Genomic DNA, 71337 nt, shown 5'->3' with positions numbered 1-71337 from the left:
GCAGGCGCCACATCGGGAACTGGCGCTCAGAGGAGTCACAGAATATCCTGCATTTTCCAGGTTCATTTGGAAAACCTCTGCCACTTCTCCTTTCCCCCTCTCTTCTGCCACTAGTTTGAGAGAAGGTTTCACAGTCCAGGTTGTCACGGATGAAGGGCTGGTTTTTATATGCCAACTTTCCCTACCATTTAAGGAAGAATCAAACCGGCTTACAATCACCTTCCCTTACTCTTCCCGCAGCAGACACCCTGTGAAGTAGGTGGGGCTGAGAGAGTGTGACTAGCCCAAGGTCACCCAGTTGTAGGGTTGCCAGGTCCCTCTTTGCCACCGGTGGGAGGTTTTTGGGGCGGAGCCTGAGGAGGGCAGGGTTTGGGGGGGAGGGACTTCAATGCCATAGAGTCCACTTGCCAGAGCGGCCATTTTCTCCAGGTAACCTGATCTCTATCAGCTGGAGATCAGTTGTAATAGCAGGAGATCTCCAGCTAGTACCTGGAAGTTGGCAACCCTACCCAGTTGGCTTCATGTGTAGGAGTGGGGAAACCAACCCGGTTCACCAGATTAGCCTCCGCCGCTCATGTGGAGGAGTGGGGAATCAAACCCGGTTCTCCAGATCAGAGTCCGCCGCTCCAAACCACCACTCTTCACCACTACACTACGCTATCTCCGCACTCTGGACAGAGCCAGACCCGATCCTGCTCTCAAGAGGATGAAAGAGAGTGCTTTTAACGTTTACCTCTTCATAATGTGCAGAACGATTTGGCTCCCGCTGAAGACCTTCCCGTTCTCCCCTTTTATGAATTATGCATTACAAAATGTATACGTCGGTTGGGAAACAGTGCGACGTGAAAGCCGCGCTCCAACAATGGGTGCAGTTCTCTAGTGTGATTCTTCCCCCACCTCCCACCCCAATCTGATGGCTTTGTTTTCTTAGGTCAACGCTTGACAAAGACTGCAGCAGCTGAATCATTATAGTGGCGAATCTGCAATATCAGCAACAAGGCAAGGCCAATAATAACTGCTATTTTAACACTCTGGGCTGCTTTTATACAGAGGCAATTCTCCATGTAGCTCTCGTTGCCACTAAGAGTGCAGAGGCATTCAGAGTGGCAGCGGAGCATTCACATGGACATTATCCCTGCACTTCCTTTGTTTCAGCCCTGCGTTTCCCCCACTGCCACTAAAAGAGCCTTTTAAAAAACTGGTAATGCCTTGATTGCTTATAGCATTTTAGCAGTCTATTGCAATGATGTAATAGTCCCCAGCTTTCTTTCTTTCTTTTTTAAAAGCAAGTCATAGAATCATAGAGTTGGAAGGGACCACCAAGGTCATCTAGTCCAACCCCCTGCACAATGCAGGACATTCACAACTACCTCCCTCCCTCACCTCCAGCGACCCCTACTCCATTCCCAGAAGATGCCCAGAAGTCTCTACCACTTTTCTTGGTGGAGCTGTAAGAAAAAAAAATATGCAGCCAATACTTTCCCCCTTATCAGATTCAGATTCATTTATTAATATGGCAAATGCCATTAAAAACATTCATATCGGTTACAGAATTAAAACTGGAGAATTACAGTAACTCAAACTATAGGACATATGATTCATAGACAGTTTATATAATGTAAACAGACCTCGAATTAGTAAAACATTCTCCATTTTAAGTTAAATTACCAAGCCCCAGCTTTGTCTGACGGATCATATATATTGTGGCACAGAATTTAGCTACTTGCTTCACCCTCTGGTCTGATCCATCCCATAGGAGACTCCTCAGTCTCCCTTCCTCGGAGCTATCCTTTATTAGATCAAGGAGGGGAAATTAGCCTGCATCGGACTTCCTGGTAGAAAGAGCACCTGAAAAAGACATGCGTAGTAGATTCAGCTTCACCTGACTTACTTTCCCCCTTATAATTCTGCAACAAAAGGGCTACAATTTAATTTTTAAAAAGTGAAAGCTGGGGACTAGTACATTGTTGCGATACATTGTGGACCATAAGTTAAATATGAGCAGCCAGTGTGATGCAGCGACAAAAAAGGCTAATGCGATCTTGGGGTGTATCAGCAGAGGCATCAACAGAGAACAGTTCCCCTGGAGAAAATGGCTGCTTTGGAAAGTGGACTTTATAGCACTATACCCTGCTGGGATCCCTCCCCAAACCCTGCCCTCCCCATGGTCCACCCCCCAAAATCTCCAGTAATTTCCAAACCAGGAGTTGGCAACTTTATGGCAAAGTTGTTTCCAGGCACTGGTTTTAGGGGATGTAGTATGTGTGGAACACAGACATTAATTTGACCATTCTGAAATGCGCCACGTCATTGGAATTTTGTATGAAGGGTCCGGCCCGAGACCACATGGAGTTCAGAGAACTGTGACTAGCCCAAGGTCACCCAGCTGGCTTCATGTGGAGGAGTGCGGAAACCAACCCGGTTCACCAGGTTAGCGTCCGCTGCTCACGTGGAGGAGTGGGGAATCAAACCCGGCTCTCCAGATTAGAGTCCACCACGCTTAACCAATACACCGTGCTGCCTCTGCACAATATTAAATGAAGTAAATAAATACAGTGCCCCATGCAAATCCTCCATCCCTCCTTCTTCTTCTCTGCCTGCCTTTTGCACAAATCACTGACACATTCAGCCAATCTGGAGGCACCTTAAAGACTATTAGGAGTAAGGCTGTGCACATTTACACAGGAGTAAATTCAATTAGACAAGAGGGGCTTATTTCGTGCCTAAACTACGGAAGCAACTTGTGCACTCTTCCTTGTAGGGTTGCCACTTGCCAGGTCCCTCTTCGCCACCTGCAGGAGATTTTTGGGATGGAGCCTGAGGAGGGCAGGGTTTGGGGAGGAGAGGGACTGCAATGCCATAGAATCCAATTGCCAAAGTGGCCATTTTCTCCAGGTAGGGTTGCCAGCTGCAGGTTGGGAAATACCTGGAGATTTTCAAAGCAGAGCGTGAGGAGGGCGGAGTTTGGGGAGGGGAGGGACTTCAATGCCATAGAGTCCAATTGCCAAAGTGGCCATTTTCTCCAGGTGAACGGATCTCTATCAGCTGGAGATCAGTTGTAACAACAGGCGAACTCCAGCTAGTACCTGGAGGTTACAACAAGTGAAAACACCTGTGCCAGTATTAACAAAGTTGAAGAAAATGACGGCACGAGGACTCAAAAATACAATACCACACTGGAAAATCACAAAATAAATGTATAATGAATATTAGGCATTAATTCATGCCATACCATACAAATCAAACAGCTTGCAACAATAATAATCTTCAAACACCTGAACAAAGAAATCCTAAATGGGGCGGGATCCTCCCGTCCCAAAGTATGATATAGAAAGTCCCGAAATAATACGTAATAAATGAGGTCCAAAGTACAAACAAGGAGGACGTGTGGCTAGTCGTTGGTGCACGTTTCAAAGGCTTTCTTCAGCTCCAACAAAATTCAAGACAACTGAACTTTATAATCCATTTAGGAAATGAACGCGTTGTCCGTGGACCGTCAGCTGTGACCTGGAGGTTGGCAACCCTACTTCCTTGGGATTAATTTTGCAAAACAACCAGAAATGGATTTGATATGGCAAATATCTGGGGTTTTCTCTCATTTCCCCCCCCTTCTCCTCCCTTTCGCCCAATTCCATTAGCACTGCTAGGACCTGTCTGGCCTCTGGGCATCAGGCACCCAGCTGGTCGGAGAGGAGGAGGCACCCGGTGTACATTGCTCGAGGCAACAAAATGCCTCGAACTCTGCGAGGCAAAGTAACCGGGCCTGTAATGTGGAATGCAGCTGAGAAGATAACAAATCTTTCCCCCACTAAAACCTTTTCCCCACTAGAAGCAGAAACACAAATTGTGTCCCTGAGTTCAGGCAATTGGGGATGAGACGGTTGGGTGGACAAAGCTTGCCTAGTAAGGCTTCCGGGGCTTGAGGGGGAAAGCCTTCCCCAGCTTTTCAGGTCCTGGAGGTCAGGGAGACGAGTAGGGTTGCCAGATCCCTCTTCGCCACCGGCGGGAGATTTTTGGGGCAGGGGGGTTTGGGGAGGGGACTTCAATGCCATAGAGTCCAATTGCCAAAGCTGCCGTTTTTCTCCAGGTGATCCGATCTCTTATCAGCTGGAGATCAGTTGTATTAGCAGGAGATCTCCTGCTACTACCTGGCGGTTACAATACAAAATAGGCACCTCCGTGCCAATACCAATGGTTAGAAAATCTGCAACGGAGTCTCCAGTACAAAAGTAGCAAAAAATTCTTATTGGTGCTTACGCATGTAACATCAACAATACAAGAGTGAAAGATGCATATAAGAACAATCAACGTTATATACAGTATGTACAATCTAAGTAAGGTGCAGTCTCAATGCACCAATTGCCATGTTCTTTCAAGTAAATGTTGTATTTTCTTCAAAAAGTCCAATAGTAGGTACTATTCCAAAAGCACACTTTTTGGGGGGAAAGGGGGGGGGGAAAGCACACTTTTCCCAAAAAGTGTGCTTTTGGGATAGTACCTACTATTGGACTTTTTGAAGAAAATACAACATTTACTTGAAAGAACATGGCAATTGGTGCATTGAGACCGCACCTTACTTAGATTGTACATACTGTATATAACTTTGATTGTTCTTATATGTATCTTTCATTACCTGGCGGTTGGCAACCCTAGAGACGAGTCAGGTTTGAGCAAGGAGGCCTGGCTTCATCCTTTGCTCTGCCTGAGGTGGAGGTCTCATTGATGGATGTGGGAAGTCCTAAGGACTGGGCTGCTCTACCCTTCCTTCTTAGCGTTGCCAACTTCTAGGTACTAGCTGGAGATCTCCTGTTATTACAACTGATCTCCAGCCGATAGAGATCAGTTCACCTGGAGGAACTGGCTGCTCTGGCAATTGGACTCTATGGCATTGAAGTCCCTCCCCGAACCTCGCCCTCCTCAGGCTCTGCCCCAAAAACCTCCTGCCTGTCGCGAAGAGGGTCCTGGCAACCCTGTTCCTTCCGCTCCTCTCAAAACTGATGGGACTTCAGTTATTAGGGTTGCCAGATCCCTCTTCACCACCTGCAGGAGCCTTTGGAGGGTGGAGCCTGAGGAGGGCGGGGTTTGGGGAGGGACTTCAACACCATAGAGTCCAATTGCCAAAGCGGCCATTTTCTCCAGGGGAACTGATCTCTTATCAGCTGGAGATCAGTTGTAATAGCAGGAGATCTCCAGCTAGTACCTGGAGGTTGGCAACCCTATCACCTGAAGCAATATCATTCAAGGTATTTCCTGACCTTGGTCAGGAAAAGGCGGGCTATAAATCAAAACAATAAAATAAATAAGGTGATATAAATCTTTTCATGCCTCTGATTTGATCCTGGGTTTTTTTAACAGCCAGAGTCCTACTTATATTTGTCAGGCAAAACTTGTTTGGCTTCAATGCTGTACTTTTAAAAGTTCTCGTCTCAAGACCCGAGATTCCATCGCGGAGCCCAAAACTGCATCACCCCGATCAATTTCTACTCCCTCTTGCGCTCAAAGTGCATTTTACAAAGCATGATGCTGCACTTTACTGGCTATTGGGTTTGTATTTCCATATTTCATAATTCATTTCAATATTTTATTAAAAGCACTCCTGCCTAAGTGTTTTGACATGGCGCCAGATCCATCCTTGCTAGACCTTCAATAATATCACATCGGCTTTGGGAACAAACATCTTCAAGTTTCTGGATTGCCAAAGAGGATAATACTCCTGGAACTTATTGAACTGGTTTGGCAGAGGCCGGCAATGAACAGAGTGAAAGAGCTCAATTCGGGGCGGCTTGGTGAAATTGCTAGAACTGCCTGTGCATAGGGTCGCCAACCTCCAGATGGTAGCTGGAGATCTCCCGCTATTACAACTGATCTCCAGCCAATAGAGATCAGTTCCCCTGGAGAAAATGGCTGCTTTGGCCATTGGACTGTATGGCATTGAAGTCCCTCCCCTCCCCAAACCCTGCCCTCCTCAGGCACCACCCCAAAAACCTCCTGCGGGTGGCGAAGAGGGTCCTGGCAACCCTATCCAACAGAGAAAGTCAAGTGCAGGGGAGAAGAGGGGTAATTTTAAAAAATATACTGGAAAGAGGAGCGTGGGTCAGAGGAAGCAAGTTACGATGTTCTCACAGGGGAGTTGTAAGGCCAGGATGGAAGATGCAAAACCAGGGCGAGAGTTTGCTGACAAATTAGGCTTTGTTTCGTAACACAGCGTGCAAAATAGCCATGAAATCACAATGTGTTGCTAAAGAACACTGTCTATTTTTATAAAGACTGGAAAAGAAAATGCAAACTTGGTCAGGGTTAATTGCAGTGAGATTTTTGCGTTTTCTGTTAAGGAGAGGGAAAGTAACATGGAGTTACTTTGCAAACGGGCCCTGCAGAGAAGTGGGTCTCACTTCAAAAAGGTTTGAAAAGGTTGAGAATGTGGTACAAACACTTGGATTTAATGGGAATTTGCCTTGGATTTGTGTGGATTTGCCTTGGACCCCATTTCCGGGGCAGGCTCTGCGTGAAGCTCTGTAGAAGAATATGGCCCGAATCGGTAGGGTTGCCAGCTCTGGGTTGAGAAATACCTGGAGATTTTGGGGTGGAGCCTGAGGAGGGTGGGGTTTAGAGAGGGGAGGCACTTCAGTGCCATAGAGTCCAATTGCCAATGTGGCCATTTTCTCCAGGTGAACTGATCTGTATCGGCTGCAGATCAGTTGTAATAGTGGGAGATCTCCAGCCATCACCTGGAGGTTGGCAACCCTACGGCTCGGGGAGATCCTCATGACATAAACAAACAAATAGCAATTCTTCCATATTGCAGATCTGGGTAGGTTGAAATGGCAACACTATTCCTCTTTTGCCCGTTTCCCCCCTCTCTCTTTCTCTTCCATGTTTTTTTCTCTTTCCATCTCCTGGGTTTGGATCCAAAATTCCATTTTTCCTTAGTCACAGGATCTCCCTTGAACCCATGACTGAGTGATTACTCATAGCCCCGTAGCGGATCTCCTGATGATGACATGCTTTCATGGCAGCTCCCAGATGAACTGAAGAGAAGGGACCAAGAAACAATGGAGCTGTTGATGAACTCGCAAACAGCAGCATCCCCAGAACTTCATGCCAGCAGAATCTAGGCTAAGATATTCACGAGAACGTGCATTCACTGCTCTAGAACCAAAGGTCTCAGTAGATCACCTGTCTTCATTATGAGTATTAGAATCATAGAGTTGGAAGGGACCACCAGGGTCATCTAGTCCAACCCCCTGCACAATGCAGGAAATTCACAACTACCTCCCTCTCAGTGACCCCTACTCCATGCCCAGAAGATGGCCAAAAGAAGAAGAAAAACCCCTCCAGGATCCCTGGCCAATCTGGCCTGGAGGAAAATTGTTTCCTGACCCCAAAGTGATGATTGGCACTACCTGGGCATGCAAGAAAGGGCCACGAGAGCCAAACACTCATGAAAACCTTTCTTCCCTCCCTCTCATGATCTGCCTAAGTTCACAGAATCAGCATTGCTGACAGATGGCCATCTAGATGCTGCTTAAAAACCTCCAGGGAAGGAGAGCTTACCACCTCCCGAGGAAGCCTGTTCCACTGAGGAACCGCTCTAACTGCCAGGAAGTTCTTCCTAATGTTTAGCCGGAAACTCTTTTGATTTAATTTCAACACGTTGGTTCTGATCCGACCTTCTGGGACAGCAGAAAACAACTCGGCACCATTTTTGTAGAACCATTAAGGACCAAAGGGTTTTATGCATGGCACTCGCTTTGGTGGACGAGGGCCCACTTCGTAAGATAGGAAGTCGGTCTTTACTCTTCATCGAAGAGGATGGCCAGGCCACCCAGGGAGATCTTGAAGAGGTGGGGCGGGTGTGGATTTACCAACCCTTTCCAGGCTATCTGGTGATCTTTATGACAATGAGCAGCTGGAATATCAAAATCTCTCTCCCCTCCCATTTTTTTGTGCCCAAAGCCCTTTTCTTTCCTTGAGAAAGCTTGTCAAGAATCAAGTCCACAGCAGGCCCTAAACCTGGAACTTTAGCATTTTAATCCCCAAACGTGCCATGGAAGCTCAGTGGGTGACCTTGGGCCAGTCATAGGTCTTTTATCCATGGGAGTTTTACCTGGGGTTCGAGGCTCTCTGGACCCACACTTTTCTGTTCCGAATCGTAAAAATGCTATGCTTGTTGTCGTTTGCCCTGGAGAAAGTCCTAGGGTTTCCGGAGTACTGCAGAATCACCAGCAGAAATCTGGAAGCATCTGAGTCCCTGCCCCTTGAAAACGCTGCTTTGTAATTGGCTGTAGAGTTTACCGTGAGAGAAACGTCACCCCCCCCCCCAAGCTCCCCTCTCCCGCGCTTTGGCTTATGCTTGGAAATGGGGACGATTTGACCCGGGCTGATCTCAGGGGAGATCGAAGAATTGCGTTACAACAGGATCGGGAAGACCCGGCCATTATGCAGGTTGGGTGCGAGGTCACCTCTAAGGGATGGAAAACTCATGCTTAACCCCAACGAAAAACCGAGTCGAACTGTCGGAGAAAGTAATTCAAAGTGCCCATGCATACAAGTCCATTCTCTTTCAGCCTAACCTACCACACAGGGTTGTTGTGAGGATAAAACAGAGGCGAGGGGGTGGTGTAAGCGGCTTTGGGTCCCCCTCGGGGAGAAACACAGGGTACAAATGAAGTAAACAAATAAATAAGCAAATTGGAGGTCTGGCGCTCACAAAATCTTGGTACTGAACACCCAGTGCCTTGAGCTCTAGGGGACAGAAATGCAACCTAAACTAATGGTCACTACCCAGGAGTAAGCGCTGTTGAAATGAGTTGATTTACCTCTGAGTAATCTTCCTTCCTGTATGGATTCTCTGGTTAGACCAAAGTTATGTAGACTCTTTATGCATTCAAGATTTAATTGCCTTTTTTCAATGGTTTTGCTGGCCTAAAGATTCCTTTTTCAGACCGACTGTGTCCCTGCCCTCTTGTTAGTGTACTCCTGGGTACATATCCTTTTGCATTGTCCTTACGTATACCAACTTAGGCTAAAATTTATTCAGTTGCTCTATCTGTCAGCAATGCTGATTCTATGACCTCAAGCAGATGATAAGAGGGAGGGCATCTTGGCCATCTTCTGGGCATGGAGTCGGGGTCCCTGGGGGTGTTGGGGGGGGAGGTAGCTGTGAATTTCCTGCATTGTACAGGGGGTTGGACTAGATGACCCTGGTGGTCCCTTCCAACTCTATGATTCTATGACTGTGACCCTCAGTGTACGTATTTTGTCACTCATATTTTGGAGACTGCAGAGAAGAGACGGTGTTTTAAGAGATGGGTCTTATTTAGGTTTTATGGTTTTATTGTTCGAGACCTTGGTCTAAGAACAGGGGGAAAGGTTTACCTTTGAGTAAATAGGCATGGAATTGGGCTATGCAGTGATTCATCAAGGTTGCAGAGAGAGAGAGAGAGAGAGAGAGAGAGACTCTGGGAGGATCCCTTCCCAACTGTGAGAATCAAACTACAATCTCACCTGCTTCTCGCTCCAGGGCAGGATTTGGGCGCACTGTTCCCTAGCGATCCTTGTCAGTTGGCGTGGGACGGATCTCAGCTTGCCTGGCTCCCAGCTACATCACTGTTCTGATGCCCCCGGCTTGGGCAGCAAAGGCATTTCCCAACACCGCATGCCCACATGAAAACCATCGCCGATGCGTTTCCCTTGCTGTTTGCCAGCGGGCTTGGGAAAACGCATAGACCGACGCACACAAAATGGAATTACGGCAATAATTAAGAAAAAAACAATTAAGAAGATGAGCAAAGATCAGTGAGGATGGAGTGGGGAAACAGCAGTGAAGCTAAACTTTTCGTTTTGGTTACGGCAGTCAAAGGGCAGACAGAATCGGGGAGCAATTCTTAGCAGGTCTTTCTTGGAAGGAAGTCCCATGTTATTAATTGGCCTTACTCCTAGGACTTAGGCTGGTTCCACACAGATTGTATGTGGATTCCATTGCTGCAGTGATAAATGGTGGAACTCCCTGCTCCAGGATGTGGTAATGGCTGCCAGTTTGGAAGGCTTTAAGTGGGAGTGGACATATTTATGGAGGAGAGGGCCATCCATGGCTACTAGTCAAAATGGATACTAGTCATGATAAATACCTATTCTCTCCAGGATCAGAGGAGCATGCCTGTTATATTAGGTGCTTTTGAACACAGGCAGGATAATGCTGCTGCAGTTGTCTTTCTTGTGGGCTTCCTGGAGGCACCTGGTTGGCCTCTGTGTGAACAGACTGCTGGACTTGATGGGCCTTGGTCTGATCCAGCAGGGCTTTTCTTATGTTCTTAGTGCTGTCAGAGTAGAGGCACGTGCACTGGTGATGGAGCTTCCACACAGGACCTTTCGACACACCTGCCTTCATCTTTAAAAAAAAATTCCTTCTGTGCATGCTCCACGATGACTCTGAATTGGCTCCAGGGGTGTGATCATAATGGCTACTGTGGAGATATTCCACCCCATGCATGCACAACAGTGCAATATTGACATAAAATAGTATCCCCTTCAGCTGTCTTGCAGCTTCCTCTTTCCGTTCCTTTCCAGGCACTTGGGGGGGGGGAGTGCCTGCACCTTTCCTCTTATGTCTCTGCACCGAAAAGGCATATTAAAAAAAAAATGAAAACTTGGAATTCAGATTTCATCAGATCTCAGAAGCTAAGCGGGCTTGGCCCTGGCTAGTATTTGGATGGGAGACCACCAAGGCAGTCCAGTGGGTGCTAAACAGAGGCGGGCAATGGCAAACCACCTCTGAACATCTCTTGCCTTGAAAATCCTACAGGGTTGCCATAAGTCAGCTGAGACTTGAGGGCGCTTTCCCCCATCACCAGCTGGTGATGTGAAAGATCTCTGTCTGAGACCCCAGATAGCCGCTGCCAGTCAGAGTAGACAATACTGGCCTTGCTGGACAAGTGATCTGACTGAGCATAAGGCAGCTTCTTGTGTTCAACCGTTACGGTCCTTTAATGGCTGTGGACAGATCCTAAAATAAGCAGAAACATCTCTGTTCTGTTGCCTGTATATGAGAAACCAGACTTCAAGCACAGGGGGAGATAGGCTCAGAGGTTCTAGCGGGAGAACTACAGGCAAAGCCTTGTGGGATATGCCAGTTGTGACCTGGGGAAATGCTGCCTGCTGTAGGAGCCCCTACTTGCCTTCGTTTATTGCTTGTACATGTTGGAGTGAGGGCGACTCAGCATGCCTTGACATTGGCGGGGGCGGGGGTGCTAATTTATTCTAAGTTTGTAGTTATCTCTTGAATGGGATGTTCCTCTTTGTCTGAACCTGGGGGCTGCCCTTTAACCCCTCCGCCTTCTCTCTCAGTAGCCATTTGGCCAAAAACGTATGGTCCCTTAACCCACTTTATTCCCCGCTTCAGCCAGGATCAAATTGACCCGGGCTGGGGGGAAACTGTACGCATTACCTTGAAAAGCAAGGACGAAACTGTGTGCAAATCCATCCATGTAAACAGAAAGTGCGGGAGACGTGCACAGTTCCTGTTTAGCTTGCAACATTCCCGCCCCCGGTGATTGGTCGTTTCCCCGGGGCAGGGAAGGCCCTCGTTGGTCAATTTGAAATGACCAATCACCGGGGGCATGGGGTGTGTGCCAAACTAAACAGGAACTTCATGTCTCCCGCACTTTCTATTTACATGGATCGAATGGCACAGTTTCGTCCCTGCTTTTCAAGGTAATGCATACAGTCCCCCCCACCCCAGCCCGGGTAAATTTGGTCCTGGCTGAAACGGGGAATAAAGTGGGTTAAGAGACCATGCGTTTTTGGCCTTTCTCTTTTCCACATGGTCTGCATGGAGGCAGACGTTTCTACAGGTCTCTCCTGTAAACAAACAATGCAATCATACTTGCACTCACAGGACACAGGCTTAGCTAGCCACTTGTATAGGGAAATGTATTCTTTAGATGAGGCTTTCTATCTTTTCTCAACTGCAACAAGAACATTAACAGACTAAACTTTAATAAATGTAAGTTCTACTTTTTTTTGCAATTTACTTCTTGGGAAGATTGCTTTTATTGCATTCAATAGCACGCTTCCATGACTGGGCAAACTCTGCCATATTAACCATAAATAAAATCCAATAGTACATTTGCAAATAAAATATTTGCAAGGACACCATAAGCCTCCAGCGCGTTCTCATCCAAAGGAAACAACACTGGCTAGAAGTAACTGGGACGTCTCGCTGGTCAGGAAAGTGCATCACATGATAATTAACAACCCTCTGAACTATTACAAGCACGATTTGAATTATAAATGCCATAAGTACAGCAGTTGACTCAGCCCCATACCTGGTGTCCTACAGAGTAAATAAGAAACAAAAGACAGTTTTCCAGATAAACCAAAGGATATTTGAGTTATGTTTTTCCATATACTAACAGGTGCTAGAACAAATCTTGAAAGATATTGGAAAAGCAAGAAATTCCCAGATTTAAATAATTGGCTGGATGAGATTAAAGAAAACTATGCTTTAATTAAGTTGACATATCATAATAATGAGAAAAATACGAAAGAACTGGACGCTCGCTGGAATGTAACAATCTCAAGGATGGAAAAAATACCCCAATGTGTAAATCACAGAGAGGGAGTGATGTAATAATCATCGGATTTTAGATAAATAGATAGCGTATTGCTTAGTTCACTGGTATGGATATTTAGTTATGTTAGCAGCACGGTTTTAGTTGATTTTCAAGAATTAGTAGTATGTGTATTTTAGTAATGTTATATTTCCATTTCCTTTTATTGTTATATTCTCATTTTCTCTTAATAAATATTTTTTACCAACTTTGTATGGGGCTACATGTGATAACTGCTGCTAGAACGACCTTTGCCAGACATTGGAAACAAAAATCGATTCCAAAGATAGAGGAATGGCTGGATAAAGTTAAAGAAATATAAGTTTTAATTAAGCTAGCAACAGATCAGAAAAATAGAGATACAATAAGTTTAGATGAGTTATGGTCACAAACTATAAATAAAATAGAGCATTTTATAAATAAGGGCGAGAAAGGGGAATGCTTTGTGCTCAGTCAGAACAGTGAATATGAAGAAATAAGCTGTAACATAGGAATCCTGTTGTTATCTTATACTGTAGATAGATATATTGTATTTTAAATCATTTTTTGTTACTGTAAATGCCAATAAAGGTTCTGTTTTCCTGTTTTCCTTCCTGAAATCATTAAGATTGTCGTTTTTTTTCTGCTTCTTTCAGTTGCTGTTATCGTTTATGGTTATTCTCCAATAAAAAATTTTAAATTAAAAAAATATTTTTTTAAAAAGAAAGAAACGACAGGTCTCTGCCCTGAGGAGCTTACAGCCTTGATTTAAAAAAAAACTGTGGAGACAGCAGAGCAGGGACAGAGGAAAGAGCCATGAGTGAGCGTCACAAGGGAGTGGTGCGGATGAACGCACCCGGGCTTCGGCTTTGTTCAGCTGGACCTGGGCCCCGAAGGATTACGATGATAAACTTTGCTGCGGCAGACAGCGGCAGACAAACCGCTGTCCAGGCGCTTCCCAAAATCTCTTCCGCTCCTGCCTGCACCAAACAGGAATGCTTGCTGCACGGCTTTTCTTTTTCGACAGGCACCTCCCCGCCCTTCCACCTTTGTGTTTCGGAGAGGCATGAATAATAGATACAGGACTGTCTCCGATATCACTCGGCAGACTCCCAAAGCAGGGGGGAGGAAGAGGGGAAATCCTACTGGTGTGTTGGGAGCAAACTGTTGGCTCATTTGGGGGTAGGGGAAGGATAGAGAAATCCCCTACTGCTACAAAGATATCAGCTTATATTAGCACGTGGGCCTTTTATTGTCACAACTCTTTGACGCCTTGGCAAGCTTCAGTAACACCAATGATTATTTATGTTTACGGAGACAGCTGTTGCCAGCCCACCCTGCCAAATCCACCATCGTTCAGGAGGAGGAAGGAAGGAAGGAAGCGTGGGAGCCGCAGTCTTTTAAACCTAGCCGGGATTCAAGCGGGGAATGAGTCCTTGCAGCTTTTCGATGAAGGTCTTTTAAGCATGGCTGTTTCCCTCGCCGTCACCCCTCCGACAACTTCGGGTCTTTGTTTGGATTATGCGTGCCGTTTCCGACCATCAGAGGTCGCCTCGCCCTCCCGCTGCGTTTCCCCGCGTATTCAAATTCGAGATAAAACAGGTCCCTGAAATCGCGGGCAAAACGCGGGGAAATGCAGGGGGAGAGCGAGGCGACCTCTGATGGCCGGAAACGCCACGCATAATCCAAACAAAGACCCGAAGTTGTTGGAGGGGTGACCGCGAGGGAAATAATAATGCGTACACAAACACATGAAGCTGCCTTACACTGAATCAGACCCTTGGTCCATCCAAGTCAGTATTCTCTGCTCAGACCGGCAGCGGCTCTCCAGGGTCTCAGGCAGAGGTCTTTCCCATCACCTACTTGTCTAGTCCCTTTAACTGGAGATGCCGAGGATTGAACCTGGGACCTCCTGCATGCCAAGCAGATGCTCTACCGCTGAGCCACGGCCCCTCCCCAAAGGAGGAAGGCTGAAGTCTTTCTAGTCAGCTGTAGGCCAAAGAGGAGGTATATCTGTCCCCTTGGGTGAGGACCGCTTTTTGCCTTGGACCATCGAGGGACACCCTACCCACAAAAGCTTATGTCTCAATAAACCAGCCAGCCTTTAAGAGGCTGGGATTCTTTGCTGTCCTATTTATTTTATTTGCTTTATTTATAATCAGACTTTCTCGCTGAGACTCAAGGCAGATCACACAGTATAAATCAATGCAATCGATAGGATGAAACTTCTAATAAACCATGCAGTTGGATGAGGATTACAGACATTTGTAAATAAGTCCGTAACAATGATCAGGCCTCACCTTTCCCCCAGGCTGCCTGCCTACACATAGCTCCTGGATTAGGAATTTGCAGCTCATCAATTACTTCAGAGAAAAAGAAGAGTTGGTTTTTATATCCCACTTTTTCTGTACGATAGAAAGTCTCAAAGTGGCTCACAATCACTGTTCCTCCCCCCACCCCACACACACACACATGACAGGCACCTTGTGAGGTAGGTGGGGTTGAGAGAGGTGGGGCTGAGACAATTCTGAGAGAAGTGGGACTGGCCTCAGGTCACCCAGAAGGTTCATGTGGAGGCAGATTAGATCACCAGATTAGAGTCCACCGCTCTTAACCACTACACCACACTGGCTCTCAGCCCCCTTCTGATTCTTGAAGCCTGAAGAGGGATCAGACTAAGGAAACCTGGGTACCTGCCAGTCCTCCTGATCCTCCGCTGGTTGCCTTCAGCCACTACCCTTTCTTTTGAATGAGGGCAGCCAAAAACAAACTCTGCCTCCCAACGGCCCCATCAACTTTTTGAAAAGCGTGATGAAAATACTGGTGAGTGCTATGGTGCCTATGGCCACCACATTGGGGTGGTGGTGGTGGTGGTGGTGGTTCTTCTTCTTCTCCTCCTCCTCCTCCTTCTCCTCCCTCTTCTCCTGCTTCTCCTCCTCCTGCTCCTCCTCCTCCTCCTCCTCCCTTTCTCACTTGGGACCCAAGGCAGATTACAAGTATGAGAAAAACTTCTCAGTCAATCAGTAGGTGAATTACAAAATATGATAATATCAGGCAATCAGTAAGTGGATTCCAAGCTATAATAAAATTTGGATCGAACAGCAAATATTCCTGACATGAACCCTAATAAAAGTCATCTCCTGAGCTCAAGCATCACTCCACAGTTTTGCTCCTTCTACAAGAATGCCCTCCTGAACAACTCCATTTTGCACCTCCGAGTCAATGGTTTCCCTGCGCTGTTTACCATAATCTCAGAGCTCCTAACAGTATAAAGTCAGGTTTTGGTGTCTTACTTTACATTTAATTCATTGAACCTCACTCGCCCAGTTTGGAGAGTTCCTCTTGGAGCTCTTCACCGTTGGCTTTTTTTTATCACCGTTCTGAAAAATTCTGGTGTTACCCGCAAACGTGGCCACTTCACAGCCTACCCACCCCCCAACTCTGGATGATTTATGAACAAAATATATCTCCTAATATAGACCTCTGCTGGACTCTATTGATCATTTCCTTCCATTGTAAGAAATGTCCATTGACTTCTTCCCTCCACGTCCTGTTGTTCAACTGGTTGCTACTCTGTGAGAAGAAGAGTTGGTTGTTATATGCCGACTTTCTCTACCACTTAAGGAAGAATCAAACCAGTTTACAATCCCCTTCCCTTCCCCTCCCCACAACAGACACCCTGTGAGGCAGGTGGGGCTCAGAGAGAACTGTGACTAGCCCAAGGTCACCCAGCAGGCTTCGTGTGTCGGAGTGGGGGAACCAACCTGGTTCTCCAGATTAGAGTCAACCGCTCATGTAGAGGAGTGGGGGAATCAAACCCAGTTCTCCAGATTAGAGTCCACCGCTCTCAACCAATACACCACCCTGGCTGGTGGTTAAGACCCGGCGTACTAAGTATATTTATGACTTTGAGCCTTCAGGAAAGGACCTTGTTGGGAAGCCCAAGAATAATGTCTGTTGGGTCACTTTAATCCACCAGCTTATTAAAAGTCTTGAAGAATTCCAAAAGGTAGAACTTTGTTCTGCAGAAGCCATGCTAATTCTTTCTCGTTGTTCTTCTATATGCTTAACAACTCTTAACAACAGTTTCCACCAGTTTTCTTCAGACAGATGCCAGGCTAACTAGTTGGTAATTTCCTGAATCCTTTTTTGTAAAAATTGACATTTATGTTTGCTTTTTTCCAATCCTCTGGTAAGGAGGCTGACAAGCGGCATATTTTTGTGAGGAGCTCAACAATTTCACATTGGGGGTTGGGTGTATGCCATCCAGCCCTGGTAACTTCTTCATTTCTACTTTATCAGTTAGTCATTACTCTCTTTCCCCCTTTACTTGATTTAGCACTTCCAAATTCCCTAGAGCTTATCCAACATTTTTCACAGTGTAAATTAACCCATCAGTGTAAGATCAGTGTAAATTAATCCATCCCCTCTGCAGCCTCCCTATCCGCCTTTACCAATCCTTCCTCACCTTTGTAGTCTAATGATCCCGGTAGGTTTCCTACTTCTAATGCATTTAGATACATGTTCATTGTGTGTCTTCATGTTTTTAGTAATATGCTCCCTACATTCCTGGTTTCCTTGCCTTACTGTCACCTTGCATTTGTTTGCCAGAGCCGGTAATCCTTCCTGTGGTTCTCATTTGGGAAACGAAGTCTTCTTTCCTGGGTTTGCCTGTGTCATTTGACCCTGCTTCCTTGACGTTGTTAGCCTTGCTGGCATCCTCCTTGACCCAAATGACGCAGGCAGAGGTGGCCGAACCCTGGTGTGGTAGAAAGGAACTGTGCCAGACTACAATTTCTGCCCAATCAGGGCCGACAAGGTGGTGGTATTCAGGCCTGGCATTTCTGCCCAATGTTATGGCAATTTTCATTCCTCGCCAGTTTTCCATTTAATCGGACTCCCTGCCCTCTTTGACATATTGAGCAACTCCATCACCAGCGATACACCCTTCCTTTCCTTTGCTGTAGCCTTTGTACAACCATATCCCTCTGGTTTTCCCCATTCCATTGGGTTTCTGAAATACTCGTTGTATCTGCGTTCTTGTGTAGCACTAAGCATTCGAGTTCCTCTGTCCTGACTCACAGGCTTCTAGCATTTCTCCCCTCCCATCTTATTTCCTTCTCCAAAAGTCTTCGGCAGAGGCATTTCCCCCATGTTGTTTTTTGGTGTCCTTAAATGGCTGTCACTTCCTTCCACGCAACCTTTTTCAAGTTGTAACCTGCCCCCGTTTAGATCACCTGAAACAATCTCATCACAAAACCCTTTCAACCGTCCTGAACCAAGCGGTTCTCCAGCTTCTGTCAGCGTGGTGTAGTGGTTAAGAGCGGTGGACCAGTTCCAGTCTGGAACACCGGATCTGATTCCCCACCCCTCCACATGAAGCCAGCTGCGTGACCTTGGGCTAGTCACAGTTCCTTTAGAGCTCTCTCAGCCTTACCTATCTCACAAGGTGTTTGTTGTGGGGAGAGGGAAGGAGACTGTAAGCCGATTTGATTCTCCTTAAAAAGATAGAGAAAATCAGCATATAAAAACCAACTCTTCTTCTTTTCCTTAATGGTTTAAAATTTTCTTCTGCCATCTTTTTTGATACTCAGTTCCAGCAGTAGTTCCAATTAGGTTTCGAGAGGCCATCTCTTTGGGACCAGGTGGACTTGCCCCAAAGCATTCCCCAGGGGTGGGCCTAACAAATCTAAACCCTTCCTTACGCTGCTGCCATCTTAGACATTCACTGAGATAGTCGCCGTGCTATCCTAAACAGCACTACTCCATTCTAAGCCCACTGAAGTCAACGGGCTTAGAAGGGCTGACCTGTGCTTGTCTAACGGGCCCTGTGGATAGGCCCAGAACTAACATAGGAACATAAGAAAAGCCATGCTGGATAAGACCAAGGCCCATCAAGTCCAGCAGTCTGTTCACATGATGGCCAACCAGGTGCCTCTAGGAAGCCCACAAACAAGATATAAGAACATAAGAAAAGCCCTGCTGGATCAGACCCAGGCCCATCAAATCCAGCAGTCTGTTCACACGGTGGTCAACCAAGTGAATCTAGGAAGCCCACAAACAAGACGACTGCAGCAGCATCCTGCCTGTGCTCCACAGCACCTAATATAATGGGCATGCTCCTCTGATCCTGGAGAGAACAGGTATGCATCATGACTAGTATTCATTTTGACTAGTAGCCATGGATAGCCCTCTCCTCCATGAATGTGTCCACCCCCCTCTTCAAGCTTTCCAAGTTGGCAGCCATCACCACATCCTGGGGCAGGGAGTTTCACAATTTAACTATGTTTTGAATCTCTCACCCTCCATCTTCAGCAGATGACCCTACTACTTTGCCTTATGAAGATACCGGATGGAAATGTGTTTTCCTGTGGCTTAGAACAGAATGCACTCTTTTAGGAAGTGTGAGGGTAAGTGTCTAGTAAACTGGGATTATTGACCGCTTACACAGATGGCAAATGGACTCATAATGTCAGCCCTGCTCCATTCTTTTCTCTATTGCGATGACTCTGCCAAAAATAAGGAAAGGGTAGTAGGAGCTCTAACAACGTCACTAAACACAAAGGGAAATTTACTTGGAATGGGAGAACAGGATAATGCAAAGCACTCTGAAGGGAACAATGCAGTGACTCTTCAGTTGCTATGCATGGCCTGCAAGGGAGAAGCTGCGATCCTAAGCATAGGTACTTAGGAGTATCCCATCAAATCCAGTTTCCCATCTGTTCAAGTTACTATGCATAGGTGCACCACTGTAATCCTTGACATACTTGTGAGGGAGTAAGGCCCAGTGGAATCAGTGAAACTTGTGTGTGTGTGTGTGTGTGTTAAGTGCTGTCAAGTCGCCTCTGACTCATGGCGACCCTATGAATCAACGTCCTATCCTTAACAGCCTCGCTCAGGTCTTGCAAATTGAGGGCCGTGGCTTTCTTTTATTGAGTCAATCCATCTTTTGCTGGGTCTTCCTCTTTTCCTGCTGCCCTCAACTCTTGTGCCTTTAAAAGTGGCCAGGATGAGAGAATTTCAACAGGCTCCTCTTGGCAAGAAAAGAGAGAGAAGTGGAGCCTGCCAAAAGTCACTCTTCTCTGTGGTGACGATCTAGTAGTCCTGTATTTTTACTTTCACGCTCCTGTCCAATGGCTTAAAATAGACAGGTCTAGTTTAAACCTGCCTCCTAGTCAGCATAACCTGAACTGCAGTCAGTTCTCGAAGCAAATAAAAGAGATTGCCCATATAGAGGAGTGCATCTAAGCACTGATGCTATATATATAGTCAAGGCCCGCAGTTCCGAGAAAGGAGGCTTGGCTTAAATGGTATCTCCTTTTTCATCACGCCTAAATATGCTCCCTGAGCCACTCAAACGTTTTACGATTCAAGTGGCATTTTGCTTTACCCAAAGTAAGCCTGAACTCTCCCTAGAAGCCAAAATGACTAAACTGAGGCTGTCGTACTTTGGTCACATTATGAGAAGACAGGAGTCACTGGAAAAGACAACCATGCTAGGAAAAGGCAAAGGCAGCAGGAAAAGAGGAAGACCCAGCAAGAGATGGATCGACTCAATAAAGGAAGCCACAGCCCTCAGTTTGCAAGACCTGAGTGAGGCTGTTAAGGATAGGACGTTTTGGAGGACATTGATTCATAGGGTCACCAGTCATATTATTATACAGGAATAGTATATAATAGAATCTAGTGAATGTAAACAAGTCTATATAAGATTATATGGTACTCAGTTCGAATTAATAATGGCTAGTTTATAATGAAGCTATCGTACTTTGGTCACATTATGAGAAGACAAGAGTCACTGGAAAAGACAACCATGCTACGAAAAGTTGAAGGCAGCAGGAAAAGACGAAGACCCAAAATGAGATGGATTGACTCAATCAAGGAAGCCACAGGGCCTCAATTTGCAAGACCTGAGCAAGACCCATCCAAATACTTGCACAGGTTGAGGCTGAGAGTATGTGACTGGCCCAAGGTCACTCAGCAAGTTTTCATGGGGGAGAGGGGATTCGAACCTGGGTTCCCCAGATCCTAGGTCGACGCTTTAACCACTACACCATGCTGGCTCTGTAAAATAAGCTCAGGTTCAACTTAAGGTTTTTAAATTTCTTTGAAATGTCACGTTCAACCTGCAGAAAGATTACGCCTTTTCACACATGGCAGGAGGCCATCTTTTGAAGCTAGAGTTGAATGGTGGACAACGGTTAAAATTACAGTGGTTAAAATTACTGAACTAGGACCAGGGTTCCAATCCCTGCTTGTCAAGAAACTCCCCAGGGCGATCATGGGCCAGTAGCTCACTTGAGCAGAGGAAGCTGCCTTCTACTGAATCAGACCCTCCGTCCATCAAAGTCAGTCTTGTCTACTCAGACCAGCAGCAGCTTCTGCAGGGTCTCAGGCAGGGGTCTTCCACATCACCTACTTGCCTGGTCTCTTTAACTGGAGATGCCATGGGTTGAACCTGGGACCTTCTGCATGCCAGGCAAAGGCTCTACACCACTGAGCCATGGCCCCTCCCTAGACCTTGGTCCATCTAAGTCAGTCTTGTCTACTCAGACCAGCTGTGGCTCTCCAGGGTCTCAGGCAGAGGTCTTTCACATCACCTACCTGCCTAGTCCCTTTAACTGGAGATGCCGGGGATTGAACCTGGCACCTTCTTTCTGCATGCCAGGCAGATGCTCTTCCCCTGAGCCATGGCCCTCCCCATGGCTCTCCAGGGTCTCAGGCAGGGGTCTTTCCCATCACCTACCTGCCTAGTCTCTTGAATTGGAGATGCCGGGAATTGAACCTGGGCCCTTCTGCATGCCAGGCAGAGGCTCTACCACTAAGCCACAGCCCCTCCCCATGGCTCTCTGGCAGGGGTCTTTCACATCACCTACCTGCCTAGTCCCTTTAACTGGAGATGCCGGGGATTGAATCTGGGCCCTTCTGCATGCCAGGCAGATGCTCTTCCCCTGAGCCACAGCCCCTCCCCATGGCTCTCAGGAAGGGGTCTTTCCCATCACCTACCTGCCTAGTCCCTTGAACTGGAGATGCCAGGGATTGAACCTGGGCCTTTCTGCATGCCAACAAGCAGATGCTCTACCACTAAGCCACAGCCCCTCCCCATGGCTCTCTATGGTCTCAGGCAGAGGTCTTTCACATCACCTACTTGCCTAGTCCCTTTAACTGGAGATGCCGGGGATTGAACCTGGGACCTTCTGCATGCCAGGCAGAGGCTCTAACACTAAGCCACAGCCACTCCCCATGGCTCTCTGGCAGGGGTCTTTCCCATCACCTACCTGCCTAGTCCCTTGAACTGGAGAGGCCGGGGATTGAACCTGGGCCCTTCTGCATGCCAAGCAGATGCTCTACCACTAAGCCACAGCCCCTCCCCATGGCTCTCTGGCAGGGGTCTATCCCATCACCTACCTGCCTAGTCCCTTGAACTGGAGAGGCCGGGGATTGAACCTGGGCCCTTCTGCATGCCAAGCAGAGGCTCTTCCCCTGAGCCACAGCCCCTCCCCATGGCTCTCCAGGCTCTCCGGCAGGGGTCTTTCCCATCACCTCCTCGCCTAGCCCCTTGAACTGGAGATGCGCCTACCGAGAAGGGCCATCCCAACGCAAAGCCTCCCCTGCACGAACGTCCCCCGCTGGAGACGCGAGCGCGCCGGGGCCAAACGGGGGCCGGAGCGGGCGCGGAGCCCGGGCCGGGGAGAGGGGGGGGGGTCCCCCGGCCCGAGCCAGGCGACCGTCCAGGCCGCCGGCCGCGCCCTTCCCTCCCTCCGAGGGCGGCTCCGGCCAGGCGCGCGGTGACGCGCCGAGGGGGCGGCCTCCCGGCGGCCGCCTCCTCCTCCTCCTCCTCCTCCGCCCCTCGGCCGCCCCTGCGAGGGAGAGCGCCGGCGCTGCGAGCCAGCGCCCGGGAGGAGAGGAGAGGAGAGAAGAGGCGAGCGAGCGAGCGAGGATGCTCCGCCGGGCGCGGCGGCGGAGGCGCAGGAGACGGGACCTGCCCGCGCCTCCCTCCGCTTAGCAGCAGGGAGACGCGCCGCCGCCGCCGCCCCGTCCATGGAGGACGAAGCGCCGCCCGGCCCGGCTCGCGGGAGGGAGCCCGGCGGCGGCGGCGGCGGCGGCCCCCGGGGACCCCCGGCCTCCCCGTGCGCCGCGCCCTAGCGCCATGGCCGAGACGCAGCGCCCCGGAGAGGCGTCGGGGCCGTGGCGGGACGCCGCCCTGCGCGCCGGCAAGCTGCGGGAGCTGGACGCCGTCGCGGCCGAGCCCAAAGCAGCGCCGCTGGAGACGCTGAACCTGAGCGGCCGCGGCCTGGAGGAGCTGCCCGAGGGGCTGTGCGCCGCCCTGGGCGGCGGCCTGCGCGTCCTGGCGGCGCGGCGCAACCGCCTGGCGCGCCTCCCGCCGGCCGCCGCCCTGCGCCACCTGGCCCGCCTGGCCGAGCTGGACCTGAGCCGCAACCGCCTGCGCGGCGGCGGCGGCGACGACGGCCGGTCCCTGGCCCCCCTGCGCGGCCTGCGCAAGCTGAACCTCAGCCACAACCAGCTGGGCGAGGGCGAGGGCGAGGGCGGGGGCTCCCTGCCCGCCGGCCTGGGCCAGCTGCCCCACCTGGAGGAGCTGGACCTCAGCTTCAACCGCCTGGGCCGCCTCCCCGAGCAGGCCCTGGCCGGCCTGCGGCAGCTGCGCGCCCTGGACGCCGACCACAACCGGCTGCCCGCCTTCCCCCCGGCCCTGCTGGCCCTGCCCGCCCTGGAGGAGCTGGACCTGTCCGGCAACCGGCTCCTGCGGGCCCTGCCCGAGGGCATCGCCGCCCTGCGGCGCCTCAAGGTCCTCTGGCTCAGCGGCACCGGCCTGGCCGCCCTGCCCGAGGGGCTGTGCCGGCTGGGGGCCCTGGAGAACCTCATGCTGGACGGGAACGGGCTGCGGGCCCTGCCCGCCGGCTTCGGCCGCCTCCAGCGCCTCAAGATGCTGAACCTCTCCTCCAACCTGCTGGCCGACTTCCCCCCGGCCGTGCTGGAGCTGCCGGGCCTGGAGGAGCTCTACCTGAGCCGCAACCGGCTCACCCTGCTGCCCGGGGACCTCTGCCACCTCGCCCGCCTCCGCACCCTCTGGCTGGACAACAACCGCATCCGCTACCTGCCGGACTCCATCGTCCGCCTCTGCCACCTGGAGGAGCTGGTGCTGCAGGGCAACCAGATCGCCATCCTGCCCGAGGGCTTCGGCCAGCTCGGCCGCATCAGCCTCTGGAAGATCAAGGACAACCCGCTGATCCAGCCCCCTTACGAGGTCTGCATGAAGGGCATCCCCTACATCGCGGCCTACCAGCAGGAGCTAGCCCACTCCCAGCCCGCCCTCAAACCCCGGCTCAAGCTGGTCCTCATGGGCCTGAAAAACGCAGGCAAGACTCTGCTAAGGAAGTGCCTCATGGAGGAGGAGGAGGAGGAGGAGGAACCAGGGCAGAGGGATACCACTTTAGCTGCGATTCACAAGGACGCCGGGAAGACCCAACCGAAGGGGTGCTGCATGCAGCCGCTGAGAGAGCCGTCTCGGCCTCGGTCCCTGAAAGCACAGCCGAACCATCTCCCGATTGTCGAGCAGCCGGAGGCGTCGCCCCTGAAATGTTCCCATGTAGGATACTGCTCCGGCGAGCAGCAGAGGATGCTCCTCAATCCGTCCCCCAAAAGTGCCGGGCAGATCCAGCTTGGACATTCCGCCGCTGAGCCGCAGGATGATGCCTCGCCGGTTCCGCCCCTGAAAGCCAACGGGGAGATGTGCTTAGGGTGTTATTCCCCGCCACTGGTTGCCAGGTTGCCGGCCACAGCCACTGCAGGGTCGCTGTGCAGCGGTAGAGGCATAGAGGTGACGGACTGGACTGCCGACGCGGAGAGGAGCTTAACTTTCATCGTGTACGAGCTGGCGGGCGACCCGAGCTACGACGTGATCCAGCCCTTCTTTCTTTCCCCGGGAGCCCTCTACGTACTGGTGGTGAACCTGAGCACCTACGTGCCCCAATATTTCTACCCCTCCGTGGGACACTTCCTTCACTGGCTAGGGGCCAAAGTGCCGCATGCCGTGGTGTGCATGGTAGGCACCCACGCAGACCTATGTGCCGAGCGGGAGGTGGAGGAGAAGTGCTTAGACATACACCGGCAGATTGCCTGGCAGGAGAAGCGGGACTATGAAGGTCTCCAGAACTTGGCTCAGCAAGTAGACGAAGCCCTGGGGCAAGACTTTGACCTGCGGTGCTCCAGCCCACACGTCGCCTTCTACGGCGTGTCCGACAAGAACCTGCGGCGCAAGAAAGCCCAGTTCCAGTACCTGCTCAACCACCGGCTGCAGATCCTCTCCCCTGTCCTGCCGATCAGCTGCTGGGATTGCTGCCAGGTCCACCGGTTGAGGGAGAAGCTCCTCTCAGTGGCCGAGCACAGAGACATCTTCCCAAACCTGCACCGGGTGCTGCCCAGGTCCTGGCAGGTCCTGGAGGAACTGCACTTCCAGCCACAGGCTCGGCGGCTGTGGCTGAGCTGGTGGGACTCAGCTCGGCTGGGCCTGCAGGCGGGGCTGACCGAGGACCGTCTCCAGAGCGCCCTCTCCTACCTGCACGAGAGCGGCAAGCTGCTCTACTTCGAGGAGCACCTGACCTTGCGCGAGTACGTTTTCCACAACCTGCCCCGGCTCATCGACATCCTCAACGTCTTCTGCCAGCGGGACGTGGCGGTCCTGCTCGGGAAACTGCTTGGGGACGGCCCCGCCGACGAGCTGAAGGCCACGCAGCTCCACCACTACGTGGAAGGCTTCTTGCTGCACGGGCTTCTCCCCACCCACGTCATCCGCCTGCTCCTCAGGCCCCACATCCAGAGCCGGGAGGACTTGCAGCTCATCTTGGAGCTCTTGGAGAAGATGGGGCTCTGCTACTGCGTCAATAAGCCCAAATCCAAACCCTTGAACGGGGCCACCGCTTGGTACAAGTTCCCCTGCTACGTGAAGAACGAGATGCCTCACGCGGAGGCGTGGATCAACGGGACCAACCTGGGTGGACAGTCCTTTGTCGCCGAGCAGCTGCAGATTGAGTACAGCTTCCCGTTCATCTTCCCGCCTGGCCTGTTTGCCCGCTACAGCGTCCAGATCAACAGCCACGTGGTCCAGAGGTCGGACGGGAAATACCAGATCTATGCCTACAGGGGGAAGGTCCCCGTGGTCATCAGCTACAGGCCTGCCAGAGGTCCCCAGCAGCCAGACACCCTGTCCATCGCTAGCCACGCATCCCTACCAAATATATGGACGGCTTGGCAAGCCATAACCCCGCTAGTGGAAGAACTGAATGTACTGCTTCAAGAATGGCCAGGCCTGTACTACACGGTTCACGTCCTCTGCTCCAAGTGCCTTAAAAGAGGATCACCCCAACCGCATACATTTCCAGGTAAGGGATTTTTAGTTGAGCGTAGCGTTCCAGCACGCTCTATCTGCGTGTGAATGTTGAACGTGGGCCGCCTATCGAGGGTTAACGTGCCACACTTATACAGGCAACTGCTTGGTAAACTGATAGGGTTGCCAACCTCCAGGCACTGGTGAAGCAAAGCACAGGATGACTTAAAGATGTAATATAACTAACTATATTTTGGAGGTGTTAGCTGTTGCTTATTTGTGATATTGTGTTATACTTTTGTTTACCGTAATAGTTATATTACATCTTTTAAGTCATCCCGGGCTTTACTTCACCAGAAACTACTTTGGAGCACAGAGGGTGTCGGCTTTTTATAAACCTCTTAAGTACTAGCTGGAGATCTCCTATTACAACGGATCTCCAGCCAATAGAGATCAGTTCCCCTGGAGAAAATGGCTGCTTTGCCAATTGGACTCATACAGCCCTTTTTAAAGAGCAGCTAGAGGTGGATCAGGACCCCTGTTCCCTACTCAGAGAAAACAGCCTAGCTCTGGGCTAGGGTTGCCAGCATCCAGGTGGTGGCTGGAGATCTCCCGCTGTTACAACTGATCTCCAGCCGATAGAGATCTGATCACCTGGAGAAAATGGCTGCTTTGGCAATTGGACTCTACGGCTTTGTAGTCCCTCCCCAAACCCCGCCCTCCTCAGGCTCTGCTCCCAGAATCTCCCGCCGGTGGCAGAGAGGGACCTGACAACCCTATAAACTGATTGTGTGGGCGAATGTAGATGATGGTTTCATAGAATCATAGATTTGGAAGGGACCACCAGGGTCATCTAGTCCAACCCCCTGCACAGTGCAGGAAATTCACAACTACCTCCCCCGCCCACACACACACACAGTGACCCCTAATGGGGTGTGTTTTGGCCGACATCTGATGGATGGTGAAATCCTGCTTACTCCTCTGTAGAGCGAAGCGGATAAGCAGGTGGCCCAACAGTGGGAGAGAGCTTGCCCCATGGCGAGGCTGGACATCTGTGTGGGCTCAGAGGAAAATGTCCTCAAAGGTGGAAAACGTTTAGAACAACCATCTAAGCTGCGGCAGACAATAGCTCCCCTCTCCCCACCCCAGAGAACCAAAAGCAGTTTGAAATGTCCCATTCTGCTAAGTGATGAGAATTTTAGCTCTGCCCTGTGGTCTCCCTTGCTTTTGAACATCGACTGACGTGAGGTAAAAACTGTCACTTGGTAAGCTGACGCACGTGAGCCCATGCGTACAACCAGACTTCTTCTTCAGGATGAGCGCTCTCACACCCCAGTGTATAAGGCTGCTAACCTCCAGGTGGTGGCTGGAGATTTCCTGCTATTACAACTGATCTCCAGGCGACCGAGATCAGTTCCCCTGGAGAAAATGGCCCCTTTGGCAATTGGACTCTATGGCATTGAAGTCCCTCCCCAAACCCCGCTCTTCTCAGGCTGCATCCCAAAAACCTCCCGCCGGTGGCAAAGAGGGGCCTGGCCACCCTACCAGTGTAGCTTGGGCACCTCTGTTATCAAGTGATGAGGAATCTTCTGCGCTTCAGGTACAGACACATTGGTTAAGCGCGTGGTAAGAATGGCCACTTGCATCTTCTCCGCACGACCAAAATATCTCAAAATATTTTTCATAGAATCATAGAGTTGGAAGGGACCACCAGGGTCATCTAGTCCAACCCCCTGCACAATGCAGGACATTCATGACTACCTCCCCCCACACCCCCAGTGACCCCTACTCCATACCCAGAAGATGGCCAAGATGTCCTCCCTCTCATGGGAGATGACCTCTAAGGTGATAGAATCAGCATTGCTGACAGATGGCCATCTAGCCTCTGCTTAAAAACCTCCAGGGAAGGAGCGCTCACCAACTCCCGAGGAAGCCTGTTCCACTTGTGTTCATGGGCTCCCTCGGCCCCGTTTGCCACAGGGCTACATGCACCCCTGTGGCAATTTACCATCCGGGAAACAGCTGTCTTATGTTTGCTGTTCAGTAAGCAGTGATTTATTGCTGTTCCTCTTCATCGCCATAAGGTTCTGAGATAATTCCCTTCTTTTAGCATATGTTGACGTCCAAACGGAAGTGACCCTTTGCGGCGCCTGTGTGGTTTGCCTAAGCAGTGCATTTAATTCCGTTTACGGGAGCTCTGCTTTTTTCCCCTCTTCCCTTTTTCTCCAGACAACCTTGCACTTCTTCTGTGCTGAGGCGTGCGCTTGCTCTGAATCCGGCTGACCTGCTCAGCTTATGTAGCCCACCGGTGGTGTGTTGTGGCTTGCTGGGGTCTTGGTAACACCCTTCTTACACACGCGCACCTAAGGGAACGACCCCTTAGGGTGGTGGGTTGTGGAATATGTAGGCAGCCTGTGCGGCCTTAGATTTGGGAGTTGCAGATTTTGATGAGTCATGCGTAAAAGTCTTTTTATGCGCTGGAATACGGTTCTTGCAAAGGGAAATGTACTGTTAAGTGGAAAATACTGCAACCGTTATATAGACCAGAGGCAGACAATAGGTTTGTTTTTGTTCTCCGAGAGCTGGAGGTAGGTTGAAATGAAGCTAGCTCCTTGTGGTGTGTACACTTTACCTTCCTTTCGCCTCTAATAAACTGGTTTCATATGGTGCCAGCACAGATGTGGGCCAGAGGTGACCATGGGACAGAATAAAGAAGGGGGCGCTATGGGGAGAAATTGCATCTCTAAATGTTCTTGTTAGCGGTCTTCAGGCTTCGTCTAGCAATCCTCAAGCTGGGTACTTGGGCGGAGACCCACGGCCCTTAGCCGAGGGAGGCTGCATTTAAACACCATTAGTGACACGTGCCACAGGTTGAGTATCCCTTATCCAGAATGCTTGGGGCCAGAAGTGTTATGTATATCAGATCTGTCCATATCTTGGAATATTTGGATATACATAAACACAAAGTTAATTTATGTTTTATATACACTTTATACACATCACCTGAATGTAATTTTAAACAATATTTTAAAATAATTTTGTGTTCCTTGAACCATCAGTGGCACTGCTGAGGGCCCGTGCGTGATAACTGAAGAAAAAGGGGAACAAAGAAACCCAACCTAAAAGTCAGGGTTGAGCTAAACACTATCTAACATAACAACCAATAAACTAATTTTTAATATATATATCGTGCACAATTGTATTTAAAAACACAGAGCCTAAAAGTATGGCCCTGTGTTTTTAAATACAATTGTGCACAATATATAATAAAAATAGATTTATTGGCCTGTGAGTAATGTCTGCATGCCAGCTCAAAATGTCCGTATTTCGGATGTTTCTAGATTTTGGATGTCCGGATAAGGGATACTCAACCCGTAGCAGAAAAAGACAGTACACCTTTTCCTTACCCTGAACCTTATGGCTAGCCAAGCTATCCTGGGCAGCTTGGTTGCCCTACCACTTAGTAAGCAGGGTTTTTCAGGTGTAGGTACGTGAATGTAGTGTTCATCTGCGTGGGCTCTCTGCCCATGGAATTGCCCTGGTTTATTCTGTCTACGACACTGTTCCAAGCAGTTTGTGTCCTCTCCCTTGCCCTTTGGGAATAAATGGCAGCCGTTCACATATATGGAAGAAGGTGTGAAAGAGAAGCGTGTTCTGACATAATGTCGGGTGGGGGCTGAACCAGTTCTTTGTCCCTGTTGACCATGAATGTACAGAGAACTGGGTTTGACCTCTTAAGGTAAAGGTAGTCCCCTGAGCAAGCACCGGGTCATTCCTGACTCACGGGGTGACGTCACATCCCGACGTTTACTAGGCAGACTTTGTTTAGGTGGTGGTTTGCCATTGTCTTCCTTAGTCGTCTTCCCTTTACCCCCAGCAAGCTGGGTCCTCATTTTACCGACCTCAGAAGGATGGAAGGCTGAGTCAACCTCGAGCCGGCTATGTGAAATCGACTTCCGTTAGGATCGAACTCAGGTCGTGAGCAGAGCTTTTGACTACAGTACTGCAGCTGCTCTCTTTGGCCTCTTAGCCCCAGTTTATTCCATCTCATTGAACTTGGGCCTGGTTCACACAAGCTCGTGAATGAGGCGATAAATGGACGGAGGCACTGTGGGCTGCAGATGGTTGCTTCCAGTTTTGAATGCTCTTTCACATAAAAAGCTAACACAAAGCTCTCAAAGCAGGGGGAAAGATTCCACTGTTCTTTCTCTTTCCTTGTGGTGCTGCTCTTCTGTTGGAGTGGAGTTTTACCTGTAGAAGGGCATTCCAAAACGTGATCCTCCACCTGGGCAGAGGTGGTTGGTTTGCCATCGCCAACCCTCTGCATAGCAACCCTGGGCTTCCGTGGCAGTCTCCCATCCAAGCACTTACCGGGACCACCCCTGCTTATCTTCCCCCATATTTGTTGCGTGTGTACATTGGGTTTTCAAGGGAGCCGTTGGGAAACTGAGCGAGGCTTCTTGACACAATCCTGCCTGTTCTTGGTGAGATGCTAAGCTGCAGAGCTAGGATCCCGATGAACGTTCGGGATTATATAAATTCCCAAATGTTCCATATAAAACGAGAGAGTGCATTAAAAACAACACAAAAAAACAAATGCAGTGATTAGTTGAATTGTGCTGACCTTGTTTCTTCGTAACATCTGAAAAGTACTCCAATAGCATAGGCTCTGTAACCCTTAAATCTGTCACACTGTGACTTGGAGCCGACCTGAGTCAGAACGGCGGCACAATATTTTTTGGCAAGCGGTGCATACTCTGGCACGAAATCAAGTCAGGCTCCTGACCTTAATAAGCAATGCGTTATGGGATTTTTCTTCCAACCGTCAAAGAACTTTGGAGTATGTTTATAAAGTTGATTGTGGGGAGGGGGGGGAGATGAGGACAGATTTTATTTCAACTCAGTTGGCATAATAATGCTCGGCTTATAGGCCTTTTCCTTGGATGGTGGTCTTCTAGCTCTGTTGGCTACCTCGGCTTCTTTATTCATCTAATGGTGCGATCCTATAACATTTTATCAGAGGTGCTATTGTGTCATGATTGTAGCTGCTCCTTAGAGCTGTTGATTTCAAGATCGCCTGTCCTCGAAGAGCCCGTTTCCGATTGGTTTGTTGTTGAATAAAAGAGTGTGCGTGTTGCCCATGTAGTTCCACCCCAGGTTGCAAAGATGTCTGGGACAGGTTCTAGGGTGTACTTCCTATTGTGGAGGGCTCTTCCTAAGCAGGCCTGTTCTGTGACCCATTTTCTCTTAGAGTATGTAGAATCATAGAACCATAGAGTTGGAAGGGACCACCAGGGTCATCTGGTCCATCCCCCTGCACAATGCAGGAAATTCACAACTAACTCCCCCCCCACACCCCCAGTGACCTCTACTCTATGCCCAGAAGATGGCCAAGATGCTCTCCCTCCCATGAACTGCCTATGATCACAGAATCAGCATTGCTGACAGATGGCCATCTAGCCTCTTCTTGAAAACCTCCAGGGAAGGAGAGCTCACCACCTCCCGAGGAAGCCTGTTCCACTGAGGAACCGCTCGAACTGTTAGAAAGTTCTTCCTAATGTCTAGATGGAAACACTTTAATTTAAAAGAACACATATATCGTTTTCCAGCAGTTGACCATTGCAAGGGGAAAGGTAGAAATAATGAAAAAGATATCCTAGTGTTGGTTGGCAACTGTTGCTAAACTTGAACACATGAAGCTGCCTTCTACTGATTCAGACACCCTTGGTCCATCAAAGTCAGTCTTGTCTGCTCAGACTGGCAGCAGCTCTCCAGGGTCTTAGGCTGAGCTCTTTCACATCACCTACTTGCCTAGTCCCTTTAACTGGAGGTGCTGGGGGATGAACCTGGTACCTTCTGCATGCCAAGCAGATGCTCTACCACTGAGCAGGCCTCTCCCCTCTTCTGAGGATCCCCTGTGGCATTCTTAGGGTGTGGTTTCTTCCCCTAAAGTTAAAAACTGGCTGTATTTTTAGAGCTGCTGTTTTCTTTCTGTGTATTTTTAGAGCTGCTGTTGTTTTCTTTCTGTGCATTATTTCAATGATGCTGGGGCATTTGATTTCATTTGAATGGACCTTTTCATTTTGACTGGTAAAGCAAGACATGACTTGTGACACTGAGACTTTCTGCTGCTACTGAAACCAGTGCCGGAGGTGATGCGAAGACGAGGCCTGCATGAGTAATCCTTGCATACCATATATTTTATTTGCTTTTATTTTCTGCAGTACTGGGTGGTTTTATTAGGACATCAAAACAGGAGATCCTTTGCTCAGATAATTAGTTCCGCTCATGAGTTTGCTTTCTCTGCCGCAAGAAAAAGTGTTGGAGGATGAAACTTACTTTCTTAATTTAGGGAGGGGCTGTGGCTCAGTGGTAGAGCATGTGCTTGGCATGCAGAAGGTCCCAGGTTCAATCCCCTGCATCTCCAGTTAAAGGGTGTAGGCAAGTAGGTGATGTAAAAGACCTCTGCCTGAAACCCTGGAGAGCTGCTGCCAGTCCGAGTAGACAATAGTGACTTTGATGGACCAAGGGTCTGATTCAGTATAAGGCAGCTTCATGTGTTCGTGTGAGGACTCATTCCTAGGAAGTAAGCACCGGAAGAAATTTTTACTTAATTCATTATTGGATTTGTGTCAGTTTCTTCCTCGGGGTGGGGGGAGGCTCAGAGGGAGGCTTGGGGCTTGAGTTTTCTCCGATCCAAGTCCAACACGGCGATTGCTATTGTGTGGTGGCTCTAGAACCGTGTGTGGCTCTTCTGAGCACCATTTGCCAGTGTGGCAGCGGCCCCAGGTTTCAGGAAAGTGCACGAGGGCTTTGCCTGGTAAAGCTTGTGGTTGGCTAGTGGTTCCCGTCTTGAAATAGCCGCTGCCAGAGGAATGGGTAAGCTACATAAGAAAGGCCCTGCTGGATCAGACCAAGGCCCATCAAGTCCAGCAGTCTGTTCACACAATGGCCAACCAGGGGCCTCTAGGAAGCCCCCAAACAAGACGACCGCAGCAGAATTGTCCTGCCTGTGTTCCACAGCACCCAATGCTCCTCTGATCCAGGAGCGAATAGGCATGCATCATGACTATTATCCATTTTTACTAGTAGCCGTGAATAGCCCTATCCTCCATGAGCATGTCCACTCCCCTATTCAAGCCTTCCAAGTTGGCAGCCATCACCACATCCTGGGGTAAGGAGTTCCACAGTTTAACTATGCGATGCGTGAAGAAATACTTCCTTTTATCAGTTTTGAATCTGCCACCCTCCAGCTTCAGCAGATGACCCCCGCGTTCTGGTATTATGAGAGAGGGAGAAAAGTTTCTCCCTGTCCACTCTTTCCATACCATGCATTATTTTATAGACTTCTATCATGTCTCCCCAAAACCGCCTTCTTTCCAATCTAAACAGCCCTAAGTGTTTTAACCGCTCCTCATAGGGCAGTTGCTGTAGCCCCCTGATAATTTTGGCTGCTCTTTTCTGCACCTTCTCAAGCTCTGCAGTGGCGTGGTGACCAGAACTGTACACTGTATTCCAAGTGTGGTCTCACCATAGATTTGTACAAGGGCAGAGCGATAGCAGCAGTTCTATTTTCTGTTCTTTTGTCTAACTACGAGCCTCCCTGGGGTGCAGGCCTCCTCCCGCTAGGAATGGAAGTAACCGTGGCTCTTCCGGTTGATGGTAATTGCAGATGCAGCTCTCTGTGAACCGTGGAGTGAGTACCACCGCTGTAATGGCTTTCTGATATGCATTGGCTGAATTGGTTCTCCCATTTGACTGCCCAGCTGTGGCTAATGCATAATTGGTATGGATCATGTTCACGTAAAGCAGTTTGGTTTCCCTGCCCAGGCTTTTGCCCTTGTTTACCTCTTAGGTGTCTTCCTGATTTCTTTTGGAGTAATGTTTTTAAATGTATGTAGTTCCAAGATGTGTCACTGGCCACCAAGATTAGATTAATTCATGCCATCGTATTCCCTGTTACTATGTATGGGTGTGAAAGCTGGACAGTGAAGAAAGCTGATAGGCAGAAAATAGATCCTTTGAAATGTGGTGTTGAAGGAGAGGGTTACGGATTCCATGGACTGGCAAAAAAACAAATCAGTGGGTTATAGATCAAATGAAGCCTGAACTGACCCTAGAAGCTAAAATGACTAAACTGAGGCTATCGTATTTTGGTCACGTCATGAGACGACAAGAGTCACTGGAAAAGACAGCCATGCTAGGAAAAGTTGAGGGCAGCAGGAAAAGAGGAAGACCCAACAAGAGATGGATCGACTCAATAAAGGAAGCCACAGCCTTCAATTTGCAAGATCTGAGCAATTTGCAAGGCTGTCAAAGACAGGACATTTTGGAGGACTTTCATTCATAGGGTCGCCATGAGTCGGAAGCGACTTGACGGCACTTAACACACACACACACACACACACACACACACACACACAGTTCCAAGATTGTAGCCAGAGTCCTTTTTACTCCCTTTTATATTTCAGACTCTTTTATAAATAATTAGGATTGAACCCCATAATGTTCGCTCAAGCTGTGTGTGTAAGAGCCGTCAAGTCCCTTCCGACTCATGGCGACCCTATGGATCAGTGTCCTCCAAAATGTCCTATCCTTAACAGCCTTGCTCAGGTCTTGCAAGTTGAGGGTTGTGGCTTCCTTAAGAGTCAATCCATCTCTTGTTGAGTCTTCCTCTTTTCCTGCTGCCTTCCACTTTCCCTAGCATGATTGTCTTTTCCAGGGACAATTGCCTTCTCATAATGTGACCAAAATACGACAGTCTCAGTTTAGTCATTTTAGCTTCTAGGGCCAGTTCAGGCTTGATTTGATCTAGAACCCACCGATTTGGTTTTTTTTTTTTTTTTGCAGTACCGGTATCCGTAACACTCTCCTGTACCATCACATTTCAAAGGAGTCGACTGTCTTCCTATCAGCTATAGCAAATTAATTATCGTTTGAATTCCTCATAAAAGAAAGAAAGCGAGACCTTGGTGTGGGGGAGTTGCTTTATACTGTGGGGAGATTCACACATGACGGAGACCTTGTGGCTCCCACGTGCCTTCTTGACAGACACGTCCTGGGAATTTTGTGCCTGGAACTTAATCCCAAGCATGTGGGGTGTGACTCGGACCAGAACGGCAACGTATAGGAAGAAGGGTGAACCTTCCCCTTCCCCCAACGTCATCTTTCCATCCTGAAACAGACCGGGGAGCTGTTTTTTGCCCCCTTCCCTAACGGGGCAAATAGTGGATCCCTGGGGCTGTTCCCCACTGGGAAAACGGCACAGCAATCACAGTCCTATTCCAAATCATGCTCCCATGCACCTGGGAATCAAGTTCTGCTCCTGGAACTCCCAGAGCACAGCTGATGAACATGACCAGGATGGACGCCCTGGCTCAGTGGCAGAGCATCTGCTTGGCATGCGGAAAGTCCCAGGTTCGATCCCCAACATCTCCAGTTAAAGGGACTAGGCAAGTAGGTGATGTGAAAGACCCCTGCCTGAGACCCTGGAGAGCCGCTGCCGATCTGGGTACTGACTTTAATGGTCCAAGGATCTGATTCAGTATAAGGCAGCTTCATGTGTTCATGTGATGCGCAGAGGTTGTTGCGTGTGAATTATGGCGTTCAAAACATGCGCTCTGCCATCACACTATGGCTTGTCTCTAATAGCACCGCTCTCTCCTCCCTCAGCTGCACATGTCCTGGATTTGAACCTGGGATCTCTTGCACTTCAAATATGAATCATACCTCTGTCCTTGCAAGCCCGGGTGGAAAGCACAAGGCAATAAATCAAGGTGCTGATGGAGTGCTTGGGGCTTAGCGGGCGTTGCAGTTACCCTTTGGCTGCAATTTATTTTTTAATGGAGAAAATCTTCGAACCGTGTGTGTGTGCATGTGCGTATGTGTGTAGAGCAACAAAGAAGATATACATATGTATGAGTCTTCCAGAGGACAGCTTAGGTGAACTCTTCTTCTAGCAATATAACAAAGCGTTTTATAGGTGTAAGTGTTTGAAAGCCTATTGCAGATGTTTTCTGAGTAATCCTTGCAAAGGCAGGCAGGAGGGGCTGAGAGTACAGCGGCTTGCTGTACTTTCACCCCATCAGTCCATCAAGGTCAGTACTTCCCGCTAGGACTGGCATCAGCTCTCTCTCACCTCAACTCGTACCTGATCCCCTTAGAGGGCAAGCGGCCCACGTGCCCTCATTCCTTCCCTTCTCTACCCCCACTTCCTTTTCTCAGCATGGTGGCAGGGTCTGGGCTGCTCATAGAATCATAGAGTTGGAAGGGACCACCAGGGTCATCCAGTCCAACCCCCTGCACAACGCAGGAAATTCTCAACTACCTCCCCCCTCACACCCACACTGACCCCCTACTCCATGCCCAGAAGACGCCAATCAAAACAACAACAACCACCCCCCAGGATCCCTGCCCAATCTGGCCTGGAGGAAAATTGCTTCTTGACCCCAAAGTGGTGACCCCAAATTGGCATTTCCCTGGGCATGTAAGGACCACGAGAGCCAAACACTGATGCAGACCCTCCTGCCCTCCCTCTCATGATCTGCCTAAATTCACAGAATCAGCATTGCTGACAGATGGCCATCTAGCCTCTGCTTAAAAAACCTCCAGAGAAGGCGAACCCACCACCTCCTGAGGAAGCCCGTTACACTGAGAACCACTCTCACCGTTAGGAAGTTCTTCCTAATGTTTAGCCAGAAACTCTTTTGACTTAATTTCAACCCGTTGGTTCTGATCCGACCTTCTGGGGCAACAGAAAACAACTCGGCACCATCCTCTTTTCTCCCTCTCTCATAATACCAGAACGCGGGGGTCATCTGCTGAAGCTGGAGGATGAGAGATTCAAAACGGATAAAAGGAAGTATTTCTTCACACAGCGCATAGGGGCTGCGCCAGCGTTCTGGCCCCCCTGCGCCGGCGCCCGTGCGACTTAATGCCGTCCAGGTTGGCACGGACACCGGCAGGGGGACCCAGATGCCATCTTCCTGGTGCTACTGCGGCAGCACCACTCAGGATCACCGGCATAGCCTCGCGCCAGCGTCCCAACAGCGCACTTCCATGCACTGTCCTCCCAGGAGCGTTCCTGGGGCGTTCTTTCCTGAGATACGCCACCTTTTTGCACGGGTTTTTGGGAGAAGGAGAAGGTTTTGGCCTCAGTGTGTGTGTGTGTGTGGGGGAAACCTTGCTGCCTCCAGTCACCGGTGCAGCCCTTCCGCTCAGGAATGGGCTGCAATAGAAGAAGAGTTGGTTTTTATTTGCCGACTTTCTCTACCACTTAAGGGAGACTCAAACCGGCTTACAATCCCCTTCCCTTGCCCACAACAGGTACCCTGTTGAGGTAGGTGGGGCTGAGAGGGCTCTAAGAGAGCTGTGACTTGCCCAAGGCCACCCAGCTGGCTTCGTGCTTTGGAGTGGGGAAACACATCCAGTTCCCCAGATCAGCCTCCGCCGCTCATGTGGAGGGAGTGGGGGAATCGAACCCGGCTCTCCAGATCAGAGTCCACCGCTCCAAACCACCGCTGTTAACCACTTCACCACGCTGGCTCTCTCTCTCTCTCTGTTTAGTATACTTTTATCTTGCCCTTGCTCCAACAGAAGTCAAGGGGGGGGGTACGTGGTTCTCTTTCCCCCGCTCGAGCCTTCATAGCGGAGTAGGGATGTGAGTATCCTCGATCCTGATGTTTTCCCCCCAACCACTCTGGCTCACCAGACCAGCTCTGGCAAACTATCTGCCACAAATGCCATTGCAGGTGTGGGCAGGACCAGGCGGCCGCCTAGGGCACAGACCTCAGAGGGGTGCAGTTTTAAACCGATTAGTTTCTTGGGGGGAAATGCAGTTGACAATTGATATTTTTTTAATTTTAAGGTAAGTACCGCGACAGCACTATGGCATATAATTAATTATAACGTCTTTTAAAAAGTTTTGTCGGAATGCATCCGGCTTTTATTTTTTCTACAAGACATCTGTTTTTGAAAAATTGGTTAGCAGTGGGGGGAGGCACAAGGAGTTAGCCTTGCCTAGGGTGCAAAAAAAAAGACTGGCCCTGGGCCCTGGGTGTGTGTCTGTTATGGGGAACGAATTTGCAGGAGCGTGTAAATGTTTTTACGAGGAATTTCCATGCAGTGTTAATCTGTGCGGAAGAAGGCGAGAGGAACATATTGGAAAGGAACGAGCAGGTGAGGCAGTTGGCAGACGTCCCTGCTGAAGTCCTCCCCTCCCCCCCCGTTCAGTGGAGCGTTGTCCCATAATAATCTTCCGGTGTTTGCACTGTATTCCTATTCAAGGCACCAGCCGGAAGGAAAATAGGAAGAATTTTCTAACAGTGAGAGCGGCTTCCTCGGGAGGTGGTGAGCTCTCCTTCCCTGGAGGTTTTGAAGCAGAGGCTAGATGGCCATCTGTCAGCAAGGCTGATTCTATGACCTTGGGCAGTTCATGGGAGGGAGGGCATCCTGGCCATCTTCTGGGCATGGAGTGGGGGTGACTGGGGTGTGTGTGGGGGAGGTAGTTGTGAATTTCCTGCATTGTGCAGGGGGTTGGACTAGATGACCCTGGTGGCCCCTTCCAACTCTATGATTCTGTGATTCTATTCTTTGATTCTATGAAATAAAGGATTGCTAGTAAGCAAAGCTGGTAGCGCTCTCTTAAGTGAACGTTGGGAATTGAGGCCCTGTCTTATTTATTCTGCACATGTTTAAAATCTGAATCTGGGCCATTCTTATTTTGCAGCAGGCTTATCTGGACAACAGGTTTCGGGAGGATGTTTTCTATAGATAAACTGGCTGGGGGGGGAATGCAGAAAGGATGTGGAGTGAGCTGTGAAATCTTTCAAGGTCAAAGTAAACCCACAGGATACTGATTCAAGGCACTGGTATTTTCAGGCTGCCTTCATCACTGGATTACAGAAAGGGGGAATTCCTGGCTAGTAAGAGATTAGTGGAGTCCTAAAAAAAAAAAATCATTACGGGTGTGTTGTGGTCCAGGACTGAATGGCATTGCTGGTGAGAACTGGAAACAAGAAAAGGGTAGTGGCAGAAGTAGTGGATACTTTACTATGACTATGTGCAAATATAACCTTAATATTAAGTAGCAGAATAATTAGAAGGTGAATAAGTAAGAATATTGTGGTTAGAATATACAGCTATTTTATCAGAAATAGGTACCAGTAATGTTCACGCCGATTAATTGTTCAATTATGGTAAAGGATTATAAAGTATAAACAAAAAACTCGGCATGTAGTTGTACTTAACGCGATGTTAAGAAAGAAAGCTGGATATCCAAGAAAGTAGGCGGCTAGATGTTGGTGAGCAGCGAAGCACTATAGTTTCTAAAGCAGTACAAAGAGACCAAAAAATCTTAACAAGGGGATATTAAATGGCCGATACTTATATTATTCCAGCAGATATAGATGATAGGGAACAGACAACACCTTTTGGAAGGTTTATATACTGTATGCATGTTGTGCAAGTATGTTGTGTAATTTTTTCCTTCTTTAATACAATTATTATTTTTAAAAGAAAAAGGATGGATTTAAAGGCATGCTGGGATAACGCTGGATGTGAATAAAGGGCGCACCATACATTGTGTGGCAGTGGCTATATAATAAACCTTTCTAGCTATTTTGTTTTTCAAGAGTCGCGTTGGTGCCTGGGGCAGTTTGGAGTGGCAGTGGGTTGTGGGTACTTGACACTTTTGCAGCTGTCATTTTTTGGTTGTTGTTAACACCCACCCACACGATGTTTCCCTCCCACATATGGTTCCATCTGTGTTTTGCAAATACACAACTGAAACCCTGAACAGGGAGTTTTCAGGAGAGGAGCAGTAACAGAACAGTGGTAGGTGAAGAAAGGCTGAACACTCCCCCTCCATACACACACACATACACATACACACACACACATCTACACACATGTACCATTTCACCTCAACATTTCCTCCTTATTAAGTCCACTGATTAAGTGCAGGGAGTACCAAATCTAGGATAGTTCCGGTTTTGAACACTTCGAACTTTGCCACCCTGGTATGTGCCATGAGATGAATCTGATTGTACAAAATAGCCTTCTAGTGGGGCTGTGGCTCAGCGGTAGAGCGTCTGCTTGGCATGCAGAATGTCCCAGGCTCAATCCCCGGCATCTCCAGTTAAAGGAACTAGGCAGGTAGGTGATGGGAAAGACCCCTGCCTGAGACCCTGGAGAGCCGCTGCCGGTCTGAGTAGACAAGACTGACTTTGATGGACTTTGTCATTCTTGATGGACAAGACTGACTTTGATGGTCTGATTCAGTATGAGGCAGCTTCATGTGTCCATGTGTCCATTTTGTCTCTGGCTTTATTGAATGCTTCACGATTGCACGTTTTGGAATACACACCCCTTTCCTGTCCTCCCTCCCCGTTTCTAATATTAGACAGAGTTTCACATTAGACATGCATTAAAAGCAAAGCAGGTTCTCTAGAAGCATGAACTCTCTTCAGACCAAGGTTTACATCTTTTAAAAGAACATTGGTTTGTATTGATTTTCTTTGTGCTGGTGTACGTTGGCTTATTGGGGGCGGGGACTGGCCAGGAAAGAGCGTGCGGTTCTCAAGACTGGCTTCTTGATATGGGAAATCCGTCCCAGCCTAGGGGGAGGTTATTAGATGTTCCCAGAGAGACACATACACAGATCTAGAATGAAAAGTGCACATACTGGGAGCAATCCTGATCAGGTCTAATCAGAAGCCCCCATGTTATTCAGAAGGGCTTACTCCCAGGAAACTGCCCTTAGGATTGCAGCCACTGGCCAGCGTGGTGTAATGGTAAAGAGCGGTGGTTTGGAGTGGTGGCCTCTGATCTGGAGAACCAGGTGTGATTCTCTACTCCACATGAGCGGCGGACGCTAATCTAGTGAACCAGGTTGGTTTCCCCACTCCTACACATAAGGCCAGCTGGGTGACCTTGGGCTAGTCACAGTTCTCTCCGAACTCTCTCAGCCCCACCTACCTCACAAGGTGTCTGTTGTGGGGAGGGGAAGGGAAGGTGATTGTAAGCTGGTTTGATTTCCTCCTTAAGTGGTAGAGAAAGTCTGCATATAAAAACCAACTCTTCATCATCATCATCATAATTCTGTGGCGTGTGGGAACATCATATATGGTTTGGAAGTTTTAGCATACCCGGGCCAAAGAGTGAGCCTGTACATTAAAGAGGCCGTAGAATGAATTTGAGTCAAGGCTATGGGGGGATTTGTGCTGAATTCTAGATCTTGATTTTGCAAGTGCATTATTGGTTTAAGACTGCTTTGGCTGGATTCTCTGGTTTGTCACTGACCCAAGATGTCTGATATCTTCCGGGTCCCTGCTTTAGGAGCCCCGCTATTTGTGGTGAGATGGGCGCATCCCAAGAAGACGCCTTGAACACGTGAAGCTGAATTAGACCCTTGGTCCATTAAAGTCAATATTGTCTACTCAGACCGGCAGCAGCTGTCCAGATTCTCAGGCGGAGGTCTGTTCACATCACCTACTTGCCTAGTTCCTTTAACTGGAGATGCCGGGGGTTGAGCCTGTGACCTTCCACTGAGCCACAGCCCCTCCCACAAAGCTACATCTTTCTCACTGGGTGTGTGTTAAGTGCTGTCAAGTTGCTTCCGACTCATGGCGACCCTATGAATCAATGTCCTCCAAAAACGTCCTATCTTTAACAGCCTTGCTCAGGTCTTGCTGGTGACATCAAAACTCTCCCCTGGGAGATTCATCTGCCCCCTGTACCACTGTTCTATCACTGTGTGGCTTTTCTGTTTTGTTTGACGTATTCCCACTGTCCCTTCTTCCTGTTCTATGTGTTTTGTTTAACTGTTTATAATTGATTTAAGTATATTTTTAAAGTTGGTGTGAATTTTTTTGATCCTTTGCTGCCTTGGGAAGTGGGTGTGGCTCTGGCTCAGCGGTAGAGCGTCTGCTTGGCATGCAGTAGGTCCCAGGTTCAATCCCCAGCATCTGCAGCTGAAAGGATCAGGCAGGTACGTGATGTGAAAGACCTCCACCTGAGACCCTGGAGAGCTGCAGCCGGTCTGAGTAGACAATACTGACCTTGATGGACCAAGGTTCTGATTCAGTATAAAGCAGCTTCATGTGCTTCCCCAGGTGACTCTTGAGTATGTTCTACTTAAAATAGTCTCTTGTGAAAAATATAGATTAATGAAAGATTCTCAGCATGCTGTATCCACTTGTGTGTGATGAAAGCATAGGGGGAAATCCCCAGTCTGTTTCCTCACTCATCTTGCCTGTATGAAGGGTGCTGGGCCTCGAGAATTAATTCTGATGAGTTACATAGTTTTGGGAAAGTTCCTTCCACTGTACAATCCGATTTAGAGAGAGAACTGAGGGTTGTTGGTTCCACATTAACTAATTTGGGTTCGCGTCGTGTAACCTTGTTGAATGCCTCCTTGGAAATGCACAGGCCAAGAACCACCAGTCCTGCACGTGTGGAAGAACCCCATCAGGGAGGGGTAGTGGCTCAGTGGGAGAACATCCGTTTGGCATGCTGAAGGTCCCAGGTTCAATCCCCAGCATCTCCGGCTGAAAGGATCAGGGAGTAGGTGATGTGATAGACCTCAGTCTGAGACCCTGGACAGCTGCTGCCAGTCTGAGCAGGCAACGCTGACCTTGATGGACCAATGGTCTGATTCAGTATGAGTGTTCCTAGCAATCATGTAATTCCTTTGAGAGTGTACCTCTCGAGATTGCAGATGGGGGGGAAGGATTCTATGTTGACATGCTCTCCTATATAAAAATTTATTTCCCCCCCCCTTGCAGTCACCAAAACTGATCATAGCTTAGACTACTTAATGCTGATGGGCTACTTCTGACACGGAGGAAGATTTTCACATGAAGGACGTTGACAATACAGAGCCCCGGCGCAATCCCATAACATGGTAGTTGTGATGTTCCAGAACCACAGCTCTGCGCTCACAAAGCCGGGCACAGTAGCATTTTTTGTGATGCCCCTTTATTTATTTGTCAGACTCTCCCCTTTTCAAAACGAGCTGCATCTTTATGAGAAGCTCCCTTCTGTTCTCTCCCGAACAACCTAATAAACCAACGATTTTTGCTGTTTGTGGGTTTGGTACTGAGAGCGCAGCTCGTCTTCGGCTGTCGATGGAGCTGATTATGAAACGGAATAAAGACACGTTCTCTGGGAACGTTTTTGTTCCCCGCTCGTGGAAGGCGCCGGAAGAACAAAATCACTCGTAAGGGCTTCCATAATGAGCAGTTGGTCATTACGAACCAAAGGAGAAAAGCCTCCAGTGGTATAGAACCTATTCAGTTGGCAGATGGGATGTTCTGAAATGAAAATGATGCTGAGTCAGGCCATTATGTTGAGGATGCTCGCTGCGGCCTTTTCGGAAGGCTTTGCCAAAGCACAGTGGTAGCATTTAGTTTTCAAGCTTCTCATCTCCCAGATGCAGCTGGTAGACTGCATGCTTGAAGGCTCCCACATTTTGGGGGGGGGGAACCCCAAACCCCTTCCCCAACATAGAAGAAGAAGAGTTGGTTTTTATATGCCGACTTTCTCTACCACTTAAGGAAGAATCAAACCAGCTCACAATCGCCTTCCTTTCCCCTCCCCACAACAGACGCCCTGTGAGGTCGGTGGGGCTGAGAGAGCTCCAAGAGAGCTGTGACTAGCCCAGGGTCCCCCAGCTGGTGTGTAGGAGCGGGGGAAACCAATCCCGTTCACCAGATTAGCCTCCGCCGCTCACGTGGAGGAGCGGGGAATCGAACCCGGTTCTCCAGATCAGACTCCACTGCTCCAAACGTAGTTGCAGGCAGGGCAGTATCTTGCCGGGGCAGCGGTCTAGCTTTTTGCGCTGAACCCGCTTAAAGACCAAGAAGGGTATAAGCTTTCAAGAGTCAAAGCTCAGGCCAAACTAACGGAACTCCTACATGGAAAAGACATGGAAGAATTTAAAAAAAATGGCTAAAGGCCGCCTCATATTGGGATAAACTGGCAAAAATGGATTTTACTATATTACTTAGCGAGTTATAGAAACTAGTTTTAATATTTTTATATTATATTGTTAATAAGCATTTCATTATAAAAACTATTTAGACACTTCTTCGGAAGTCGGGTGAAGGGTCACTTTTTTAAGGTGGGTGGGGGGTGAAGGGGTATCTTTTTGGATTTTATAATTTAGTATTCATAAATGTAATAATTAGTATATAAAGAGACTCTTTTGTATTTTTTATATATTAATTTTATTGTATTTGTTTGTTTTGTTTTGTGTTATAAAAATTAATAAAAATTTATATTAAAAAAAGAGTCAAAGCTCTCTTCGTCAGAAAGCTGACAAAGGGACCTTTGACTCTGGAAAGCTTATACCTTGGAAATCTTGCTGGTTTTTAAGGTGGGACTGGACTCGAATCCTGCTCTTCTACTGCCAACCAACACAGCTAACCACCTGAAGCTTTTTGTGTTATATTATCCTAACTGTGAAGTGGAAAAGTACACACTGACGTTCATGGGACTGAGATAGGGTCACCAGGGTTGGGAAATCCCTGGAAATTTGGGGGGCAGAGCCTGAGGAGGGAAGGGTTTAGGGGAGAGGAGGGGCTTCAATGCCATAGAGTCCAATTGCCAAAGCGGCCTTTTTCTCCAGGGGGACTGATCTCTGTCGCCTGGAGGTCAGTTGTGATAGCAGGAGACCTCCAGCTAGTACCTGGAGGTTGACGAAGCTAGACTGAGAGCATTTGCGGCCCCTGTTTTGGAAGCTAGCTGTCGGTGTGCAGACGTGCCGAGCTTCAGCATGGCGGACAGGAGAAGGCAAGAATCTTGGCCAGGTATGTGATGTCTCAGGTGTGTTTCTCTCCCCTTAGTATCGGCAAGTATAAAACAGGCTGTGGCCAAAGAGCAAGTGCCAAAGGTTGGGCCATGCCTCGTAGTCTGTGGCCACTAAGTAAGCTGACTGCTGCTGGTAAAAACAGCACACTTCTCCCCTCCACTTTGTTCACTGTATTTTCCTTCTTTGTATTGTTGTTTATTTACATTGGGTATTTTTGGGGAGCGCATTGCATTTATTTATTTACATCCTGCTTTTCTCCCGACTTGGGTCTCAGAGTGGCTTAGGGCCGCTTCCTCCCCTCCTTCCTTTTGCCACCACAACACCCCTGCGAGGTGGGCCAGGCTGAGAGTTTGTGAAGGGCCCAAGGTCACTCAGTGAGCTTCCACGGGAGGAGTGGGGCTTCGAACCTGGGTTTCCCGGGATCCTAGTCCTCTATGGCACACCATGCTTTATTATAGAATCATAGAGTTGGAAGGGGCCATAGAGGCCATCTAGTCCAACCCCCTGCTTAATGCAGGATCAGTCTACAGCATCCCTGACAAGTGCTTGTCCAGCCTCTGCTTAAGGACTGCCAGTGAGTGGGAGTGAAGTATTTTTTCACACAATGCATAGTTAAATTGTGGAACTCCCTGCCCCAGGATGTGATGATGGCTGCCAATTTGGAAGGGTTTAAGAAGGGAGTGGGCATGTTCATGGAGGATAGGACTATCCATGGCTACTGCTCAAAATGGATACTAGTCATGATGCATACCTATTCTCTCCAGTATCAGAGGAGCATGCCCACTATAATAGGTGCTGTGGAGCACAGGCAGGATAATGCTGTTGCAGTTGTCTTGTTTTGTGGGCTTCCTAGAGGCACTTGGTTGGCCACTGTGTGAACAGACTGCTGGACTTGATGGGCCTGGGTCCGATCCAGCATAGTTTTTCTTATGTTCTTATGAGCTTTAGGTCCCTACCGGAAGAAAAACAGGGTACTAAATTACTGCAGTGAACAAAAACAGAAACCTCAGTGGTACGTGGGAGAATTGTGCATGTGTGTTTGTTTTCTAGGCTCTGTGGACAGTTCCTTCAGCCCCTCTGCTTAGGCCAGGTATTCCCCAGCCGCCGTAGATGATCGCTCTGCCTTGTGCCTGCTCACTGGAATTGAGCCTCAGGAGGCCTCCTGTAGGCTTTGGTCTGAGCCAGGCAATTCCCAGATGGAGCGGCTGTCCGTGGCCCTGGGAGACCGGGAACCCAAGCCTCTCTCAAGCTGTGCCGAAGTTGGGTGTGCGTTGGCCCATCCACCTCTACCGTCGGAGGATTTCATGTGTCCTCCTGCTTGTTTTACTTTAATCTTTGCTGTGAATTTAATTGACAGAGCGGTTCCTTAGTGGAACAGGCTTCCTTGGGAGATGGTAAGCTCTCCTTCCCTGGAGTTTTAAGAAGAGGTAGATGGCCATCTGTCAGCAGTGCCGATTTTGTGACCTTAGGCAGATCATGAGAGGGAGGGCATCTTGGCCATCTTCTGGGCATGGAGTAGGGTTCACTGGGTGTGTGTGTGGGGGAGGTAGTTGTGAATTTCCTGCATTGTGCAGGGGGTTGGACTAGATGACCCTGCTGGTCCCTTCCAACTCTATGATTCTATGAATTAAGGTGCAATATAATTTTTTTAAAAAAATTGGGATGGAAATGTGTGCTGGGTTGGAAAAATGTTTATTCACGTTCGGCTATTGCACGGGACTGTTACAACCAATCTTGCGAAATGAATTCTTGGGTGCTCAGAATCTTACAAAGGGGTCTGTCGGAGCTATTCCAGATCCTCATATTTTCTTCTTGGGGCTTTGTAACACTTCTTCACAGCGCGAACAGCCCTTTAGAAACAAATCATTTAGCCTCCATCTCCCCCCCCTTTTAATGGCACGTATCCCACCCACCCCACTCCTGAGTTTGAAGCTTTCCTCTGGCTTAAGTGGCTCTTCTGGCAGCGGAAGAGCCCCTTCCACGAGAGGAAGTCTCCTTAGGCCAAAGGGACAGCTTCCAGCTTTGCTAAGTAGAGCAAATAGGAGACATGCCAAGGAATTCCTTTGCGCATTTGCATAACTTAATGAGCTCTGGTTAGCTTTCCTGCTGCAGAAGTGTCTAAGGGGGGGACTGCGCAATGCGCCCGGCAACAGAATAGCATCTGTTCTGGGCTGCTGGCTGGTTGCAGTAGCCTGGTTGACAGATTGTGGCCGTTTATGCTTGGTAATTAGCAGCGTGTTCCAGGCTGAAGAGCCCCGCATATATTTTTTTTTAGTTCTTCACGCTGAACCCTCATTCCAGAAGTCCCTGCGAAGCCGGCGCATAGCTGCTTCGCGTTTCTTAAGAGCCCCTTTAACGCGACCTTTTTTATTTGCGCCATCCCCGCCTCGAAGCATCCACTCAAGGAAGCATGCAGAATCACAGCCGCGGGTTAGCTATGCAAACGACGATTGCGAATGGCTATGCAAACGAAGGAACGAAGGAGCAGGCGAGTGTTGGGGGGGTGGAATTTGTTTGACTTTCTCGCATTGGGAACGTGAATAGGCATTTTAAAGGTCGGGTTTAAAAAAGGAGCTTTGAGCGAGCATCAAAATCAACCCTGCATAAATGGCCTGAGTTGGAATGGGATGCAGGAAGACACCCCCCTCCCCCGGCTCCAATGTTAATTCCGTCTCCCCAAAAGCATTGGTAGCTTCTATGGCTAGGGCTTACAGCCTGTCCCTCCTCCCTCGGTTGGTGAAGCATCTCACTTTCTAGGCTGTAAGCAAAGGCTACAGAAAGCATTGGCGCTGATAAAACAGTGTCTGATATAAAGGATGGTGGCAGAGGGTAGCCATACAGTAGAAGAGCAAGATTCGAGTCCAGTAGCACCTTAGAGACCAACAAGATTTTTGGGGTATAAGCTTTCGAGCATCAAAGCTCTCCTTAGATGCTGTGGCATTTTTATTTTGTGGTTTTTTTCTCCCTTAGTCTTTATATTATTATTTTACATTAGATAATCCTGTTGCAAGGTATGGACTTTGATCATTCAGCTATTTAGCAATAATAATAATAATAATAATAGCTGGTTTTTCTATACCAATTTTCTCTACCTTTTAAGGAGAATCAAACCGGCTTACAATCTCCTTCCCTTCCTCTCCCCACAACAGACACCTTGTGAGGTAGGTGAGGCTGAGAGAGCTCGAAGAGAACGGTGACTGGCCCAAGGTCACCCAGCTGGCTTCATGTGGAGGAGTGGGGAATCAAACCCGGTTCTCCAGATCAGCGTCCACCGCTCATGTGTAGGAGTGGAGAATCAAAGACTAACAAAATTTCTGGCAGGGTATGAGCTTTGGGTAACCAGAAAAAAACGCACATGAAAAAAGCCCACAAGAAAATTGCTCACAAAAAAAACCCCACGGTCATAAATGCACACAAGAAAAAAGCCTACATGGAAAAAAGCCCACACGGAAAGAAGGCCACACAGAAAAGTACTCACATTTGAATACTTAATGTTATTTATTTATTTTGTTTTTAAAAAATTACAGCCATAACATAATTTTTACAACCCATAACATAAATTTCACAACTATTAACATTAACAATTACTTGATAAAAAATAACTAGATCAGAAAGAACCATATTTTATTATTTCCAAATAATGAAAAATACTATTTGTACTGGTATGATAATACCTGATAATTATTCATTTTTTATTCTTACATTTCACATTAATTTTATTCACACTTCTGTAAAAGTCTCTTATTTGTTATTTAACTATATACTTTATTCCTTTACAGTGATTATTTGACATGAAATTAAAGCCATTTCACTGTTTTAATATCCTTGCCAATTCTTTCATTTGACATGAAAATGAAGCTATTTCACTATATCTCTGCCAGCTGTTGAAAACACACCCGGAATGAATGGGGACCCCCTGGATTGAATGAGGGACCAACATTCAATAATAAATCGAGTAAATAATAATTCAGATATACATCTTTACTGCAAATTAGCCAATCTCCTTAAGTGAGTAAGTTTATCTTCCACCTGCTCATACTCCTGCATAGAAGTGCCAACCATGTCATGTAGTGCCTCGGATCTTCTCTTTTTCACCTCTGGGCGACCTGCTTGTGCATTAGCCAATGTTAATTTGTGGCAAGCCAGGTCCCTCTGCAGTCCATCAAATAGAAACCACACACTGGGATGACTGCAGTGGAACAGGGAATTAAGAGCGTTGTGAAATCCTTCACAACAGTTAGTAGTTTTTGGTGACCGTTCAAGGGCTGCATCATGATGATTCCATATTCTTATAGGAAACTGAGGATCTCTACCTGCTGCACCCTCGATATAGGTAAAAAAGAAGTACGTGAGCACCTCATTGTAGCTGTCTTCATCTGGAAATGTGGCGGCAAGCTTTTCAAAAACACTTCTTACATCATGTATTGGGACAAAAGCTAATGCAGCAAGAGACTTCAGTGCAGTTTTTATGTTCATATTAGTTTCATATTCAGTCTTCAAGCCAACATTGTTAATTTTCCTAATGAGACTCTGACACAGATGAAAATAACACCCTTTGACCTCAGCGTGGGGAAAGGCAATCTTCACTGCATTCATACAAGCCTTCTCAAAATCGACTAAAACCTTTTGAGGAGCCAGATTTGGAATCAATAGCTTCATTATTTGAAACATTCCATTATAGGTGTCTGTGTTCTTTTTTTGGAGTAAAATGTAAATACATGGCGGATATGAACTACCCACCTTGCCATGCCACGTGTAGTTGGTAAAACATATTTGGCACTTTATCAAATGTGCCATCTCCATAGGTGGTATCTTTGTTCAATTCAAGCATAAGATCTCTATCACCTAAAACCAGAATTCTGTCTGGATTCTCCACACCTGAATCATGAAGTATGAGTTGACTGTACTTTTTAGGGATGTCAAAATTTATGGTTTTGGGGTTAGGCAAATTACCATTTGTTCTGTGATAGAGAAGACTTCTTGCGAGGGATGATTGTCTGGGCATATGGGCCAATATATCATTATTTAACGCTGACAACACATTTCCCATCACATTGCGAGGAGTAGCACTTACTGCTCCCATGTCTTCCCTCATTTTGCTTCTGGCAACGTTTGCTGCTGCTTTTTGAGGACAGGAATCATGACAGTGCTCTGTTGGTTCTTGAACTACGTTGCCATCTTTTGTTTTTATAATTGAATGGCACTTTATAGAGCGATTCTGTCTGCATCTCCAAGTCACCGCTCCATTGACAGTGCGAAAAGCGAGATACTCAAACCCCAAGTAAATCATAACTTCATTGTTCTTCATTCTTGAAAACTCCACTGTTTGCACTACAAAAATAAAAAATAAAACTCATAATGCACATTTTAAAAAAACAGCAATAAGATAGTTGTGTAATAATTTTGCAAGTCAGTAGTGTGCCTGTGCAACTCAGACTTGAGGCAAATGCTGATGGCGCACCTCCCTGCCATCCCCCTGCCCCCCATCCAGTCCTCATCTGGAGGCCTGGTCTACCGCCATAAAAGCCTCTTGGTAGACCTGGCCTCCAGCTGAGTCCCATCGGGAGGCCAGGTCTACCTATTGGCTGTCTTGGTGGTAGACTCCCTGGACTCCAGGGGCCCATAGAAGCCAATGGGTAGACCTGGCCTCCAAGGGTCTTCACAAATGAGAGTGTTCTTGTTGTCTCAGAACACAAGCACAGGAAACTACACACACTTCAGCAATTCTCCAAAAACTGCAGGGGCTGAAAAGGTCCAAACCAGCAGCTCCAACTAAAAAGCACAAAAAACGTCCTGATCCATAACGCCTTTTACAAAGACACTTCAGGATTGTGTCAGCTCTGAGGGGAGAAACGTGGAGGCGTTGCCTGGCAGAGCCTCCAAATTCAGAGCAGCTCTTTTCTAAGGCTTTGGCTGCAACCTGACTGAAACGCCCTTCTTAGGGGGAGAAATTGAAATTGAAAGACGAGCTTAGGAGTACCTGAAGCAGCCCCCCTCACTACCATGCAAAAGAATGTTCTCAATCAAGGATACACCCCATGCCTAGCAAAAAATGACAATTGCAGCAAGCAAGCAAGCAAAGTTATTTCAACAAGGAAATATAGGCACTACCCTTCCCCAGTGTTCTATTTCCAAACTGCAATGAAATGATCACATAACTGAAAAGTAAAATAAAATAGAGACTCACTTTTTCCCCTTCGTGGATGGATGAGGTAGCTGTGCTTGTGTGTCCGAAGTAGAAAAGCGCAAGAGTCCAGTAGAGAATGCAAACTCAATTAACATCTGTGTGAGAACTCCAGAGGTAACGCCCTGCTTCTCTGAATTGAAGGTACTCAGGAAGCCATTTGTTGTCAAGGTAAGGGATGGCCTTTCAAATGGACTATGAAGGTACGCATCATTTTAAACAAATAAGATGTTTGGTTCTTGTAGGTTATCCGGGCTGTGTAACCGTGGTCTTGGGCTAGGAAAGAAAATTCCAAGACCACGGTTACACAGCCCGGATAACCTACAAGAACCAATGAACTCTGACCGTGAAAGCCTTCGACAATAAATAAGATGTTTGCTTCCAAACATATTGTGAATATGGAAATTTTTCTACTTTTCTATTTTTCCGTGTGGGCTTTTTTCCGTGGGCTTTTTTCCATGTGGGCTTTTTTTCTTGTGTGCATTTATGACCATGGGTTTTTTTCTGTGGGTTTTTTTCTTGTGGGCTTTTTTCATAGAACCGAGCTTTCGTGAGCCACAGCTCACTTCTTCAGATGCCATGTGGCTCACGAAAGCTCAAATCCTGCCAGAAATTTTGTTAGTCTTTAAGGTGCTACTGGACACTCGCTTTTTTCTACTGCTACAGACAGACGAACACAGCTACCCGGGTTTAACCTCCATGACATAGCTACCCAGTAGTTCAAGATCAGACAGATCGTGTAAAAAGGTGCTTTTTCTGATGCTTGGGCTGTTTGAAGGAGAAGGAGTCAGAGGCTGAATATCATCTTGAACGTGCTCCTGATTCAGTTTCCATTCTGCTACAGCAGTACGATGTGTGATGTTGTTAATCCAGTTACTGTTACCATCAATTCAATACTCATGTAATTGAATTAATTCTAAACCAGCTTTCTCTTTTTGGTGAGCATCTCTTCCTTGCTTTCCTCCCATCTCAGAGATGATCTGGGAGTGGTGAGAGTGTGCTGGTCCTTTGCTTCATGCGTGAAATAACCAGTCGTCGATTTGAACAGCGAGAGGTTGGCCTCTTAGTTCTCCTGGTTTTGGTGTCCTAATTTGTAATAATGGAAACTATAAATGTCTTTAGAGGAAGATTTTTGTACAAGGTGATTGATGAGTGATTGCAGGATTATTTGGAAGTGGTTCTGTTTATATCCGACAGGAGAAAGGTCCAAGCGCTGATGGGAGAACCAGGTTTGATTCCCCACTCCTCCACATGAGCGGCGGAGGCTAATCTGGTGAACCGGGTTGGTTTCCCCACTTCTACACATGAAGACAGCTGGGTGACCTTGGGCTAGTCACAGCTCTCTTTGAGCTCTCTCAGCCCCACCTACCTCACAGGGTGTCTGTTGTGGGGAGGGGAAGGGAAGGTGATTGTAAACCGATTGGATTCTTCCTTAAATGGTAGAGAAAGTCGGCATATAAAAACCAACTCTTCTTCTTTTTCTATGAAATTCCTGTATATATGCAAAATGTGTGTGTGTGCGCACAAAATTTGGATTTTGTACGCACCCAACAGATGTGTCTGTGCAAGACCATACATAGCCCTCAATAGACTACTGGACCCCACATACAGAAGAACCTGTCTCCTCCCCTCTTTACTGGTGTGACCGCTTCAGCCTGCCAAGGGCTCCTTCCGGGAAGGTGCCCTTGGTTGCATCCAGTAAGAGTTATTGTGGGCATATAAGTGTTCTTAGCAGCTGCGCTGTAGCTTTTGACTCCCTTTTCTCTGGAAGTTCGCCAAAGTCTGATCTTGGCATTTTCTGGAAGTGATGTAAGACGTTTTAATTTTAGCCAGCCTTTTAGTAGCAGGGGCATAAGGATATTGCATATGTGAGAATCTGTGATTTAAAATAGCTGCTCCTCACCTTGTCCCTAATTGACAGGGTCAGAAAACTCAATAGATCAGGGGAGGGGCCGTGGCTCAGTGGTAGAGCCCCTGCTTGGCATGCAGAAGGTCCCAGTTTCAATCCCCGGCATCTCCAGTTAAAGGGACTAGGCAAGTAGATGATGTGATGTCTGCCTGAGACCCCGGAGAGCCACTGCCGGTCTTGTGTAGACAATACTAACCTTGATGCAAACCACTGGGTATCCAGACAAGTAGCTGAATTCTATCTTGGGATATGAAAGACCCGGGGAGACGATGCTAAAGTTGATGCAGAATTTTAAACCCTTTGAGCTGTTTAAATGATCATGTAGCCGCTTTTTTGTTGTATCGAATTATTGTTGTTTTAACGCTGTAATACTGGTCAATGACAGCAGTAAATTATACTGACTTTAATGGACCAAGGGTCTGATTCAGTATAAGGCAGCTTCATGTGTTCATCAGTAAAGGTCCAGATCACAGCAATAGAATTGTAAAGATTCAGAATACCAATATGAATTGTAATACATGGCATTTGTAAAGCCTCTCTGGGGTCTCAGGCAGAGGTCTTCCACACTGCCTGATCCTTTCAGTCGGAGGTGCCAGGGAGTGAACGTGGGGCCTTCGGGATGCAAAGCAGATGCTCTACCACCAAGCCACAGCCCCTCGCCATATTGCATACCTGTCGAAAGGGTTTAGAGGCTGAGTGATCTGGCTCAGGGTGATGTGGGATTCGAACCAGGCATTTGCCCGCTCAGTCATTGCACTAGGCTAGATCTTGCTGGTGGTTGTGCATTGCTCTCTCTAAGCTGGTGAACCAGGTTGGTTTCCCCACTCCTACGCACAAAGCCTGTTGAATGTCATTGGGCTAGTCACAGCTTTATTAGAGCTCCCTCAGCCCCCCCCTCCTCCTCCTCATTCTTCTTCCACCAGCTTAAACCCATGGAGATAAGGTGTTTTTAATGAAAGAAATATTACCATCTGGGTGTGTGTGTGTGTGGTGAGTGAGTCCGATACGATAAAGTTTATTGTTTGCGGCCCAAGTCCTGAGTCTGGAGAGGTTGAAGACCACTGAGATAAATGATTGGTTGGTTGGCTGGACAGGGGAGGCTCTTCTCAGTATTAGGTTCATCGGGAAAATTGGCCTTTACAGCAGCATGATTTTGAGATTCTCTACAGTAACACACACACACACACATTGTACTTAAAGAAAAATATAATGTGCCAGTGCTCTGTTTTGTTCCCTTTAGTGTCATTTCAGGAAATATCTCTTTCTACTCAGCACTCTTCCAATGTAAACAGACCTAATCTTTTAAATCTCTGTTAAACCTCAGTGTTTCCAATCATTTTACTGCCATTTTTAGACTCCCCCCCAAAAAAAAAATTCATTGCTTTTGCTAGCAGGGAGGGGGTTACCCAGTATCCAAGCCAACGGTGCATCTAGTTACTGAGGGATTTTAATATTTGCCGTGATGCCTCACATGCTCTGATATTGCAATCTTTGATTTTTCATTCATTCCATAATCCGTGCTGGATTCAGACAGCATGCTCCTCTTTAATAATGTCTTGTTGATTCATCTGGTTTATTTGAGCCCATCTGTGGAAGCACCAGCAGCATATAAAATTATTCTTCCATTTCTATCATGAAGGCAGAATTCAAACATCTGATTAAGTTGGCTATCCCTGTAAGAATCCACTTTTGACAGCTTCCCAATCCATTGTGGGGCTTCTGTTTGTTCTTGCATATCCTCCGTTTATTAATTCCCTTCTTCCCTGCTGTTCCTTTGAATGGCTCAGAGTACCGGGCATATCGATCTGGGGTGGTTTTTCATCCAGGCAAGTTAATGGATCACACCTGCTTAGCTTCAGCAGCGAAACTGCATTTGGATGCCTTCACCAGTTCCCTGTGCCTCTGTGGTCGTTTATGCATGGGTACTTTCACTCACGTTTGCCCGCGGTCTGTCTCAGTTGCTTGTTGGAGTTATGCATGAATTTTCCGTCCATTAGAGATGACCTCTCTGCCAGCCCGAGACTTCCCGTTCCTCAGTTAACCCGATTCTTCCCTCTCCCCTGAGCTCAGCCCGGGTGAATTCCCCATGCATAAGGCAAAGCGCAGGACACGCATATTTGGTTTCGCTCACAGCCAATTACAAAGCAGTGTGTAAAGAGGCATGGATTCAAATGTTTCCTGCTTCCTGGTAGCTCCTTCTGAGCAGAAGAAACGCTTTTTAAAACTGAAGCTTGAATTCCCCCCCCCTTTCAGATTGCTCCGTGGTGTAGTGGTTAAGAGCGATGGTTTGGAGCGGTGGAGTCTGATCTGGAGAACCGGGTTTGATTCCCCACTCCTCCACATGAGCGGCGGAGGCTAATCTGGTGAACTACATTTGTTTCCCCACTCCTACACATGATGCCAGCTAGGTGACCTTGGGCTAGTCACAGCTGTCTCAGAAATGTCTGAGCCCCACCTACCTCACAGGGTGTCTGTTGTGAGGAAGGGAAGGTCATTGTAAGCCGGTTTGAGTCTTCCTTAAGTGGTAGAGAAAGTTGGCATATAAAAACCAACTTTTCTTCTTCTAAAATGCTTTTTTATGCAGCAGTTGGGTTTTGGGGGGGATTTTCTCTCACAGTAAGCTCTACAAAGTAAGCCAATTACAAAGCACCATTTCAAGGGGCGGGGACTTGATTTGAGCTTGGAGACTGCTGGTGCAGAGATTCCCAACAGGAAAGTGTGGGTCCAGTGAGCAACGAACCTCGGAAAACTCTCAGGCATAAACAACCTGTGCTGCTTTTTATAGGAGAGCCCCAAAGCAGTGTCCGTCGCCAGAATTTAAAAGTTACAATCAATAAATCTGTGCAGGTATGAACTCTGCAATTTTGATGATCTTTCTTTATGATCCACCGGGTAAAGTTCTGTTGAGTTTTGTGGCCACCGTTGGAGGGATGTGGGCAGGGGTTTACTGGGCAGCACGGATGTCAGATTTATCTCCTCTCACGTTGCAAATCAGGCATTTGAGTCTCCTCCTATTGTTTGTTTGGGTTTTTTTGCCATCAAGTCACAGCTGACTTAATGGCGACCCCGTAGTGTTTTTAAGGCAAGATTCACAGGTGGTTTGCCATTGCCTGCTTCCACATCATGCTCCTGGTATTCCTTGGGGGTCTCCCATCCAAATACTTGCCCAGGTCAAGGCTGAAAGGGTGTGACTGCCCCAAGGTCACCCAGCAAGTTTCCATGGCAGAGTAGGGATTCAAACCTGGGTTTCCCAGGTCCTAGTCCCGACACCTTAACCACGACACCACGCTGGCTCTCCTAATAACTGTACAAGCTACAGTTCCATGTGTGTGTGTGTGAGGTGCCGTCAAGTCACTTCCGACTCCTGGCGACCCTATGAATCAGTGTCCTCCAAAATGTCCTATCTTTGACAGCCTTGCTCAGGTCTTGCAAATTGAAAGCCGTGGCTTCCTTTATTGAGTCAATCCATCTCTTGCTGGGTCTTCCTCTTTTCCTGCTGCCCTCAGCTTTTCCTAGCATGATTGTCTTTTCCAGGGACTCTACTCTGGTCTTCTTCTCATAATGTGGCCAAAGTACGACAGCCTCAGTTTAGTAATTTTAGCTTCTAGGGTCAATTCAGGCTTGATTTGACCTATAACCCGCTGATTTGTTTTTTTGGCAGTCCACGGTATCCGTTCCATAGTCAGAGGTTTAAAAAGGTAAAGGTAGTCCCCTGCGCAAGCACCAGGTCATTCCTGACCCATGGGGTGACGTCACATCATGACATTTACTAGGCAGACTGTGTTGACGGGGTGGTTTGCCAGTGCCTTCCCAGTCGTCTACACTTTACCCCCAGCAAGCTGGGTACTTGTTTCACCGACCTCGGAAGGATGGAAGGCTGAGTCAACCTTGAGCCGGCTGTTGGAAATAATCAAGCCAGCAGCAAGTGCATCGGGGGTAAGGACCTAGAAAGTCCTGAATTGCAAAATATTGGAGCCGTCTGTCTTGTCTGCAAGTCTGACTCCAGCGTTCCTCACCATTCAACGTTGCCTGCCTAGACAATAGATTCCATTATGGGAAACAGTATTGACTTTTTTTTGCTTCTGGGAGGTTACCAACCAGAGACAGATAATCATTCTGAGACCGTCGAGAGTGGTTTGGCCAGAATGTTGCTGCTTCCCACAATGGGGGCACACATTAGCCTTTCTCCGCCGTCACTTTTGGCCAACACTTGCATCGGAGCGATTAAAAAAAAAACTACCCGTCGTGTTTACTGGAAGGGAAAGTGGGGTGAATGCACACGCCATAAGCAGCAGTCGTCCTTTCAAGCTGCTTCTAGCTCTCTGTGGGGGAGGGGGGATCTTGCTTGCAGACAGTTTGGAGTAGAAATTGGGGAGCATATGCATTCAGAATCACAAGTTTTCGTTGCATCCTTCTACAGAGTTTTTAATGCCGAGAAAAGGAATCCTCGGCTTTATCTGAAGCCAGCTCGTGAAGGTTTGCTGCGCTGTATTGTTTTAAGAAACATGAATTGAACAGCCACTATGATAAAACATTTATAACCAAGTACTGTACAAATCCAGTTTGACCGTTATCTAAAGCTATAGAAAAGAATGAAGGTGAAATTGCTGTTTTGCTTCCTTTTAACGTTGCTGTTTCCCTTCCCCTTGAAGCATACATTTTGTGTGTCTGTGTAGCTGACAGCCCTGAGTTCTACAATTGATAGAATCGTAGAGTTGGAAAGGGCCATAGAGGTCATCTAGTCCAACCCCCTGCCCAATGCAGGATCAGCCTAGCGCATCCCTGACAAGTGCTTGTCCAGCCTCTACTTACAGACTGTCAGTGAGGGGGAGCTCGCCACCTCCCTAGGTAGCCGATTCCACTGTTGAACAGCTCTTACTTTTAAATTGTTTTCCCTAATATCCAGCCGGGACCTTTCCGCCCACAATTTAAACCCATTATTGTGAGTCCTATCCTCTGCTGCCAACAGGAAGAGCTCCCTGCCCTCTTCTATGTGACACCCCCCCCTCAACCGCCTCTTCTCCAGACTGAACATTCCCAACTCCCTCTGCCTTTCCTCACAGCGTGGTGTAGTGGTTAAAGAGTGGTGGTTTGGAACAGTGGACTCGAATCTGGAGAACCGGGTTTGATTCTCCACTCTTCCACATGAGCGGCGGACGCTAATCTGGTGAACTGGGTTGGTTTCCCCACGCCTACACATGAAGCCTGCTGGGTGACCTTGGGCTAGTCACAGCTCTCTCAGCCCCACCTACCTCACAGGGTGTCCGTTGTGGGGAGGGGAAGGGAAGGTGATTGTAAGCCGGTTTGATTCTTCCTTAAATGGCAGAGAAAGTCATCTTATAAAAACCAACTACTCTTCTTCTCATAAGGCTTGGTCTCCAAGCCCCTATCATCCTCATCGCTCTCCTCTGCACCCACTCCATTCTGTCCGCATCCTTTGTGAAGTGAGGCGTCCAGAAATGCACACAATACTCCAGGTGTGGCCTGACCAATGCAGCGTACAGCTGAACTATGACATCTTGCAATGTGGATGTTATGCCTCCGTTGATAACCCCCAAGATCGCATTAGCCTTTCTTGTAGCTGCATCACACTGGCTGCTCATATTTAACTTACGGTCCACCCGTACTCCAAGCTCTTGTTCACACACACACTACTACCCAGAAGTATATATACCCCACCCACTATACATGTTCCTCATTTTTGTTACCCAGATGTTGACAAAATGCTATGACCTTAGGCAGACCATGAGAGGGAGGGCACCTTGGCCATCTTCTGGGCATGGAGTAGGGGGTCACTGGGGAGGTAGCTGTGAATTTCCTGCATTGTGCAGGGCGTTGGACTAGATGACGCTGGTGGTCCCTTCCAACTCTATGATTCTATGTAGAACTTGGCACTTATTTAATGCAGTCTGTACATTATTGCAGTGGTTTTTGTTTTATAAAAATGTTTGAGCTTCAGAGAATGCTTTCCGTACTGACTTATCTGCCAAAGAACCCATGATATGAAACCCTTTGAGTGTTGTGGAGAATTCTGGGGCACATCCCAGGGGTGGCACATGGCACAGGGGACCTGTGGAAAAGTTATAGCAGATGCTAGTCATGGCATCTTTTGGAGAAACTTACCTGCCAGTATATTTTTTCTCATAGACATATCCCTGTTAGGCTTCCTAAATAAACTGATTTTTTCCCCCGGAATACTTGGAGGACACATCCTTCCTCTTGACTTGTATCTAAAAGTAGCCAGTGTAATTGAGAGCCAAGAGTTCTCGTTACCCTTCCGCTCTCTCGAGCAAAAGCAAAATGCTGCCTCTGACCGAGGTGTGATCTTCCCAAGAAACACATCCATTAAAGTTTAAATATGTGTGAGAGTTAACATTTCACAGCTCAATATAAACATCCTTTGCTGGCTCACGGCAGTTTGATAGCAAGCATTTCTCTCCCTTCCCTTTACACACCAGAACTGAAAGGCGGGGGCTGTAATGTCAGAACAGCCTCTTATTTGGCCAATTTTTTTATTTAAAAATGCCTCATCACATGTAGTTAGTTAGCAGGCAGAATGTATCCCAGAATGAGAGGATTTCAAGCTTTGCGACAGTTTGCATTTGTTTTCCCTTCTGTTTTTGGTAGTTAGAAAACGGTGAGGAGGGGGCTAAGATTTACCCACTCTGTATACTGTAGGGCCTAATTCTCATGGGCCATTTATGCAGGGGCAATTTTGATGCTCGCTCAAAGTTCTTTTTTTAAAATGCAAACTTTAAAATGCCTATTCACGGTCCCAATGCAAAAGGAGAAATTCAACCCCCCCTCCCATTCGCCTGCTCCTTCGTTCCTGTTTGCATAGCCATTAGCGTGTGCATAGCTAACATGCAGCTGTGATTTTGCATGCTTGCATGAAGGGATTCTTCGCGGCGGAGCAAACACAAAAGGTCGCGTTAAAGGGGCTCTTAAGAAATGCGAAGCAGGTATGCGCCGGCTTCACAGTCACTTCCTGAATGACATTTCAGTGTGAAAAACTAAAAAAAAATATTCGGGGCAATTCAGCCTGCAACGCGCTGCTAATTACCAAGCATAAACGGCCATGGAGTCAGTAACCGCAGCATTTCAGAACCAAAAATCTTTCCACGCAAAAAAACTGGAGATCAGGGAGCAGGGTTCTCAACCAAATTTTCTCTAGCATGCCAGGTTTCTGTGTGTAGGGAGCAGGTTTTAATAAGTGCCTGATCTGTGAATAGGGTTGCCAACCTCCAGGTACTAGGTGGAGATCTGCTATTCTAGCGGATTCCAGAGGCTGTACCACTGACCTATGTACGGCCCTTCCCCTTTGCATGTACAGTACAGTGACCGTCACCGAAAAAACTATTGCATCTGCAGTGACGAGAAAGATCTATTTCTGGCTAAAGTTCTGATTGATGAGCGACTCATTCATGTTTGCAAGTCCTCTCTCGGTGCTGCAGTGACCAAGCGCTGAATGCGCATTTGTGATCCGAGCCAAGAGTCCAGCCTTCGACCTAAAACTCTTTCCCGGGTTGTGTATTTATAATTGAGCCCGCTTCTCTTGCCTGGAGGCTCCTAAGGTGACACGCAGTGGTCGGAAAGCAACGCTGCAGTTTAATTTCTCTTGCTTCAGTCGGTGCCTCTTGTTTGTTTTAAAACGAAACATTTCCAGGGAACGGTTTCTTTGTGGTGTAGTGGTGAAGAGCGGTGGACTCTGATCTGGAGAGCCGGGTTCGATTCCCCACTCCTCCCCTTGAACGGTGGAGGCTAATCTGGTGAACCGGGTTGGTTTCCCCTCTCCTCCGCATGAAGCCAGCTGGGTGACCTTGGGCTAGTCACAGTTCTCTCAGAGCTCTCTCAGCCCCACCTACCACACAGGGTGTCTGTGGTAGGGAGGGGAAGGGAAGGTGATTGTAAGCCGGTTTGATTCTTCTTTAAGTGGTAGAGAAAGTCGGCATATAAAAACCCACGCTCCTTCTCTTCTCTTTATATTTGAAATGCTTTGCCATCAAGGGGGGGAGGGTTTCCCATCATGTGCATGACATGCCTCCGAAGGAATGTGCTATCCAAACACAAGACGAAGTTGCAAAAGGTCTAACCGTTGAGTAAAAGTGGCTGGTTTCTCCTGTCCCCTTTCTTTCCACTGTTTTAGGAGGAGGAGCCAGGAATTCACTGATCAGCTTGGCTTGGCCTGACTTATTTATTTATTATTTCAACTTACTGCCCCCCCCCACGCTCCCCCCCCCCAGCCAAGACCGGGCTTAGATTGTAAATCGCTAGTGTCGGACTTGGGCTTAGAATGTGCAAATGCTTCTGAAAGTTGTAGCTGTCCGACGAAAATTGTGAACCGAGCAAGCGGCGAGCAGCTTGAGGCTCCATACTGCGCGTGTGAGAGAGAGCAGCCACCCTGGGATGACAGCATCCCAGAGTTTCAATTTTTAATGACGGCAGAAAGCGGCCGCTGGCGGTTTCTCCAAAAGGCGGCCTTCTCTCGCATTCCTCCCGTTCGATTTGGATCGACCCCCTTTCGCCGGGGGGCGGGGGATAATTTCTGTGATTCCCCCACTCCTCCACATGAGCGGTGGAGGCTAATCTGCTGAACCGGGTTGGTTTCCCCGCTCCTCCACGTGGGTGACCTTGGGCTAGTCACAGCTCTCTCAGCCCCACCTACCTCACAGGGTGTCTGTTGTGGGGAAGGGAAGGGGACTGTAAGCCGGTTTGATTCTTCCTTAAGTGGTGGAAAAAGTCGGCATATAAAAACCAACTTCTTCTTCATATGTATCACTACATTTGCTCACATCGATCTTATTTTATTCGGTTTCTTATCCCGTCCTTCCTCCACACAGCTCACAGCAGTGATCCGTGGTTCTTTTCTCCCTTTCTCCCCCCCCCCAATTTTATCCTCAGACTGGCCCTTGCACGGGGTGAGGCCGTGTTGCGGTGACTGACACACGGAGTCACCCAATGAGTTTCACAGCGTGGGTCTGTGCGTCACTCCCTTCCCCTCCGATCTACCCACACTAATGAAATTTACTGTGAGCATCTTGGGGCAAGGATTTGCAAACTGGGATTTAGGCTGAAAATTTAAAAAAATTGGCTGGGCAGAAGGGAGCTTTCCTTCTGCGGGAGGTTTTAACAGAGCATTGCCGGTGCTTAGAGCATTACGCCATCGGAGAGGGTGACAGCAGATGACCCCACCAAGGGGGCTCTTCTCTCCCCCTTCCCCCATTCGGTTTAGGTTCATAAATACTGCAGTGTATCTCAACAGCCCTTGCCAGCACTCTTAATGGTAGCCATAGTTCAAATCATTTATTCAGGCCTTTGTTGAAAGGCCACAGTGATAAATCTCCAGCTCCATCTGCCCCTGAATCCTAACTGCAAAAAGTCTTGCATTCTCTGCCCTTTTCCTTATTAGACCCTGGGAGCGTACATGTTAATCTTGATAAAGATCTCTGGAGCCTGTATGCAATGATGCAGGAGGAGAGGGGGGAAGGAAGGCTGGGACAGATGTTTGCTTTTCGTCAAGGGCAACTGATAATCCTTTAGCTGTTTGGTTTCTAAAAATGAGAATTTGTGTTGGGTAACAGGCTTTGTACAATGTTACATTTCCCCAATACGTAATGGAGACGCGAGTTACAGCCGTCTCCTATCTTTGAGGAAACGGTCTGTCTTGTGAATCTGAAGGCTGTGTCGCTGTCTCTCTGATCCCGTCAACCTTTACCTTTGTTTCTCCCAGGGGAATTGCTGAGTCAGCCCAGGCCGGAGGGAGTGACCGAGATCATCTGTCCCAAGAACGGAAACGAGCGCGTGAACGTGGCTTTGGTATACCCGCCGACACCGACGGTGATCAGCCCTTGTTCCAAGTGACCTCTGGAAATCGCCTGCCTTTGCCCCTGTAGAAGGACACTCCGACACCCCCTTAATCAAACAAGCCCTTGCTAAGCATTTTTGGAGACGTAACAGATGATTCTGATTTGTTTTGGGGGGGGCCTGGACATCGCAGCTTGGGAAACAAAGGTATAGTGAAATCAATATGTTCTCTTGCAAGTAGCGAATGTTTGCACTAGTAGTCTCGAAGCTAAATGTGTGTTGGAGAGGCAGCGTTTCATGAAGGTTGTTTTCTTTCATAGAACTTGCGCCTTCAAAGTACTTTGTCCCTCCATGGGCTACAAATGTATGCTTGTGCTTTTCCTGATGGAAACATCTGTGCCTGCCGTAATTGCAAACGCGTTGAAATTTGCCCGCAACTGCTGTTCTGAGCAAACAGTGACAGGGTGGGGTGACCCAAATGACAGCAAGTTCAAACGTTTCTGGCATGTCACGGCCAACATACGCTGCCATCCTAAGCAGAGTTACACCCTTCTAAGCCCATTTATAAGAGCCCCGTGGCGCAGAGTGGTCAGCTGCAGTACTGCAGTCCAAGCTCTGCTCACGACCTGAGTTCGATCCCAACGGAAGTTGGTTTCAGGTAGCCGGCTCAAGGTTGACTCAAACTTCCATCCTTCCGAGGTTGGTAAAACGAGTACCCAGCTTGCTGGGGGTAAAGTGTAGATGACTGGGGAAGGCACTGGCAAACCACCCCGTAAACAAAGTCTGCCTAGAAAATGGGATGTGACGTCACCCCATGGGTCAGGAATAACCTGGTGCTTGCACAGAGGACCTTTACCTTTTTTTTAAAAGCCCATTTACTTCAATAGACTCAGGTCGTTTATGCTTGGGTACTTTCATTCATGTTCGCCCCTGGTCTGTTTTGGTTGCATAAGGCAACACGCAAGCTTGGTTCCTCTCACAGCCAATTACAAAGCAACGTGTAAAGAGGCGGAGATTCAAATGCTTCCTGCTTCCTCGGAGCTCTTTCTGAGCAGAAGAAAGGCTTTTTAAAACCGAGGCTTAGATTTCTCCCGCCCCCCTTTCAGATTCATCCGATTTTTGTTCTTAAAATGGTTTTTCATGCAGCAATTGGGGTTTTTTGGGGGGATTTTCTCTCACAGTAAGCTTTACAAAGTAAGCCAATTACAAAGCAGCATTTAAAGGGGCGGGGACTTGATTTGAGCTTGGAGACTGCTGGTGCATAGATTCCCAACAGGAAAGTGTGGGTCCAGCAAGCAACAAACCTCAGGTAAAACTCCCATGCATAAATGACCTCAGAAAGTGGAACTCTGCTTAGGATGGCACTGATTGTGTCTTTGTGCTTATCTTACCAGAGTACACGGAAAGAAGCTCCTCTGATAACATGAACCTACAGGAACTGTGGCTGTAATAACTGAACTGTGATGAATAAGCACAAAATGAAAAATGCACAGTGTTCCCTTGTAACATTTGCCCTAGAACATTAAACAAGTGGCTTATAAATAGCCTCAAAAGTATTATTTCGGGTTTTTAAAAAAATCTATCTACATATTTTTTTTAAAAAGGTAAAGGCAGCCCCCTGTGTAAGGATTGACCCATGGGTCAATTGACCCAAATGTCACATCCCGACGTTTACTAGGCAGACTATGTTTATGGGGTGGTTTGCCACTGCCTTCCCCAGTCGCCTACACTTTACCCCCCAGCAAGCTGGATATTCATTTCACCGACCTCGGAAGGATGGAGGGCTGAGCCAACCTTGAGCCGGCTACCTGAAACCGACTTCCGTCGGGATCGAAGTCTGGTCGTGAAGCAGAGCTTTTGACTGCAGTACTGCAACCTACCACTCTGCACCACGGGGCTCCTTATCCACTTATAGGAAGTACTTATTCATTTCCATAAAATACTTAGTTTCTTTAAACAGAGCTTAGTGTTGATGTTCTTGTAACAAACATGCATTTTTGGCTTAGTTCTACGTACTTTTGTCGAGAGGTGCTTTTCTTCCTGGCAGAGGGGAGATAATGTCATGGACATTCAGAATTGTAAGGCTTGTAAACCGTACGAATTTCCCCCCTGTCCTTTTTTATGTGCAGGTTAAAGGGAGCAGGGGGTGTTGAAGACCACGCATTGGACTGGGCACAGATCTAGTCTGGCTGAACTGATCCTTAACACCAGTCGTGGGTTGGAGTTGTGCATTCACAAGAACTCTCCGCAGTAGCTCGTTGAAGCAGGCAGCGCAATGACGCGTTTCCCCCATCCTAAACTTCCCCTGGCCGTTTGTGTTCACTTTGCCCTGAATCCTCCGGATGGTTGTCGCTGCCTCACCGTGGTGATGCTCTGGGACAGAGAAATCTACAGACCTGTATCGTGCACTCATTTGGACCTGTTGATGAATGTCAGATTGTGCTGTCGTCATTCTGATGTACCCGAAGGAATATCTGCTGCAAAGGAGAATATTGGGAACTTCCTAGACTATTCCCATGCAGGTAAGTTTTTTTAAATATAAGCGTTGAATATAGTTCCCCAAGGAGCCCCGTGGCGCAGAGAGGTAAGCTGCAGTACTGCAGTCCAATCTCTGCTCACGACCTGAGTTCGATCTCAGTGGAAGTTGGTTTCAGGTAGCCAGCTCAAGGTTGACTCAGCCTTCCATCCTTCCAAGGTTGGTAAAACGAGTACCCAGCTTGCTGGGGGTAAAGGGAAGATGACTGGGGAAGGCACTGGCAAACCACCCCAAAAACAAAAGTCTGCCTAGGGAACGTCGGAATGTGATGTCACCCGATGGGTCAGGAATGACCCGGTGCTTGCACAGGGGGCCTTTCCCTTTACCTCAGAGGTGGGGAATGTCAGGCCCGGGGGCCGTATAAGGCCTGTGAAATCATTTGATCTGGCCCTTCGTGGGTCCTGGCAGATCTCTAGCTCAGAAAGATCTAAGACTGGCGATCCACCCCCTCCTGTAGACAGGAATAGCCTCTATTCAAGGCGGTTGCGAGTTTGTTTTGCCAAGAAAATGAACCTTTTCCCCCCCCTTGCAGAAGAGTCGTTAGCTATGGAGCTGCTAGGACCGACCAAGAAACCGTGTTAACCCTGTCCCACTCGGGCCATGGAGAAACTACGTGGCAGACACTCGGAGCCATCTCCGGTTGTGCCACTTGGCTAAATGTTTGACCTAATATAGCAGGCTAATTTTTAAGCTGATAATTTTGTACGGCCTGTAAATGATGTTATAAATATCCAAATGGCCTTTGGCAGAAAAAAGGTTCCCCACACTCCTTGTGTTTCTTTCTGGAAAGGGAAAAGGATTTCCATGGGTTGTGAAGGCAAGTTTCTTTACAACAAACAGGAAACAGGTCTCGCAAATTACCCTGCTCCTTCCCATTGCTTGGGTTAGGTTTGGAACTTCCGATTTGGTTGGTTAGTTGATGGCTTGGTTAGTTGGGAGCACCATAACAGTTCTCATGTTCTTCGCTGGTTTGTGAGGGCTCCTGCTTGAACGAACTGCAGTAATGGTTCATCTGTAACGCAAAGGCTGAACCGTGTGGCGATCCAGGAAAATGCTGCTCACCAAGATATGCTGCGGGAGAGGAGAAAACAGGATAATGCTCTCGTCCCAGTGAACTGAGGTCTTGGATATGCAGGCCTGGCAGAAAAGACAGTGTTAGCCAGCCAGGTGAAGAGTTCCACTCAAGATGCTAGGCAGAGTACACAAAGACCAGGTCCCGTTTTAATGTGATGGTGACCATGAAGAGGCTGCGGAAAAGCCACTGCGGGTGCCCGATATCCCATTAAGAAAGCTCTTAACCAGTGCAGAGGCTGGCCCATGTACAACCGTTGCTCAACAGTATAGCATTTCCACATGGGACATTGCTAACTAGCATGCAAGGCTCCGCATTGACTTGCGCGGGCAAAGAGCCTTTTCATGAAGAACCCTGACGTGAATGACAGATGTGTTCCGGCAGTAGAAATTGGCTCTTGGTTACCAGTGTTGGAGGAATGAGAGTACACATGAACACATGAAGCTGCCGTATACTGAATCAGACCCTCGGTCCATCAAAGTCAGTATTGTCTACTCAGACAGACAGCGGCTCTCCGGGGTCTCAGGCAGGGGTCTTTCACATCACCTGCTTGCCTAGTCCCTTTAACTGGAGATGCCGGGGATTGAACCTGGGACCTTCTGCGTGCCAGGCAGAGGCTCTACCACTGAGCCATGGCCCCTCCCCTATTCCGTATTGGTCCATTCTGGCTTGTTTCTAATGTATTAGATTTTTATCCCCTTCTCCCTCCATTAGGGAGCCAAGGCAGTCTATGGACTTCCCTCTCCGCCCAGTTTTATCCTACATAAGAACATACAAAAGGACACGCTGGATTAGACCAAGGCCCATCAAGTCCAGCAGTCTGTCCACGCAGTGGCCAACCAGGTGCCTCTAGGAAGCCCACAAGCAAGACATAAGAAAATAAGAAAGGCCCTGCTGGATCAGACCCAGGCCCATCAAGTCCAGCAATCTGTTCCCACAGTGGCCAATCAGGTGCCTCTAGGAAGCTCTTTCCATTTTCAAGCTAAGAACCAGTAACTGTCCAGGGACATGGTGCGGGGAGGGGGCGAGGTTTGAAATGAAGGGTCTCTCCCTTCAGCTCTGGCTTAACACTCTGACCACTACATTGTGCTGGCTTCTCTTAAGTTGCTTAACTGGTGGGTGCATTTTGAAGCTGAGTTCTTAAATGCCAGGGCGGCCAGGATATAGTGCTGTTCACAGGCAGGAAGATCGAGTAAGAACAGATCTTGGGAGGATGAGGAGTTCCTAATCTCTTCCAGGAGGAGCTAGCGAAGAATCTTGCTTTTCAAAGATGGTGCTCCTGTACTAACAATGCTGGCTGGAGAAAGTTTTTGACTTTCTGCTCCTTTTCTGTAAGCATACTCTTTTTTTTTTTCCTTTTTAGTTTCCCCATAGGAAGAAGCGAACAATTCTGTGGCTGTGTTGCGCTGCGGAAAAGGACACAGAATCAAAACTGGAAGATCACCTCTTCTTCTGAAGGACACTTCCCCAGGGACCGAACGCGTTAACTTAACCGACCCAAAACCGAAACAATTTTTAAAGTAATATATTAACTTGCAGAAGAAGGATGGACTCGGAGGATTTACCGCTTGACCCTCAGCCTCAAGATCATCCTCTGACAAAGAGCTGCTTGCCAACAGGATGGGTTGAAATGCTTCTCAGGGATTATGTACATTGCATAGTTGAAAAAAGCAGCAACCGCAGCCACAATCTGGGGTACTCCGTTTTCAAGTCTGTCTAATGTGAAGGAAGAGGTCACTTTGCGAAGTTCATTGCTGTTCGGTAATTTTGTGGTTGTCTGGGTTTGTTTTTTTTAAAGCATCAATCTTTATTTTTGTAATACGCAAGTTTTTAATTATCTATGCAGTTTAAGGTTCGAGTTCACACTGGGTGCGGTGCGTGGAGACTGTGCGGGACCAGCCGCTGGGTTCTTAAACTTTTGTCGTCAAAATAACGCATGTATGTATCATCACCGTTAAAATATCACACACCCGTACACAAGTTTTCACTACATTTATTGTACAAACCGCCTCACCGACAGCAGCGCAGGTTCTTCTGGGATTGCCTCTGCCTTCCCTGCGGGAAATTCCTGGTTCGCAAGGGCTGGGATACTAAATCTAGTACGGTGGGCAGTCCGCTATGGCATTGGTTGGCTTTTTCAGTGGTAGATGGGAGGACTGTCTCATCGTAGGGTTTCCAAGGTAAAGGTTGGTCAGAAGTGGTTTACCAGTGCCTTCTTCTGCGCAGTACTAACCAGGGTTAGCCGTTGTCTACGAAAGATCCTCCGCCGGTGTCACCTTCCACTACTGCTGCTGCCCAGTAGCTAACCTTCAAGGATTCCTCTGCCCCATCACCATTGGAATCGCCTGCTCTCTTCTGCGGATGTGGCCATTGATCCCTTAAGGAGGTGGTGGATGCATCTTCGTCTGGTGTCTCAGCTGACACCGTTCCGTCTTGAGTGACTCTGCTAGGAGTTTAGCCTCTTGATAGAGTCTAGACCCCTTACGGTATTGCTCTCAGCTTCCCTGACACACACAAACACCCTCCCCATGTTAAGGTGTGTATCATATGATGAGACAATCCAAAATAGAATTGATATAGTGCTGGAAGATGGAACCCCCAGGTCGGATGGCACTCAATCAGCTACTGGGGAAGAGCGGAGGACAAGTACGAGTAGCGCTGTTCTTAATGATCTGACCCTAGAAGCTAAAATGACTAAACTGAGGCTATTGTATTTTGGTCCCATTATGAGAACACAAGAGTCACTGGAAAAGACCGTCACGCTAGGAAAAGTTGAGGGCAGCAGGAAAAGAGGAAGACCCAGCAAGATATGGATCGACTCAAGAAAGGAAGCCACGGCCCTCAATTTGCAAGATCTGAGCAAGGATGTTTTGGAGGACACTGATTCATAGGGTCGCCATGAGTCGGAAGCGACTTGACGGCACTTAACGCACACACAGATGGGAGGATGTCCCATTGCGCGAGAACCACAACACAATGGGAAGGAGAAGGGCGGCAGCGCAACTTAAAAACTAATTCGTGGCAGATCCATAGGGTAAAACAGCAGCAAAGCAGCCCTGGAATCATTCATTCCAGAAGGTCCCCCTGGAAGAAAAACGGGCTCTGGAACAAAACTCTGAGCCAGGAGCAGGATTGGAGGCAGAGATCTCTCAGCGCTACAGCTGCTGGCGTCTTTAAGGTCTGTAAGAACCAGAGGCTATTTATAACTAATGGGCAGGGACTGTGGCTCAGTGAACACATGAAGCTGCCTTCTACTGAATCAGACCCTTGGTCCATCCAAGTCGTACTCAGACTGGCAGCGGCTCTCCAGGGTCTCAGGCAGAGGTTTTTCACATCACCTACTTGCCTAGTCCCTTGAACTGGAGATGCTGGGGATTGAACCTGGGGCCTTCTGCATGCCAAGCAGATGCTTTACAAACTGAGTCACATCCCCTCTTAATCAAGCTCTGGCAGGTTTGACAAATCCGCCCAAAGTCAGAGCGCAGAACCTGCCGCCTGGCTTCTCGACGGCCTCCTTCTCTCCTGCCTCAGCAGTTCCCACCATTCAAGCTTCCCGACCCACCCACAAACCTCAGACAGCAACAAGCACTCACTTGTGGTAGAGCATCTGCTTGGCATACAGAAGGTCCCAGGTTCGATCCCTGGCATCTCCAGTTAAAGGGACTTAGGCAAGTAGGTGATGTGAAAGACCTCTGCCTGCAACCCTGGAGAGCCGCTGCCTGTCTGAGTAGACAATACTGACTTTGATGGACCAAGGGTGTCTGATTCAGTATAAGGCAGGTTCATGTGTTCAGCCCTGAATCTAGGGGTTACCATGGCAAAGTACAAGGAGTGTGCTTTCTCCCTAAATGGACCGGGCTTTGTTTCAGTATATTAAAATTAGGAACCAGAAAGCTAGCAAGGTGATCACTTCCTGTTATAACAGATTTTACCCCCAAATTGACCACAAATCACCTCCACAAGCGAGTTGATTTGAATCATCCCAGGGTCAATGACCCTTGTTTCACAGAATGCTGCAGTTTAGTTTCAAAAGAAGAAAGTAGGCAAGGTACCAGAGTAGTGGAACTGCTGATCTCTTATGGTGGTTTTGCTGCTCTGGAAACATTAACAACTTTTGCCCATGCGATTATGACAAATTGTATTAACACTTCCTGGACAGGGAAGACGGAACTGTGATACCTAACGTTGCTGTTCTCTGTAACAGCAGGGTTGGAAGTGCTTAACATTAATGGACTGGTTTGGAACCAACTATAGGACAGCGACAATCTTATAAATAGCATCACACTCAAAATTCTAGGTGCATTTTAAGGCGTTACTCTGGCACTTACCTGAACAGCCATTCAATTTTACGTTTGGTTTAATGAGATCAGAAAAATGGAACATACATCATCTACAAACATGTCAGTGAGATTTTAAATCCTAGCAGTTAATTTTGTTGTTGTTGAAATCTGGTCCTTTCTCTAGGGCAGTCCAGCTGACTGCTCTGTAGAAGATTAGCTGGCCATTTCTAACTGCGGTTTTCCATCTGTCGGATCTTGTGGATGTGAACTGAAGTGGAGCATTCTGAGAGGCTGGTTGGCTTTTCGGTTTGCATTCCCGGTGGTTGGTTAATATTAAGGACTGAGAAGAGTTTTGCAATCCGATTTCAGTGAACTTCCACCTTCGTGAAATTGACCCAGCTTCTCAAGTGCATCGTTTTAGATTTGCCTTAAATTGGATCCAACCAGAGCTTTTCATCCTCTGGTAAAATGCCAAAACAGCAATACTAACCAGCGGTGGTGACCATTTCCAGACTCCTGAACTTCTACCAGAAAGCATAAGGGGCAATCCATGAATAAGGTAGAATTGAGAAGAAACGTCCAAGTATACTCTATCTTTGACACAGCTTTCCAGATAATCATAGAGTTGGAAGGGACCACCAGGGTCATCTCGTCCAACCCCCTGCACAACGCAGGAAATTCACAACTACCCCCAGTGACCCCTACATGCCTAGAAGATGCCCAAGATGCCTTCCCTCTCATGATCTGCCTAAGGTCATAGAATCAGCATTGCTGACAGATGGCCATCTAGCCTCAGCTTAAAAACC

The 71337-nt window shown here is 48.1% G+C and overlaps 1 protein-coding gene and 1 non-coding gene across 3 annotated transcripts; one reads left to right on the top strand and one right to left on the bottom strand.

Moving 5' to 3' along the window:
• Positions 1-21614: 21614 nt before the first annotated feature.
• Positions 21615-21689, bottom strand: TRNAN-GUU (transfer RNA asparagine (anticodon GUU)). The gene is given in 2 exon segments: positions 21615-21650; positions 21654-21689. It is a non-coding gene; the product is annotated as a tRNA-Asn (tRNA).
• A 1051-nt stretch (positions 21690-22740) lies between these two features.
• Positions 22741-62740, top strand: MFHAS1 (multifunctional ROCO family signaling regulator 1). 2 transcript variants are annotated; one of them, XM_056848235.1, is made up of 3 exons: positions 22741-24253; positions 24329-25990; positions 62570-62740. In XM_056848235.1, exons 1-3 carry the CDS (start codon positions 22741-22743, stop codon positions 62698-62700), a joined length of 3306 nt encoding a protein of 1101 aa, XP_056704213.1. In that variant the 3' UTR covers positions 62701-62740. The 2 variants fall into 2 exon arrangements, with proteins under 2 accessions (XP_056704213.1, XP_056704212.1); XM_056848234.1 differs by having other exon boundaries at positions 22741-25990.
• The last annotated feature ends 8597 nt before the right edge of the window (positions 62741-71337 follow it).

This window comes from Euleptes europaea, chromosome 4 (genome assembly GCF_029931775.1).
Source record: "Euleptes europaea isolate rEulEur1 chromosome 4, rEulEur1.hap1, whole genome shotgun sequence".
NCBI classification, from domain to species: domain Eukaryota; kingdom Metazoa; phylum Chordata; class Lepidosauria; order Squamata; family Sphaerodactylidae; genus Euleptes; species Euleptes europaea.
The sequence above is the reverse complement of the archived record's forward strand: the minus strand, read 5'-3'. Positions and strand labels throughout refer to the sequence as shown.

What these genes read in the sequence shown, in the direction of transcription:
- MFHAS1 (XM_056848234.1), top strand. Translation starts at nt 22,741, where the DNA reads ATGGCCGAGACGCAGCGCCCCGGAGAGGCGTCGGGGCCGTGGCGGGAC. An exon ending in CCAACCGCATACATTTCCAG is followed by an intron (nt 25,991 to 62,569) that starts GTAAGGGATTTT and finishes TGTTTCTCCCAG; the next exon opens with GGGAATTGCTGAGTCAGCCC.